Source organism: Psammomys obesus, unplaced genomic scaffold (genome assembly GCF_907164565.1).
Source record: "Psammomys obesus unplaced genomic scaffold, mPsaObe1.curated_primary_1811, whole genome shotgun sequence".
In the NCBI taxonomy this organism is placed as follows: Eukaryota; Metazoa; Chordata; class Mammalia; order Rodentia; family Muridae; genus Psammomys; species Psammomys obesus.
In genome coordinates this window covers 192,149-264,237 of record NW_026596452.1, presented here as the reverse complement: position 1 = coordinate 264,237, position 72,089 = coordinate 192,149, and the positions used below count along the sequence as shown (strand labels likewise).

The window sequence follows — 72,089 nt, the reverse complement described above, 5'->3', positions numbered from 1 at the left end:
AATATGTTTGAGCTTCTAAAAGTTTTGTTTTCCTAAGATGGTGTGTGGGGAGAGCTTCTTTCACTATGTTCCCTCCTATGCCAAAATATGTAGGTGTGCATCTTCTGTATAAAACTAGTATTCATATAGAATCTATGTATATCTTTTCATTTGCTTTAAGTCATCTCTCTATTTCTTATAATACCTTATACAATGTAAATGTCATGTGTATAATTGTTATATCATTCTATTTATGGAATTGTGACCAAAATGTCTATGTATGTATAGTTCAGACACAGACTTTTCCCCTAAATGTTTTCTGTCCACATTTGGTTAAACCCAGACTTGTACAACCCACAGATAATGGAAGGGTGGCTGTATCTAATTTCAAGACTCTCCACCTGGTCATTTCAGTCAGCATGCTGTTTCCCATAGCTGTTTTCAATAGCCTCAGGCAACATGTAAATGCTTGGAGTAACAGTGCTGAAATGCCTTAGTTCTTAATGGGTTCAGAGTTAGGTAAGAAAAAGCAAATCTTTAAAATCAGTCTTCCAAGCAGTCACTAGGCAGACCCAGAAAGAGCAATTATGGAAAATGAGCTTTATTTCCCTTCTTGTGTACTGGTACTGGGAGTCCATGTTACAGTCAATGATATTGCTGAACTTATGAACAAAGCATGGGAATAGCATAACTAAAAATAATACTAAGCACACTGTAATTATGATTCAGCTATTTTTCTTGAACACATTTTTCCTGAGCTGTTTTAAGATTTTCTTAGTTTTCAAAGATCCAGAAATATTGATTCTCACCTCTTTTTTTCAGGTGCATAGTGGCTTTGCTAACGGGATGGACTTTTGAAGTTGCTTACACTGTTTTGTTGTTGCTGTTGCTTTTATGCCATATCTCTATACATGCGCTTTTAATCAGAATGAGTTAATACATAGTACATAGAAGAACAAACACATTTAAAGATCAACAATTTATATTCCAAAAGGTTGTCTCATAGGTTTTCTCTATGAGAAAGCATTTCCCTTGGACTTACAAGAGAATGAACTTTGATTCATGTTGCCACATTTAAATCTTTAGTTGCAAATGTGCATGGACAAACAAGAACAGTAAACTGAGTGCTGACATCACAGGTTACTATCACAGTGTGAGAGAGACTGAGATGAAAAGAAAGTAGTAAAGAGTGAGAAAAAGATAGGTGGGTAATACTTATCCATGTTACAAGAATTGAACAGTGGAATTATTTCCAGGGTTCTTTGGATCAACGCCTGGTTGCTGACAGACCAAACAAGCTATGCTTGGCCATCTGACCTCAATAAATCAATTAAAGACACAGCAATAGTGAAAAGTAGAGAAAGGAAATGTACCCAAATTTGTGCACATTAAGAAGGGGCATAAATAAAGAGGCCAAATGAACCCCTCTTAATTCTTTCTTCAGGGAACATTGACATGAGGTTTAGGTTTAACTAGAAGACAAGAGGTATGCATAATCAAGAAATTCCAATCAAGGAGTGATCCCACAATCACTGACCCCCCATTGTCTCAGCTTCTGATCTGTCCAGCAGGTTGTCAGTGCACTGAAAAGTCTCTGACTGGAAGGCAAGTTCTTTCCCTTGCTAGAGCCAAGGTTTCAGCCTTTTTGTTTGCCCCCAGCATGAGATTCTTGGAAAACTCCAAGTCCTTGTGTTCTATTTTCTCAAAAGGATAATAGCCAATGAAAAATGCAGTTGCCTCTCTTTATAATGTCTTTCCTTCCTACCAGGATGGTTACATGAGTAACTAAAGCAACTGAAAATTCTGTAGCCTTGTCTAACACTTTTACTATCTCAAAACAAGCATGGTCAGGTAAAGTCAAATTAAGGATCTAATTTACCTCTTGGAAAATCAGAATAATGTTGATATTATTTTAGAGTAGTGAAAAAGAGAATAAGAAATCAGATGCTTTCTTCCACTACAGCCAAAACTCTGTAGTAGGACCACATTACTGCTCAGTGTGCAATAAGAATTGTATTTAATGAGTCTATCTACTCTTGTTCCCAAATTACTGCCCTGGTGATTATAGGTAATCTATTTAGGAGACCATAGCATATTTAAACAATATTTGTTGAGCAAAAAAAATGTAAAATAACTTATATTTACTATCCTTCAATGTACCAACAGAGCATAAGGTGAGAATAAAACTCATTAGGAAGATCCAGAAAGTTTGAAGAATTTAATCATTGTATATTCTTTGACAGAACCTGGCTATATACATTTATAGAGCATTATATCAATTTCTTTTAGTGACCAGAAATTTTCATAATATCCAAATCCATTGCTTTCCCTTACTTGTTACCATTAATTTTTCTAAACATAAAATATGTACAGAAGACAAAGCTATAGACTTCACATGTCATCCTACAGTTTTCTCCAGGTCTTGGAATCCTATATTTTCATGCCAGGATATCTAGTGAGTCAGCATAGAGAGAAATAGGTGTATTCCTAGAAGCCATCCTTATTGGCAGCAATGTGGAAATGGCTATGGTTGTAACTCATAAATATATATGTATTTAGACAGCAGACAGAAGATCAGGATTTAGGCAAGGAGTCTGAGAATGATAAATTAGCAGTGCACAACCAGAGTACTTTTAAGATGGACAATTCTGGAGACTAGTGAAGATAATGAGAATGGTGAGGATGCTTAGCAGAAAAAGAAATGAGCTACTCACTTGGCAACATAGCCACTATTGGTAAGCTGAAGATAAGGGATGTTGGAGAGGAGGGATAGCAAGGCAGATGGAATGTACTCATTTAAGAGAGTCTAGAAAAGCACAGAAGAAAATGAAGAAAAACTTTTTGGCACCATCAGCATCCAGATATTTTGTGGGTTTTGCAAACAATTATCTTGCAGGGATTTCCTCCTGAAAAATAAATAATTCCATCTTTCATTCAGGTACCTTGCAGTGCATGGAAGGTGCTAAGTATTTTCAGCATATTTTTTTTCTGATTAAATCTACATCCTTGGGATGCCTACAGAGATGTTGTATTGTGTTATTCTATAAAATGCAGCGTGCACAACACTGAGACAATTGAAGAGGCATTTATTAGAAAGGTGGGAATTATAGGTTTGTATCCATGCTAATATACACGTGGAAAGTATAGCACAGCAGAAAGACCATTGTTTCTATTGTATACTTATGTGAGTGAATCTTTCACAATGTAGGGAATTGGAAGAGAACTAACTATTATTGAACTTAGACAATTGAGTCTATAGGATAGATTGAACATTATTACTTACTGAGAAGGGATATTAAATACAAACAGCATTGTTGCCTTCCCTATTGGGATTGAGGTAGAAAAACTGAAGAGAGAATTTTACAATGACTCAGATGATAAAAAGCACTTGTGGTGAAAGCCAGATGACTTAAATTAAATACCCAGAACCCACAACTTCCTGAACAGAACACCAACAGCACAGGCTCTAAGAGCAATTATTGATTAATAAATGGGACCTAATGAAACTGAAAAGCTTCTGTAAAGCAAAGGACAGTCTCGCCAGAACAAAATGACAGCCTACAGACTGGGAAAGGGTCTTCACCAACCCTATATCTGACAGAGGGCTAATATTCAGAATATATTAAGAACTAAAGAAGTTAAAAAGCAACAAATCAAGTAAACCAACTAAAAAATGGAGTAGGGAGCTAAACATAGAATTCTCTGTAGAGTAATATAGAATGGCAGAAAAACACTTAAAGAAATGCTCAACATCCCTAGTCATCAGGGTAACGCAAATCAAAACGACCCTGAAATTTCACCTTACACCCATCAGAATGACTAAGATCAAAACCTCAAGTGACAATACATGCTAAAGAGGATGTGGAGAAAGGGTAAACTTCCTCCATTGCTGGTGGGAATGTAAATTTGAACAACTTTGGAAATCAGGCTGGCACTTTCTCAGACAATTAGGAATAGTGCTTCCTCAAGATCCAGCTATACCACTGCTAGGCAAATATCCAAAAGATGCTCAAGTACACAACAAGGACGTTTGTTCAGTCATGTTCGTAGCAGCTTTATTTCTAATAGCCAGAACCTGAAAACAACCCAGATTTCCCTCAATGAAGGAATGGATACAGAAACTGTGGTACATCTACACAATGGAATACTACTCAGCAATTAAAAACGAGGAAATCATGAAATTTGCAGATAAATGATGAGAACTAGAAAAGATCATCCTGAGTGAGGTATCCAGAACCAGAAAGACACACAGGGTATATACTCACTTATAAGTGGATACTACACACATAATAAAGAATAAACCTACAAAAATTTGTACACCTAAAGAAGGTGAGCTAGAAGGCAGTCGCTGGGTAAGATGATAAATCCTCATTCAGAAAGGCAAACAGGACGGACATTGGAAGAATTAAAAAACAGGAAACAGGACAGGAGCCTAATAGGGAGGGCCTCCAAAAGACTCTACTTAGCATTGTATCAAAGCAGATACTGAGACTCATAAACAAACTTTGGGCAGAGTGCAGGAAATCTTAGGAAAGAAGGGAAAGAGAGTGAGACCAGAAGGGGACAGGACCTCCACAAGGATAGGAACAGAACCAAAATATCTGGGCACAGGGTTCTTGATTATGAGTTTGGCTAAGGGTATGTCTATCTTGTTGATTTTCTCAAAGAACCAGATCTTGGTTTCATTGATTCTTTGAATTGTTTTATTTGTTTTTAATTTATTGATTTCAGCCCTGAGTTTGGTTATTTCCAGCCGTGTACTCCTCTTGGGTATGTCTGCTTCATTTTTTTTTCCCCCTAGGGCTTTCAGGTGAACCGTTAGGTTGCTTGTATGAGATGTTTCAAGTTTCTTCATTTTTTTATTATTTTATTTATTTTATTAATTACACTTTATTCACTTTGTATCCCCCCATAAGCCCCTCCCTCCTTCCCTCCTGATCCCACCCTCCCACCCCCTTTTTCACGCATGCACCTCCCCAAGTCCATTGATAGGGGAGGTCCTCCTCTCTTTCCTTCTGATCTTAGTCTATCTGTAAAGCAAAGGACACCATCATCAAAACAAAACGACTGCCTACAGATTGGGAAAGAATCCTCACCAACCCTCTATCTGACAGAGGGCTAATATCCAGTATATATAAAGAACTAAAGAAGCTGAAAAGCAGCAAACTAAGTGATCCAATTAAAAAAATGGGGAAGAGAGCTAAACATAGAATTCTCTGTAAAGTAATATAGAATGGCAGAGAAACACTTAAAGAAATGCTCAAGAGAAACACTTAAAGAAATGCTCAACATCATTAGCCATCAGAGAAATGCAAATCAAAACAACCCTGAGATTTCACCTTACACCCATCAGAATGGCCAAGATGAAAAACTCAGTGACAACACATGCTGGAGAGGCTGTGGAGAAAGAGGAACCCTCCTCCACTGCTGGTGGGAATGCAAACTGGTACAACCACTCTGGAAATCAATCTGGCACTTTCTCAGACAACTAGGAATAGCGCTTCCTCAAGATCCAGCCATACCACTCCTAGGCATATATCCAAAAGAGGCTCAAGTACATAATGAGGACATTTGTTCAACCATGTTTGTAGCAGCTTTATTTGTAATAGCCAGAATCTGGAAACAGCCCAGATGCTCCTCAACTGAATAATGGATGCAGAAATTGTGGTACAGTTACACAATGGAATATTACTCAGCAATGAAAAATAAAGAAATCATGAAATTTGCAGGTAAATGGTAGGACCTGGAAAGGATCATCCTGAGTGAGCTGTCCCAGAAGCAGAAAGACACACACGGTATATACTCACTCATATAGACATGTAATATAGGATAAACCTACTGAAATAAGTACTTCTAAAGAAACTAATCAAGAGAGAGGACCCTTCAAGTTTCTTCTTGAAAGCACTTAGTGCTATGAATTTTCCTCTAAGCACTGCTTTCATTTTGTCCCAAAGTTTTGGTATATTGTACATTCATTTTCATTGAATTCTAGGAAGTCTTTAATTCTTTATTTCTTCCCCAACCCAACTGTCATTGAGTAGCAAGTTGCTCAGTTTCCATGTGTGTGTAGGCTTTTTACTATTTCTTTTGTTGTTGAGGTCCAGCTATAGACCATGGTTGTCAGATAGGATACAAGGTATTATTTCAATCTTCTTGTATCTGTTGAGACTTGCTTTGTGAACAACTGTATGTTCTATTTTGGAAGAAGGTTCCATGAGGTGCTGAAAAGAAGGTATACTCTTTTGAATTTGGGTGAAAATTTCTGTAGACATCTATTAGGTCCATTTGATTTAGGACCTCCTTAAGTGCCTTTATTTCCCTATTTAACTTCTGTCTAGACGATCTGTCCATTTGTGAGAGTGGAATGTTGAAGTCTCCCATTATTAAGGTGTTGGGATCGATGCGTGATTGCAGCTTTAATAATGTTTCATCTATAAATGTAGGTGCTCTTGTATTTGGGGAATAGATGTTCAGGACTGTGATGTCTCCCAGGTGGATTTTTCCTTTGATGAGAATGAAGTGCCCCTCCTTATCTTTTTCCATTAATTTTGCTTGAAAGTCTGTTTTATTAGATATTAGGATAGCTATCCAAGCTTGTTTTCTGGGTCCATTTGCTTGAAAAACATTTTTCCAGCCCTTTACTCTGTGGTATTGTTTATCTTTATTGCAGTGGTATGTTTCTTGGACAAAGCAGTTTGTTGGATCATGTTTCTGCAGCCATTCTCTTAGTCTGTGTCTTTTTACTGGAGAGTTGTGTGCATTGATGCTGATAGATGATATTGACTAATGGATGTTAGTCACTTCCTTTTACTGTGGAGTTGGTGGTGATAGTGTGTTTGTGTGCTTGTTTTCTGTTGATTTTTGTTGTGAGGTTATCTATATCCTGTGTTTTCTTGGCCATAGTTGATTTTGTTAGATTGGAGTTTTCCTTCTTGTATCTTCTGTTGGGCTGGGTTTCTGTGTCGATATCATTTAAGTTTAGTTTTGTCATGGAATATTTTTTTCACCATCTATGTTGATTGAAAGCTTTGCTGAGTATAGTAGTCTGTGTTGGCATTTGTGGTCCCTTAAAGTCTGCATGACATCTGCCCAGGCCCTTCTGGCTTTCATAGTTTCTGTTGAGAAGTCTGGTGTGATTCTGATGGGTCTATCTTTATATGCTACTTGGCCTTTTTCCCTTGCTGTTTTTAATATTTTTTCTTTGTTCTGTAGATTTAGTGCTTTGACTATGATGTGACATAAGGAGTTTCTTTTCTGGTCTTGTCTATTTGGTGTTCTGTAGGCCTTTTTCAATATTTATCATCATCTCTTTCTTTAAGTTGGGAAACTTTACTTCTATGATTTTCTTGAAAATATTTTCTGGACTTTGGAGCCTGGAATATTCTTTTTCATCAATTCTTATTATTCTTAGATTTAGCCTTTTCATGGCATCCTTGATTTCTTGAATGTTTTGTATTTGGAACTTTTCCAGTTTTACTTTCTTTGAGAGATGTATCAATTTCTGCAAGTGTATCTTCAACACCTGAGATTTTCTTTTCCATCTCTTGTATTCTATTGGTGATGCTTACCTTTGTGGTTCCTGATCTTTTCTCTAAGTTCTCCAGCTCCACATTTTTCTCTGTGTTTTCTTTATTGATTCTAATTCTTTTTTCATGCCTTGCAACATTTCCTTCATCAGTCTGAATGTGGAATCCTGTCTTTCTTTGAAGGCTTCCATTTTTTGTTTGGTTCCTTTCTTTATGCTACTAATTGTGCCTCTACTTGTGCATCTATTTCTTTGGTTGTATTTGCCTCTATTTCTTTGAGAGCTTTGTTCATTCCTCTTTATTTGTGTGGCAATTTCTTTGAGAGATTTGTTAGTTTCTTCTTTATGTGCCTCTAATAACTGGATAAGCATAACTTTAAAATCATTTTTCTGTGTTTCCCATGAATTGAAATATCCATTGATTTTGGGAGTAGCTGGTGAAGCCATGATGTCCTGATTTTTTGGATGTGTTCCTTAGCCACCCTCTGGCCATCTGCTTATCCATAACCTTCATTGTTTGTTCCTGGAGTCTGTACTTCAGGCTGGGTCTTTCTCTGGTATCTGGGTTATTCTTCAGGAAGATGAGAGATGTCCACTGGTTTGAGAGTGTGAGTTGGTGTTTCAGCTGTACCTAAGGGAAGAAGTTCCACAAGTGCAGATGCACAAGTGCGGGCAAGCAAGCAAGCTTGTGTATGTGCATGGAAGTGTGCCTTGAAGAACAGGGTGCTAGAGAGTGTAGATGCTTGGAATGTGGGGTGGGGGTTGCAGCTGCAGAAGGGAGTGTAGCCTCAGGTGCTGTTTTCAGGCACAATGCGCATGCACAGATTCCTTGAATACTTTAGGGAATACAGGCCTGTCATACTGTCCTTCTGGTATTCAGATCTGTCTGGGCTCCAGGAGTTGTTTGCCTTGATTCAACTGATAAACCCACAGAACAGAGGCTTCAATGTTGAGAACGCTGACCTAAGAATTCTTATGTTGCCCACAGTATGGGTGTGTGGGGGAGGGATCTACTGTCTGGCTGCAAGTGTAGAGGGACCCTGTATCTGGGGCTCATCACGCACTCACTTGAAGGCACACTCACTCTCTAGCAGGTCTAATTGGAAAGCACAAGGGTTCCTCCTGTTCTCTACTCTCAGATTTGGGCCTGCAGGGGCAAATTCGAGTAGAGGAAATCTGTCAGCTCAGTGGTGCTACAGCTACAGAAATTAGAGTGTGTTATAAGAACACACTGAGAGTCTAGCCACAGCAGCAAAACTGGGAGGTCACTACTTGTACAGATGCCTTTTGGGTGGCTCTGGGAAGTCCCGGACCTGGTTGGCCTGGCAGACCTGAGTGGCCTGGCAGATCAGGGTGGTCAGTACAGCCAGCAGCCCACCACTGAGAAACTGGGATGTCTTCCTTCTCTGTCTCAGGAACCGGGAGCAGGAGGTTCTGTATTAGGAGTTGCATAGGAGGGAGGAGGGAGGAGGGAGACCCATCAGGAAGTGCAGAGGCATTGAATGTTTGCCACTCTCAGTCCCCAGAGAAGTCTGAAGATGATCTGGGTCCAAATGGTCTCAGCTCACGGGTTATCCCCTCTCACCCAGGAAGCCTCAATGTCGATGTTCTGGCTTCAGCTGCCCCTTCACTCACCAATTTCCAAATTTAAGATCCTCTGACCCTCATATATGGTGTACGCTGGTTGCTGCCGTCTTGGATCCTCCAGAACATATTTTACTTTTTGTAATTCAGAGCTGCTACAGTATCCATAATTACAAACCTAGTCATATTGTTTCTTTACTTAAAAATGAGCAAAAAATTGTTATGAAAAAAATGAACTCACATTCCTTGGTGTGGACCAAGCCTTCTGTGACAACAGCTTCCCTCCCTCATCAGCATCTCTCCACTCTCCACCCTGTTCCATAGAGTCTGCTGATACTCACCTGTCTGAGTTTTCCTCACACTCTTTCAGTTGAGATATGGAGCTCTAAAAATTCAACTCAGCTTGTACCCCCTCCAGAAAGCATTCATTGGTATTTCCAGTTGGACCTAAACCCTCCCCTACTGTTTTCATAGCACTTTGTATTAGCTTGAAAATACATGTTGACTCTAAACTATTAGGGCTCTCCATTAAAATGTACTGAAGGTTAAATTATCATAAATTGAGAGAAATAATACTCTCTGAAAACCTCACAGGCAAGCAAAAGTTACATATTAATAGAATTTATGGGATGGGGCATGGAGGAAGGAGCAGATATCTCATACTTAAATTGAGACTATGAGTTCACTAAATGTCAACCATGTGTCCGGAGCACCTGGAATAGAATAAAAGAGAAACTATATCAAATCCCTCTTACATGGACTCCATATTTTGGGATATTTAGAGATGAATAAATACATTCCACATTCTGTGAAGGAGTTGAATAATGAGGCTTTAATAGCCATAGATTTATTAAGTAGATTTTTTTTACTATTCTAGCAGTGGCATTCTTTGGGGACTAACTGTATTTTCCCGTTGAACTAGTTCAGTGAATTTACATGTCTAAAAGGTGATAATGGTGACAAGGTGCATATTGTTTTTGTGCTCCTGAGAGTCATCCTTGGGCACAGAATTTTAAATTTAATATGATCAGCTGTTTAAAAATTTATTTTCTTATATGATCTCCTTTGTCCTCAGACTTTAAGTAGACATTGTACTTCTCATTTGTGTTTCTCTCTCTCTCTCTCTCTCTCTCTCTCTCTCTCTGTGTGTGTGTGTGTGTGTGTGTGTGTGTGTGTGTGTGTGTGAATACATATATGAATAAGTGTTGTTCTGTGTAGAGGCTAGAAGTCAACCTCTGCTGTTAGTCTTTAGGATCTGTCTTCTATTTTGGGACAGGCTTTCTTTCTGGCTGGAGCTCAATAAACAGACAAACCTGAACTGGTTGACCAGTAAGCCCCAGGAACTTTCTGCTTCTACCTCCTTAGCACTGGAATTACAAATAGAGTTCTAAGATCCTGAAGGCTCTAATCATGTAAGTTTTTTGTGACAGTATTAAGACAAAAACGGGGTTTTCTTTTTTTTCCCTTTGTTGTTGTTCTTGCTGTTTTGAGACAGTGTTTCCCTGTGTAGCCCTGGCTGTCCCAAACTTACTCTGTAGACCAGGCTGACCTCCAGCTCAAAGATCCTCCTGTCTCCTGAGACCTGGGATTAAGGGTGTGTGCCATGATGTCTGGCTAGAAAGAAACTGAGTTTTCTATCTAAAACCCATAGTTCCTTCTAACATCTAGGATTTCAGTAACACTGTCTGTACTTGCCTTCGTTTCCTTGTCACTGACACAAAGGATTTTCACAAAGGTATTTCCCTGACCACTTGGTCTCTTCATTTACTGATTTCCCCATGCTTTATTGTTTTATCATCCCTATCTGTAGCACAATAGAAAAGCCTGTACTCTCCTCTCAGGAATGTGATTAATTATAGGGAGGAATCAGCTTTCTGTCAAGATGCCTGAGAAAGACTGTTCCTTTTTGCCCCAAGAAAAGAAACTAAACCTATTGTAACGGTTCTTTCAGATTTCCAGACTTAATGAGCCCAGTCTACTCAAAGCACTTAAAGCAGATTGTTTTCCCAGGCAGTATAGATAAGCATATATGTTTCCAGGAGTTTATTGGTAGATTCCAGTGCAGATTTTTACTTTTACTTTCTTCCTTCCTTTTCTGTATTTTCCAACCATAATTATTTGCAGAATTCATGCTGTCAAACTTGGTAGAAAGACAGGAAACAAGAATGATGAAAGAAGAGCAGATGGATGAGGATGGGAAGCTCCCAAGACAACATTAAATATAAAAACCAGAAAGCCGTACACATTTTCTAGAGAAATGTGGTATGGTTATTTCTGCTGGGCTTAACTTGACAATCAGGCATCATGGAACAGAGATTGCTATAGTCACCTACAGAATATCTTAACTGAAAACTAGGTCTATTGTAAGGGTAAATCAGATGAAATACTCTCATTCTCATAAAAAGCAGAAGTCATCAGACCCTCAATTAAGGGTCTGAGGCATGAGAGTCATGCTAGAGTCGGTAGAAGAAATTGACCTGAACATGGGAAGTCAGATTTCATGAGGTTGTCAATTCCTTACCCATACTCCTTCAAGTGTCACAGATTAACTCAATGGTTTACTAGGCCACAGTTGTATGAGATCACTTCTTTGATCTGCGTTGGAGGATATTTTTGTGCACTGTGTATATAAATACTAATTTCTGTACCCAGAGATCTGGTTACAATCTGAACCTGAACATTGGCATTGTAAATTTTATGAAGCATCTCCTGACTCAATACTCTGTAAACACTGTTCTCTGTCACCTACTGATTGGTCAAATAAAGAGCTGGACAGCCAATAGCTGGACAGGAGAGGGTAATGCAGTGAGGAGGTCTCAGGTGGGTACCAGAGGAGTCACCATTCATACACAAATGAAGAAGGAGCAGCTAGGGTGAGACTAAGATGGCAGGTAACAACCCATGTTACCTGGAAAGCAGGCCATGCCAGGATAGTCAGATGAGAATAGCTGAGTATCTGCCCAGCTATAGTGGCTAAAGCTTTTAATAAATAAAAGGTCTCCATGTCATTATTCAGAGCAAGAATAGACATAGAAAAAAACTTGTATTTTACAGGTCTGTAGGTGCTCTATCTGTGATGAATAATTTTTTAATGCAACTCTAGGAAAAATCACACTCTATAGGGAAAGCCTGTGTAATTGCACTTGACCCTAAGCTTCTCAATAGGCAAAGCAAAAGGGGTAAACAAGGCCAGCATAATACACACTATCTGCAAGATCATTACAAATAAGTTGCTTATATTTATATCTTTTGTTCTGTATCTTAGTCCTTATTTCTTCCCTCTTCCTCTACTACTACTACAACTAATAATAATAATAGTAATAATAATATAAGGGAAACCTGTTTCATAGACCATTAAAAGAGGACATTGGGCTCTTTGTTCACCCAGACCCAATCCCTCAGTTACATCTTAGCTTTGCAAGAGATTACCAGCTGCACCCTCCTATCCTACCTTCCCATATTTCTTATATATCCCACAGACCATCTCCTCTTACCCTTCCCTCCCTGACTTTCCCTCTTTCTATCCCAGCTTCAAACATCAGCAGGCTATCCCTATGAACACGCCACCTGGAAAGGAGGTAAAAAAGGGTAAAACACAACCATTATGCTCACCAAAAATCCAGAAATAAAACAGAAAATAAGGAACAAAACAAAGACAAACCCAGATATCAGCACCTAGACTTATAGTCATTTCAAACCCAGATGCCTAAACTCCAGCTTAAGAATGCAACCAACAGCCCAAACAATATGTTTCCAACTATCAATATGTTTCCAGCTATCTTATCACAGCAGGATAATATATTCCAACATATCTGAAGCACAAGAAAGAGACTTTAAAACCAACTCTGTAAATGATAGAGGCCTTAAAAGAAGAAATGATTGAATAATGAAGAATGAATAACTCCCTTAAGTAAATCCAGAAAAACACATGCAATTGGAGAAAATCAATTCACCCCTTAAACAAAGCCAAAAAAAGACAGACAAGTAGTTAAAAGAAATGAATAAAACTATTCAAGACCGGAACTGGAAATAGAAGCAATAAAGAATATACAAACTGAAGGAATTGTTAAAATGAAAAACTTAGGAATATGAACAAGAAATACAGAGGCAGGGTTCACTAACAGAATATAAGAGATGAAAAAGAGAATCTCACACATTTAAAATACCATAAGTAAAATGAATACATTGGTGAAGGAAAACATTGACTCTAAAAAAATTCATGATGAAACATCCAGGTAATCTGAAAAACTATTAAAAAAAATAAAACCTAAAAATAATAGGATTGGAAGAAGGAGAAGAATCACAGCTGAAATACCAAAAAATATTTTTAACAAAATCATAAAAGAAAAATTTCCTAATGCAATGAAGGAAATGCCTGTAAGCATACAAGAAACATATGTAACACCAAATAGATTATACTAGAAAAGAAAACCCCATTGCTACATACTATTTAAAAGCATTAATTGTACAACAAACACATAACATTAAAAGCTGGGGGGGGGGGGGAAGGCCAAGTAACATATACAAAGGCAGACCTAACAAGATTACATCTGACTTCTCATCAGAGACTCTAAAAGCCACAAGGGCCTGAGAAGATTTCTTTCAGAATCAAAGAAACCACAGATGTCAGCCCAGCTGATTATACCCACCAAAACTCTCAGTCACCATAGATGGAAAAAATAAGATATTCTGAAGTTGAAGTTTCTGGTTACTTTGGAATCTCAGTTGTGTCATGTGAATTTTTGTTTTGTTTTGTTTTGTTTTATTCCCAAGTGTGAGATGAGGGAATGCCGTCCCTCCCCTGCAGAAAATAGCCCCCATGAAAAGGAGCTTGATGATTGTCAGGTGAGTGACATTCATGAGAGGTGAGTGCTTTTTGCAAGCTGGAAAAAAAAAACATCCTTGTATAGACTCCGAGACAGGATAAATAGAAGCTCACAGTGAGACAGTGAGACAATGCTTTGTGTGTATATACTCGCTTATAAGTGGATATTAGACATATAATATAGGATAAATATACTAAAATCTGTACACCTAAAGAAGCTAAGCAAGAAGGAGGATCCTGGGTAAACTGATCAATCCTCTCAGAAAGACAAATGGGGTAAACATTGGAAGAAGGAGAAAACAGGAAACAGCATAGGCACCTACAACAGAGGGCCTCTGAAAGACTCTACCCAGCAGTGTATCAAAGCAGATGCTGAGTCTAATAACAAAACTTTGGGCAGAGTGAAGGAAATCTCATGAAAGAAGTGGGTAATAGTCAGACCTGGAGAGGACAGGAGCTCCACAAGGAGAACAACAGCACCAAAAATCCTGGGCACAGGGGTCTTTTCTGAGACTGATACTCCAAACAAGGACCATGCAAGAAGACAATCTAGAACCTCTGCACAGATGTAGCCCTTGGCAGCTCAGTCTCCAAGTGGGTTACCAGTAAGGGGACCAGGGACTGTCTCTGACATGAAATCAATGGCTGGCTCTTTGATCTCCTCCCCCTGAGGGGGGAGCAGCCTTGCCAGGGCACAGAGGAGGACAATGCAGCCAGTCCTGATGAGACCTGATAAGCTAGGAGCAGATGGAAGGAGAGGAGGTCCTCCCCTATCAGTGGACTTGGAGAGGGGCATGGGAGGAGATAAGGGAGGGAGGGTGGGGTTAGGAGGAAATGAGGGAGGGGGCTACAGCTGGGATACAAAGTGAATAAACTGTAATTAATATAAAAATAAAAATTTAATACTAAAAAATGAAATGGTTCAGATCACTATGCTGGTTTTGGCAGAAAGAAATGTTCCAGAGAACTTTTCTTACAGCTTTGCAGCTTCAGCGGACTCATGCTGTTTGGGTGGAATCTTACCTCTTTTGTTCAGTGGTCCCTCCTCTATTGCTGTTGCTGTAGTTTGCTCCTTTACTGTTTGATTGGATTTCTTGTATCCTGACAAATGAGATTGGTATATCCCCAAATAACCCAATGATCCTAAACAGCAGGAAGTAGATAAAAGAGGTCTGTTTCCCTATGAATCTCCTACATAATGCCAGAGGGTAGGAAAGGAGTTAGAGGCATTTAAGAACCTTAAGTAGAGAAGGTGTTTGAAAAATCTAAGCCAATAATATTCTATAATAAAATAAAAGTTAAACAATATCTGTATACAAATGCAGTGCTCCCAAAGATGCTAGAAGAAAAAATTCTACCAAAGGGGGTTAACTACACTCATGAAAATAGAGAAAATTAATAATATCACACCAGCAAAACCAACAAAAGAGAAACACACACACACACACATACATACCACCACCATGAACAACAACAACAAAATAACAGGAATCAACAATCATTGGTCATGGATATCTCTCAGTATCAGTGGTCCCAAGTCCCCAATTAAAAAAACAAAACAAAAGACAGACTAACAGAATGAATAGAAATTAGGAACCATGTTTCTGCTACATCAAAAAGATACCTTACCATCAAGAATAAAGATTACCTCAAGGTAAAAGGTTGGGAAAAGTTATTCCAAGTAAATGGATTTAAGAAGCAAGCTGGTATCACCACTTTAATATCTCACAAAATAGACTTCAAACCAAAATTCTTCAAAAGATACTGTATACTCAACTCATAAAATTAAAATAATCCACCAAGATGATGTTTCAATTATTAAGGTCTATGCCCCAAATGCAAAGCCAACCATTTATTTTTGTAAAATAATCAAACAAACAAAACACTACTACAGCTTAAATCACATATTGAGCCACTCACACTTATAGTGGGGAGACTTCAAAGACCCACCTTTACTAATAGATAGGTCATTCAGAGAGTAACTAAACAGAGAAATACTAGAGCTAACTGATCTTCTAAATGAAATGAGCATAACCATTATATTACAAAATATTTCATCCACACACTCAACACTTCATAGAACTTTCTCCAAAACTGACCACATACTAGGACACAAAGCAAGTCTCATTAGATACAAGAAAATTGAAATAACACCCTATTTGTTATCTTAAAGCTGGATACCAACAACAACAGAAAGTTTACAAACTCATGGAAAGTAAACAACTCTCTACTGAATGAAAAAATTAGTTAAAACATAAATTAAGAAAAAATAAGGCCTAAAATTCAATGAAAATAAATACTCAACATACCCAAATTTATGGGATACAATGAAAGAAGTGCTAAAAGGAAAGCTCATAGCACTAGTGCCTTCATTAAAATATTGGAGAGAATGTTAGGTCTTAAACCTGGGCCAAATGGCTAAGGTGCCTATTTACCTTATCAATGCAGACCTAGACAGCAAGTTCTGCTTTTAATCTCTCAGCCCCTAGCTCTTACAAAGCCCTCCAGGTTAGGATAGCCTGCCCTGCCCCTACCTTGAACCCTCCAGTCCAGGCATGGGCTGCTCTTCCTTATATAATCCAACCATTTTTATTATCCACTCTCTTTATAACTTTGGGCCTCCTGGCTGCTGCATCTGGTTCTCCTCTCTCTCCTTTCCTTTAAGCTCCCTCTGTCCCAACATGGCACAGTTCAGTATGGTCATGATCAGTCTGGATTCTACAAGATTTTCTTGCCTTTGGCTATGTTCTCCCACATATCTACAATAAACCTTCTTCTTCACCATACCTAGAAGCAGTCATGCTTCTTTTTCTTTTCCTTTTTATTTCTTTTTCTTCATTCAAAGATCTCATACTGACAATATAACAGCACACCTGAAATCTCCAGAACAGAAAGAAGAAACCACACCCTAAAGGAATAGATGGCAAAAAAATAATCAAACTGAAGGCTGATATCAATAAAAGAAAACAATATAAAAATCTGCTATAATCTCCAAGCTCCTCCTCATTCTCTGCCTCATTTGGTCTTCAACTGAGTTCTCTCTGCAACCTGTCTCTCTTTTACTGTCCGAGGAAAACTGTCTTCTCTCCCTCTCTGCATTGCCACTAAGTAGTTTTTCTTTCCTCTCCTTGTGAGAGCTGGATGTATCCTATTCTTTCAGAGCTTTCTCTGGTTCATCACTGTTTCTGCCACTCAATTAGACATTGCTTTCAAGCACGAGTGCTTTCTTCTATAAGCTATCTTTACCTTCATTATTTGGAATTAAAGGCATGTACCACCACACCTGAATTTAAGCTTTTCTTTACCTGAAACTTGCTCTATACCAGAACTTGAACTCAGAGATCTGCTTTCCACTGTCTCCTGGATTAAAGGCATGTTTGTATTTCAGCCAGGTCATACACACCTAGAAGGTCTTTGGATGTGATCTCTTGCCAGAAGAGCCATGTTCTGAATTAACATTCCTCTACAATTTAGCATGTTTTTCAATGAATCTAAAAACAATTATCTTCAAAGATTTTCTTCTGCACAGATCTTGTTTTTACCTGCATTCATTTTTATTGGACTTTAAATTTCAATGTCTGATTTCTTCTTTCTGTGTTCAGTATTCTATATATATTTCTGCCCAACAAAAATGGTGACTGCTTTGTCCATTTTGTGGTCAGACAAACACAGGAGTTGCTGTCCCAAGACACTTATCAACTGAAAGAAACTTAAAATGTTACCTTATGCTCTTCATGCAAGGAAAAAAAAGAGAGCTATACAGTGTAGTTAACTGCAGAGCTATAGCAGAGGCTACATATAAGTAGGAGCCAGGGCAGCAGAGCTGCTGTTTCTCAGCCTGTGTTTGTACTAAGTCAGAGCTTTCCAAAGTTTGTTCATCAATGTCTTATAGTCCAGATAAGGCTGAGTGTCTACTGAGGACTAGTGTAGGTAGCTACTAAAGGTGCCATCTCTACCTTACAGCCTGAATGCTTTGTGCCATCCCCTTTGTCAACACAAGTATTTTTGTTGTTTTTTCCTATGGTATAATTTCATCTGTAAAGAATTCAGGGGTTAGAGAGATAACTCAGCAGATAAAAGTGCTTTCAATACAATCATAAAGTCTAGAGTTTGAATCCTGGCACATATATAACTCTTATAACATGTGATATAGGAGTTATAACACACATGCATATGTGCACAAGGATAGGGGAAAGGTGGGAGAGTGAGAACATGCTTTGGAATAGCAACTCACACATTTCATCTTTCCAGAGCTATGTTGGGATTTCTTCATATTGTGAGCTTACTTGTTTCAGTCTTTCCTTCCCCACCCTTGGATGTTGGTTACAATTCAGGAATATTGCCATCTTCATGCCAAATACAGGCCCTGCATCCTTCCTGCCTGAGTTCATTTTCAGATACCATGGCTGTGATTACAGAATGAAAAGTCATTATTGTTTCAGGGTCTTGGCATCTTATTTACATATGTGACTAAATATTTACTAAGAAGGGTTGAACCACTAGAAATAACAAGGAGTACAGGATAGCAGATCTATTTTTAATATTTTTTTATTCTGAAAGGATCAAAATGTCTTTAAAATAAAAAGTACTTTGAGGCAGGTGAGTGCCTGACAACCAGGTTCGGGAGAAGCTCCCACTGAGAGATCAGAGCCAGTTGCCTTGACAACATGTGGCAGGCACTGCAAGTATTTGACTAAGCCAGTCTCCTTTTGTGCTTTACAAGTGAAGCCTTTTGTCTGGACAGTCTCTAGCTCTGGGTTTCTGTGTTCTCTCAGAAAAATGACTGTTTCCTGTGGGTGTTCCCTGTAGTTGAAACTCGTCTTGGGGAAGGGCAAGGTACCTTTGTTTTTGCTGAAGTGATTTTGCTCTGCATCTTTTTTTTTCCTCTGCATCTTTTGAGACAAACAAGTGTCAGTCATCATGGAGCCCTGACCAGACCTTGGCACTTGTGCATGTCCAACTGGGCAAGTGCTTACTAGCCTCTTCCTCCTCTTGAACACTAGCCTGAAATTTTTTTCTCAAGGTTAGGAGCTGAGAAATGACTCAATCACTAAAATGCCTGCTGTACTAGCACAAGCACCTGAGTTTAGAGCCCCAACACCTACATAAAAAAGCTGGACTAGGACTGAGAGTGTGGGGACAGGAAGATCCCTGGAACCAGCCTACCCTGACTGGTAATCTCCAGGTTAGTGATAGACCTTGTCTCCAAAAATAAAATTGAAAATGATTGAAGATGTTTATTGTCTACCTCTGGCTTCTACATGCACATATATAAATGCAGACATGAACATGTGCAAACCCCCACCCATACACACACATACACACACAGAAACATATACACACACACTTTTCAGCTGACTGTTAAGGTAATTTTTGTGATTTTTTCTCAGTTTATATTTTCATTTCTTCGTCTTTGTCTCAAGTGAAATCATTCACACTGGAGCTGCATATAGCTCTGTGGTTGTCACTGTTGGCTTTGTGGGTTGATAAGGAAGGTGCTTGCTTCTATCTCCTGGCCTTTACCCATGCCTAAAAAGTTGCCTTCACATTCTCAAGCCTAGAGAACTGGCCTTGTAAAAGTATCCATTGGAAGATTCTGCCCTGCTGAATCTGAACATTCAAGGATGTTTCAAATCACTTAAGTTTTGTCAATTTTTCTTTCCTTCTAGAAAGATGAAATGCTAGCCTCTACCCACCTAGACTGACAAAAAATTGCAAGTCAAACTAATTAATCCCCTTTGTTTCTTTATGGAGGGAGTTTTGTACCTAAATGGCAAGTTAGCAATGCTCTCCATTTATTAGAATGTCTTGATGACGTTCTTGTCAGTTGGTAAAGGATAATTACCAAGAAATGTAGCAAATTGTTGCTCTTTGTCTGCATATGGGCAGCTCCTAGAAGCTTGAGAACCATGTGTAAGGGAAACTGTCAGGTTAGCAGGTACATGATAAAACTCAAATACAGATTCTGTCTCTGTCTCTGTCTCTCTCCCCAGAAGAAGAGGAGCTATTTTCACTATGAAAGACAGTTTCTTCAAATCTGCAGGCCTTGATATCTTTGATGTTAATATTCTAAATTTTCTTCAAGAAATGTAGAATGTGAACCTTTCGAATCATTTAAGAACTTAACCTGTGGCCCTGGGTTTGGAAAGCAAGACCTTTAAGAAAAAATATACACTCTATGAAAGTGCGGTATCTAGCATTTGTTAGTTTTGGTTTTCTTTAAATGTTAGTTTTTAGTCTAAAGATAGTCCTGCATGAAAAAACATAATTACATAAAAATGAATGCTTAGACAAATGTTAGGTTAAAGATTAATTAATTACCCTGATATTAACACCTTTTACTTCAATTTTAAAAAGAAGTGAGCAGGGAAGAAATAGATCAAGGTGGACTGTAGCAAAATTGAAACTGACAGATGGAAGGAAGAAAAACAAAAGAAAGAGGCCAGCAGAAAGCCACACTAGGGTCTCAGTAAACCTGGCTGAGGGATGATGGTCCAGAAGAGGGGGTGAGGGAAATGTGGCCTAATGTAATCCTGTTGTTAGGAAGTCACTGGGAAAGATGTAGTTTAAATGAAATGCAGCAGGACCTTGAGAGGAAGAGTGATAGCCCTGGCCTGGGAAGCTGATGGAGGTAAAGTTGCCAGTAGCCTTGCCTCTCTTTTCCCAAGAGGACATATAGGAAGGAATGGGGTAGACAGGCATGGAATGACTTGCTGAGGAATTTTGCTGAAGAGTGGAGAGACTGTTTAAGTCCTCAGACTTCTCAGGTGGAGGAAAGGCCATCTTCAAGGACCTTAGCCTAGTTGTGTGTAGCTGGACTTAGAATGCCAGGTCTCTCCGTCATTCTCTTCCCTGGAAAATACTTTGTGAGTCTATAGAGTTGAGTCATGAGTGAATGTATTGTGGAGTGTCAGATCCATATTTCTTTAACCTAACTCCTCAGGTTACTGGTGAGTGTATTAGCACAAAGTCCCAGCCGCTGGCTTGGTGGTGGTAGTGGTGGTAGTAGTAGTGGCAATGGTGATAGCGTCATTGTGGATGCACTCTGGTTTACTGATTGAGTTCCAGGACAGCCATGAGGACTACACAGAGAAGCCCTGTTTCAGAAAACAAAAATAAACAAAAGACTCAGTAGCGTTTAGGGACATTGAACCTTATTTGTTTCATTGATAAGGTCTCACCAAGAAATCCTACCAATTCGTGCCATCCTTGCCTGTGGGCACAAGGAGCCCACCCTACAAACTCAAGGTGCAAGAGTGGTCTCTGCAGATGTGGTTGGATCTGGATATTTGGGTTCATGGGCTAGATTTTAAGGGATGTTCTTTAAACACTTCTGGGTTGACAACTGTTTTGTGGGAGGGATAAACCAATGTATAGATGACCATATGCATTTGTGATTTCAAAACAGAAATATTTATTACATGAGATTTTCTAATACAGACTGGCATATTCAATTATTTAAAATTTAGATGTTAAAATAAATCACTTGTCCCTAGCAAACAGCATTCTAGCTTCTGTTGTGTAAGGTTCCTGGTACTTTGCCAGTCATGTTCAGTGGAGAGACCAAATCCAATGGTGGAGGGAAATTCAGTAAATGGACTAGCCTCAGGATATGATATTTAATCTCCTTTTATGAATTACCCACTAGAGAGCTGTCTGGCATGTTCCTTTGATCTGATTGTGGCTTCAAACTTAAAATGAAGTAATATAAAAACTTAGATCAAGCTTGCTCTAAAATCAGTAGCCCTCCTATATACAAAAAACAAAAGGGCTGAGAAAGAAATTAGAGAAACAACACCCTTCACAATAGCCACAAATGACATAAAGTACTTTGGAGTAACCCTAACCAAGCAAATCAAAGACATGTATGATAAAAATTTCAAGTCTCTGAAGAAAGAATTAGAAGAAGATATCAGAAGATGGAAAGATCTCTCATGCTCATGGCTTGGCAGGATTAACATAGTAAAAATGGCCATCTTACCAAAAGCAATCTACAGATTCAATGCAATTCTCATCAAATTACCAACACAATTCTTTACAGACCTGGAAAGAAAAATTCTCAACTTCATATGAATAACAAGAAACCCAGAATTGCTAAAACAATCTTCTACAATAAAAGATCTCCTGGAGGTATCTCCATCCCTGATCTTAAGCTATACTATAGAGCAACAGTAATAAAAACTACATGGTACTGGCATAGAAACAGAATGATGGATCAATGGAACTGAACAGAGGACCCAGAGATAAACACACACACTTATGGACACCTGATCTTTGACAAAGATGCCAAAACCATACAATGGAAAAAAGATAGCATCTTCAACAAATGGTGCTGGTCCAACTGGATGTCTACATGTAGAAAAATGAAAATAGATCCATACTTATCACCCTGCACAAAACTAACGTCCAAGTGGATCAAAGACCTCAACATAAAACCAGACATATTAAATCTGCTAGAAAAAAAAATGGGGAATACCCTTGAACTCGTTGGCACAGGAGAGAACTTCCTGAACAGAAGACCAACAGCACAGGCTCTAAGAGCAACAATCAATAAATGGGACCTCATGAAGCTGAAAAGCTTCTGTAAATCAAAGGATACTGTCATCAAAACAAAGCGACTCCTTACAGATTGGGAAAGAATCTTCACCAACCCTCTATCTGATAGAGGACTAATATCCAGTATATATAAAGAACTAAAGAAGCTGAAAAGCAGCAAAACAAGTAATCCAATTAAAAAATGGGGAACAGAGCTAAACAGAGAATTCTCTGTAGAAGAATATCGAATGGCAGAGAAACACTTAAAGAAATGCTCAATGTCATTAGCCATTAGGGAAATGCAAATCAAAACAACCCTGAGATTTCACCTTACACCCATCAGAATGGCCAAGATGAAAAACTCAAGTAACAACACATGCTGAGAGGTTGTGGGGAAAGGGGAACCATCCTCCACTGCTGGTGGGAATGTAAACTGGTACAACCACTCTGGAAAGCAATCTGGTGCTTTCTCAGACAACTAGGAATAGCGCTTCCTCAAGATCCAGCCATACCACTCCTAGGCATATATCCAAAAGAGGCTCAAGTACATAATAAGGACATTTGCTCAGCCATGTTTGTAGCAGCTTTATTTGTAATAGCCAGAAGCTGGAAACAGCCCAGATGCCCCTCAACTGAAGAATGGATGCAGATATTGTGGTACAGTTACACAATGGAGTATTACTCAGCAATGAAAAATAAGGAAATCATGAAATTTGTAGGTAATGGTGGGACCTGGAAAGGATCATCCTGAGTGAGCTGTCCCAGAAGCAGAAAGACACACACGGTATATACTCACTCATATAGACATAACATAGGAACACCTACTAAAAACTGTACATCTAAAGAAACTAAGCAAGAGAGAGGACCCTGACTAAAACGCTCAATCTCCATCCTGAAAGGCAAAGAGGATGGACATCAGAAGAAGAAGAAAACAGGAAACAACCTAGGAACGTGCCACAGAGGGCCTCTGAAAGCCTCTGCCCTGCAGACTATCAAAGCAGACGCTGAGACTTATGGCCAACTGTTGGGCAGAGTGCATGGAATCTTATGTAAGAAATGGAAAATAGTAAGAGCTGGAGAGGACAGGAACCACAGAAGGAGAGCAACAGAACCAGAAAATTTGAACACACGGAACTTCCCAGAGACTCATACTCCAACCAAGTACCATGCATGGAGATAACCTAGAACCCCTGCACAGATGTAGCACATGATAGTTCAGTGTCTAAGTGAGTTACATAGTAATGGGAAGAGGGACTGCCTCTGACATAATCTGATTAGCCTGCTCTTTGATCACCTCCCCCTGAGTGGGGAACAGCCTTACCAGGCCACAGAAGGTGACAATGCAGCCACTCTTGATGTGATCTGATTGCCTAAGATCAGAAGGAAGAAGAAGAGGACCTCCCCTATAAGTGGACTTGGGGAGGGGCATGCATGAGGAAGAGATACGGAGGGTGGGATTGGGAAGGGAGGAGGGAGGGGCTTATGGGGGAATACAAAATGAATATAGTGTAATTAATAGTAAAAAATTAAAAAAATTGCTTTATTAACATTCAAAGCTGAAAAGAATATATGCTGCTCACTCCTGTATTCCTAACATTTGGGAGGGTAAGACAAGAAGATTACCTTGAGTGTATGGCCAGCCTGGGTTACATACAAGATCCTATCCCACAGAATGGAATCCATATATAGCTAGTTAATTTGAGGGGATTGTCTTTTTTGTTCGTTTTGTGTCGGGGGGGGAGGGGTGTTTATTTGTTCGTTTTTTCCAGACAGGGTCTTTCTATGTACCCTTGCTTTCTAGAACTCACTCAGTAGACCAGGCTGGCTTCAAACTTACAGAGATCAGCCTCACTTTGCCTCCTGAGTGCTGGGATTAAAGGTGTATGCCATCATAGTCAGGCTAAAGGACGCTCTTTTATGATAACTCTGTAGTGTTAATACATATGTGAACTAGATGATGGGCACATGTGCTGTCTCTCTCTCCCAGTGCTCTCTCTCTCTTTATCTCCCTCTCTGTCTCTCTCACACAAACACATACAAAAAAATGGTAACAAAGAATTATTTTTAGCCATTGTCAGGTAATCCCTAGAGAGCAGAGTCTCTGCTCTAGAGAGAGTTAGTACTGTTAATATTTTCAAAGGTGTTAAACCTTATGGCCTCTTGACTATAGAATTGTTTTGAGTAACTTCACAGAGAACATGTGAAAAAAAGATTTAGATTTTTAGCCAAATGGCTAAATTAAAAGCTTTTAAGTTATAATTTCAAAAAATGCCTTTGATGATTTTAAAGACCAGGATTCTGTTTTCATTTTATTTGTTCTAATGGGCAAATCATGGAAGGATCCAGAACAGATCTTTGACTCTCGAAATGTATATTACTTGACTTAGTAAGAAAGTTGGCCTACCGAAGGTAGAAGACACATCATGGGGAGCATAGCAGTCTCCTCAGTCCTAGTCATGTTGGGCAATTGTACAGCCATACAGCAGCTAGCATTACATTTTCTCAAGATGACAGTTGCAGAAACAACAAATAAAACAGGTCAAGTCCAAATGTGAAATTAGGGAGAAAGGGGGATTACAAACTCCTTGTGCATCTTTCACCTTAAGCTAACAATGCCCAAAATGAACACAGGTGAATGACTGACTAGATAAAGATCTCCCCTTCCATTCATTCTACCCTTGCTTTTCTACTTCAGGTAATACTGATTTGCAAAACAGTAAATCTAGTTGAAGATAATGCTGTTCTATTGCTATATGACTTTTATTCAGTGTCTGGAAGCAGATCCAAGGGCTTAGAGAGTGAGTTATTAAATATTTTCATTATAATTCAAATTTATTATCATCCACATTATATTTTATTATAATCATTGGAAAGATTTTGATATTTTATTATGAGCAACTCAAATACACACAAAATATAGTATTAAGGGTCCCATCCTTAGATTTAAGTTTCTTTTTTTTTTATTTTTGGTTTTTTGAGACACCATTTCTCTGTGTAGCCATGGCTGTCCTGGATTTACTTTTGTAGACCGGGCTGGCCTCAAACTCATAGAGATCCTCCTGCCTCTGCCTCCCCAAGTGCTGGTATTACAGGCATTCACCACCGCTCCCAGAATTAAGTTTCATTTTTAATATTTGCTTTATGTACTTACTTAAAACTATAGTGGTAAAGGTGTGTTTTCTTTAAAGATGTTTCTACTATAACAAGGTATAAAAATATTTCATCCATAATTCTCACCCATCCTACCCTCCAATTTCCTGTGTGTTTATGGCCACAATGCAATGAGAATTTAGCTGTGAAACTAGTATACAAATTTGCTTTTGTATACTAATATTCACATTTCTAGTCTAGTATTCACTCAGCAGCATTTCGGACGTACCTCAATGTTGAAGAGCATAAAATGATATAAAACAAAATAGAAGATGGCTCCTGACATATGTTTGTTAGGAATGGACATTTTAAAGATATTTGTCTAGAAAACTAAAGAGAAAAAGTCTGTGTCATGCTAGGAGGTTAAAGTTGAAAAGGTAGCATTAGCATTGTTAAAGGGATTGGGGGAGGTAAGCTACTCCCTGTCTGTTAGTCTGATTCGTGAGCTGGTAGAGTTCCATGTACCTGGCACCCCTGTATACCAGGTGCCTACAGAGTCACTGGGAGCCAGTGACTCATGCATGTGGTAGAGAAGCCAAAGTTCAGGCAATGGTTGGGGCTAGACTGCTTGGACCCACCATTAGATTGGCTGGTTTACCATTGTGTCTCACCATGTGGAGATGGAGCTGGTAGTCAGAGTTGAGTTATTTTGCATCTTTTAAAATATATATTTATTTAATGTATACTGGTGTTTTGTCTGCACATATGTCTGCACACTATTATATGGCATCGGATTCCATGAGACTACAGTAATAGATTCCATGTGTGTGCTGGGAATTGAAACCAGGACCCTCTGGAAGAATAGCCAGTTTTCTTAATTACTGAGTTATCTCTCCAACCCCTATTCAGCAATTTTTAAAAAACTGTTGTCTGGGTTGGGTTTATAGCTTAAGTGTTAGAGTACTTGTTAGCATGCTTGAGGCCCTGGATTTGATCTCTAGTAACACCGAAATAATTTAATTGTTTTTTTTTTCTTGTTTGTTTGTTTGAGACAGGATTTCTCTATGTAGTCTTGGCTATCCTGGACTCAGTTTGTAGACCAGGATGGCCTGGAACTCACAGAGATCTACCTGCCTCTGCCTCCCCGAGTGCTGAGATCATAGGCATGCACCACCGCACCTAGGTAATTTATTATTATTTTTTTTATATTAGGACTCTGCTACTTAAAACAACAATAACAAAAAGCATATAAAACAACCAAGGAAAGCTAGTAATGGAGCTCAGTTGATAGAGTGCTTGCCTAACATACAGGAAACCCTGGACTGGTTCCCTAGTAGCACATTGTCCTGGTGTAGTGGAATGTGCCTATAATCTTTGCACTCAGGAGGTAAAAGCAGGTGGATTATAAGTTCAAAGTTTAAGGCAAGCCTGCAATACATGAAATCATGTTTAAAAAGCAATGAGTGAATGAATGAATGAATCTTACATGAGAAAAGCAACCCTTTTAGGTTATCATTTCCTACTACAAATGCCCTCCTCCTGGGTTTGAAGCTTTCCTCATTTTTTTATCTTATGCTCTGCACACTTGGTAAAGTTTACCTTTCATTGAAAGTCAGCTACAGAAAGAGCCATTTGAAACATGCTTTTCTCTTACATTTTTTTTCTCTTTTCCCACTTATTGTGGTGCTGGGAATTAACTCCAAGGCCTCAAGGTTGCTAGGCAAGCACTCTACCACTCAGCTACATCCTAGCCTTTTATCCACTTCTTTTACTTGCTTTTTAAAGTTCAATAAAACTAGAAAACAAGCACATGGTAGTTGTAAGCTGGTTTGACTTTACTAAATTCAGACTTTGTCAGTTATTCAAGACCCATTTTTAAAAATTCTGTATTTTTTATTCACATGTCCCCATGTAGACAACAGCTTGATTCATATTATAAGAGAAAATAATGTGGTTATATAAACTAGTAGACCTAGGTTCTATGTAGACACAAATTTCCTTTGAAATGAGAATCAAATCAGTGAACAAATACTCTTGACATTTATGATTGCTTTTCAGATGAGCTACGTTCTTGGTCTCCAGCTTGTGTTTATCCCTGTAAAAATGATTGTACTGGGTTGGAAAGATGGTTCAGCAGTTACAAGCACTTGCTGCTCTTCCAGAGGACCCAAGTTCAGTTTCCAATACCAATGTCTGGTATCTCATAGCCATTTATAATTCCAGTTCCAGGGCATCTGATGAACTCTTCTGGCCTCTGTTAACAACCCTACTCATGTTCCTCTACCCCCACCCCCACACATATTAAAAACTAAAATCTTTTTTTAATATTATAGCTGTTTCCTGTATTATAACTACTGAGCCAAGAATGATAGGCAAAAAACTTGAGAGACTCTTCTCATTGAACATGTCTAAGAAAAGTGGGAGAAACATTCCAAAAACATTATCTCTTTCATCTCAAAACAAATGGCTTCTTCATTCCACTTTGAGATTTAGTAGAAATAAATTGGTAAATATTTTGCAGTATAATTGCTCTTAAGAACTGAATCTCTAAATTGTGGTATGCATGGTGGGGTGCTTCAGGGCCTGACTGTGCACTTATGTCTCTTCCCTTTTGGCAGGAAATTACTACATGTTTGCCAGATTACTACAAATGGACACAATATCTGTTTATCAAACTCTATGAAGCTTATCAAATGGAGTTATGTTCATGTTAGCTACACTTTTAAAATTTTATAAATCCTCTCTGTCTCAGAATCTTCTCTGTTAGCCAGGTGTGATGGTGCATGCCCTTATTTCTAGCACTAGGAAGACAAAGGCAAGCAGATATCAGTGCGTTCCAGGCTAGCCTGTCTTACTATATAGTGAGACCCTGTCTCAAAACTACTAAAACAAAACAAAATTCATCACTTTCATGTGAGAAATAAAATCCTATTTGCACATAATGGTAAAGATGAATGCTGCTTCAGGCTCATATACTCCTCTGCAGCAGACCTTGCACTACCTAAAATAAAGCAGTGTTTGGTCCTTTCTATCTACTAAGTAAAATTTTTCCTGAATTCTCCCTGATGAGTCAATTTTCCTAGTCTTATGAACCTAAGCATTTTAGGTCCTAGATACTTATATCATGGTCTTCTTTATATGTTTATGTGGAAAAGACCTTGGGGACCTGATGTTAGAAGAAATAAACTATTTGATGCTGGTCTTTCCATCTGATACCAGACAGCATATCTTCAAGTTTTTTGTGACTACATAACCTGTGGTTGTAAAATTATAACACAGATTATAGTTTATGGGCTGATTAACCTCTCCCACCCTGATGTTTATGACTCAGAACCAGTCAGGTCCCAACACATTCTGAAAGAGGCACTGAAGAGAATACAATAAAGGACTTGACTGTGCTGTCTTTAGCACTGCCTCGAAAGGCTGGAAAGTATCTAGCACTGGTGACAGAGGATACTCTTGTCACCTGACAAGCTTGAGGGCAATGTCAGGCCCCTGATCAGGCAGGAGTGGCTATAGCCTCACAGTGTTGTAACCATTAGTAACATTGCCCACAGCCCACCAGAGTTCCTCACAGAAGGCAAACCATCCTGCAGTCCAGAGTTGAGGTAGATGCAGGACATGAGCAAGAGAGAAGAAGGGTCTGTGCGGTGTATAGGTGTTAGCTCCATCTCGATGGGAATTACTGACAATACTTTTTGGTGCCAAGGAACTACACATGTTAAACACATCAACTACCATTAAGTTTTTAAACAGTGTAATCAGGTAAAGCAAGCTCCAGACTCCTCTGTACTCACTGCCTTCTTTATACTAGGAGACACCTGAATGTCACAAACTGGTAAGTATAGGCAGTGGTATTTGTTTTAAACTAAGACTAAAACTAACAGGAACTCTGTAGTGTCTTCATCATGATTAGGACCACCTGTTCTACCTGCCAAGTGAGTCTGTGGAGTCAGACTCAGAATTGTTACCCTTAGGGGGACAGTGTTGAAGGCAGAAGGCATAGCAGTTCTGGAGCTGATGAAAATGTTCTATATTTTGACATTAGTAGTGGTTACATGCCTACTCATTTAAAAATTCATTCATTGTTCACTTAAGACATATCTACTTTTTATATATTACACATTAACTTAAACTACAGTCTTTCAAAATTGCAAATGTAGCTTAATTTCTTGAGACTCGAGTTTCTTTTTTTTTTATTTTAATTTTTGAATTTTAATTCAAGTACAAGTCAGCTAGTTAACATAAATACAAAATAAATGCACATAATTTGCAGCCATGTACAAAAATGCAACAACAGTAACACTCACATGAATGGGCAAAACTCATCAGCTCTTTTAAAGCTGACTAAACTATGAATGATTGGTATAATTTAATTCACATCCACTGGGGTACATTCAAAAAGTTTAACAAAACTGATCAGAACTAGAGTTTTTAGTTTCTAAAATGGATAGCATAAAAGTCAAGGTACACTTGAGAAACATAAAGTTATGGTGGAGAAGGTATGTGAGGAGGCAGAAAAGCACACTTTCTTTTACATTCTGTCCTATTTAATCAGACATACCGATCTTCTAAGGAATGTTGAAAGTCGTGATTAACGATGATAAATGAGCTGTGTATACACCCCACAGGGGTCCCCAGCACACTAAAACAGTTCAGACAGAAGAGCATGTGAACCAAAAGGCATGAAGAAAACAGGGATTTCTTCCACTTACAGTCTTCAAATTGAAATCACTATTTTCTGATTTTAAAAAGCCAAATATTTAGACTTTAGTAAATGAACATTTATTCTTTTAAACACCCCAAACTGTGCTCATCCTAATGGGGCAAACATCCAGGTTTAGGAGACAAAAGGCTGGGCTATGTGACCTAACAATGCTGTCAGAATTACAGAATTCAGAATTACAATCTAGCTTGAGCCCCCTCTAGTCAGTCAGGTTGGTTCCACACAGTTACATAATGGGAACTGGACAGATTTAGTGAGTATGGAGGGGCGGGTCTCTTATGACAGCAAAGGCAGAAGTTTAAGGTCATCTTGGGCAGTAAGAGGCAAATCATTAAAAAAAAATAAAATAAAAGGAAGGAAGAAATCAAACCGAACCAAAGACAAGTCTGGTAGCAGGTCCCTGGAAATTTAAAGCACTGTATGGTATCCTACTACAGCTTGGCAATTCACCAACTGGAATATGCAAGTTTCAAGCCTTTGAGCAACAGTAGCAGAGTTCTAGCTGCTGCTGTGTGAGGTTTGCTTCCAGTAGTTACTGTTCCAGCCTAAGTTCAATATTCTGAGAAGACTACAACAAAAGTATACAACAAGGTCCACACTAGGTCTCTAAGAAGTTTTAAAAGGTTATCCGACTGAAAACAGGTTGTAAAAAGGCCAATGCATAGAGTATGCACATCTTTTTAAACATTACAACTGATTTAAGAAAATTTTCAAAGAAATACTTTAGAGACAAACTATATATAACACACGTATGAGTTTTCTTTTGGATTATCTCTGTCATAAAGTAAACTGTGGCAGATAGTGCTCAGGGGAAAACAAAAGACCTCATTGCTCCTTTCCAACAGCTGCTTTACAAGGAAATACTGAGACTCTAAAACCCCTTTCTGCAGAACACACACTAATACTTTAAAAGCTGAGTACAATGTACTAGAGGTTAATAAGTCTTACTTGCAAAATACAGAGTATCACATGTTCTTTCTTGAAGGACACTTATTATGGATTTGCTACGACTACATAAGGTGTTCCTTGGCTGCTGGTTTGTGTGTCATTCTTCATCCCTTGCGATTTGTGTAACACAGGAGAACATGCCCTACATTCAACACAACTAAGTGTTATGGATCTTCCCACGAGCAAATGGTGCTGTATTAGGCAGTATCAATGGCACCTGAAGAGGAAACACTATAGCCTGAGACCTCCTCTACAGATTTAAGTTAAACCCACAAGCAGGTATTTATTTTTTGGTATGTTCCATGTAATAAATGTCAAAGCTGTAATAATTCCAAAGGTAACAATCTAAACTTCCTTTGGTCTCCAAATACATTGACTGGAATATTTGTAATTCCAATTGAGCACCTCAAAAACATCCAGTTACTGTTACAAGGAAGTCAAGGTGAGAAATTTAAGAAGGAATTACACTTCATTGGTGAGAGCAGAAAAAGCTTTCAATGGCATGTGGTTTTTCCATAATATTGTGGCATTACACAGTACACTGCACACTTAAAACACTGTTAAGATCTCCAAAACATATGTAAAATCCAGAAAAATATTATGAACACTGCTTCTGCCCAATACATAACAACGTTAAAAAAACTAACATGAATTCTCTCCTAATTCTTAACCCCTCAAAAGGCCACAAAGCGCATTCACAAAGTCACTCTGAAGAGAAAGCCATTGCGCAAAATGTGAAGTTAAGGTACACTGATGAGTTAAGTACCGCAGTGGAGTTTAACTGTAGAAGCTTAATATACTAGTATAGCAACACCCATAGGAAAATCTATAGTACTGCAGCAAACACCTTCATAATGGCCATATATCATACATTAAAGTATTAGAAGGTGTTGCTGACTCAATAGCAAAATTTTAAAACTACATCTTGTTAACACATTGAACTAAAATTAGCCCAGCTCTATGACAGAGCATTCCAGAAACTAGGACAGAATAACATTGTCCAATGCAGCACACTCATTTACAGACTCTTTGCCAACTAAGATTTGCTCTATCTGATAGCTGAAGGCTTCTTTTTGTAATAGTTATATTGTCCTAAATACTTCAAGGAACCTATAAAGGACAAAACTGAAAAATACCATTTTCTCTACCAACCAATACAGATGTGGAAATAACTCAAAGGTTAAAATTCTTAATGTGAAAGTAAGTAGAAAAAGTTCAAGTGTTAGCTTTTCTACTTTTAAAGTAGGGTTGAGACTGTGATAATCACATTACAGCTCACAGATTATGGAATCAAAATTGCATCCATTCATGCATTTCATAATTGGAGAAAATTTGAGGATGTTCTCTAAGTCACTGAGTCAGTATCCACTTGCTTTTTCTTTTTCTTTTTTTTTTTGGGGGGGGGGCTAGAGAGACAACCATGGGTGCTGGGAACCGAACTCTTATATTTTTGGTTGTGAGCCTAGCCTTTAATGGCTGAGCTATCTCTCCAGCCCATCCACTCGCTTTCTTTATAGCCCAAACCAAAAACCATGTGCATTTGATTAACCATGTGCATTTGATATGTAAACTTAAAGTCCACATTATGATAGATATCTTTTAGCTATAACCAAAACATTTTTAATGCTGAAAATACATAAAATATGTTAAAGTGCAGTGATCACTGATGTCAAATAAAATATTGTAGCAGGTAAGATCTTTTGGGGAAATGGTATTAAGGATCTACCTACTGTTTAGAGTATTCCAGGGGAAATCTAGTTAGACATCTGTAATTGTCACTACTCTCTTTGGAAAACTACAGCACAGTATATACCTAGGGATGACTTTGTTTAAAAGGCCAAAAAAAAAAAAAAAAAAAAAAAAAAAGCTCATGGAATTAACACTATATTCTGAATGTTGTCAATCAATACAACGAAACCATAGCTGTTGATCAATGGCAGAGAAAACGGCAATTTTGAGCATGGAATGCTTTTCAAAGCATTCTCTTAAGAGGCGGCACAGGCTTTTTTTACTGAAAGACCAGTGTGGTGTGGTATCTTATGTTTTATAACCAAACTTCCACTCAGCCATAGTAGTTAAAACATGTTTCCAATCTACTGTCTTCTGTCCACCTTGCTGGCTTCAAGATCCCCTGGTCCACTGGCATCTTTTGGTCTCCCTGCTCTGTAGCATGGCAGCCCCTGCTGCTATCCATTAAGGAGGTAGACAACCAATTCATAAGTGGCCATTAGAATGGCTGTGTTTGGAATCTGTCTCACCAGATGAGTTGTTAGACCGCGGTAAAGGGACCCATAACCTTCTTCTTGAACAATCAAAGATAGTGTCTGAAAAAAAGATCTGTATTTTGTTCCTTCTTCACGTAGTCTTGTTCTTACAACTTCATGTGGATACGCTATGGTGGTAGCACAGGTTTTGGAGGTGGCAGCAGCTAGCATCATTCTCACAAAATCTGATGCTTCCTTCACAGACTCTTCATCACTTTCCATCACAGAGGCAGTCTTATATTCTAATAGTTTTTGCTTAATGCTTTCATAAATAACAAAGTGGATAACTGTCTCTGAAATGCCGGCATATGAGGCAGACATGCCTCTGTAAAATCCTTTCAGTCCATCTGTCTGATATACTTTACGAACACATTCAAAAGCACCCATTCGCTTTTCCCCACGATTCCTTGCATCAAGCTGTAACCGAGTCTTTATAAGCCAAATGGGGTTTGTTGCAGTGATTGCAGTAAAACGAGGTTTAAGTTAGTCCATATTTCTACAGGAAGTGACCTGCGGATGGGGAGCATGAGATGACACGATCTCACTCTTTTCTCGGGAGAAATGTACAGTAAATGCCTGCCATTGCAGCTGAAACCATGTGTACTTGGGTAGAATCAGGATCAAAAACACCATTCAACTTTTCCTTGCAGTTTGAATAAGCAGCAAAGTATATTGCTCTGGAGGGGGCCACCCCCACCAAATTGGGGCCTAATCCTCTAAACAACGAGCGAGGGCCTTCTTTTTCCAGGATAACCTTTAGACAATGCAGAGGTCCAGGGGACACTACTCGGTTCACACTTGCTCCAGCCATCGTGTTCAGCTGAACTTCAGATATATACAGTGTCACAGAAGATGACTGCAACCGCGTTTTGACAACTTCCAGTGGACATGTCAGAATAGCTCCCACTGTACCACCACATCCCCCGGCGAACAGATGCACCAGCGTGTCCCTCTGGCTCATCCTCTCTTCCGCATGTCCTCCGGGCGCAGAGGCGGGACGCGGACCCAGCAGCACCGCTACGGCCGGGAGAAGGCGCGGCGGGGTGCGGGGCGGGGGGGGGGGGACACGCCGGGGAGCGGGCGGGACCGCGGCTGCGGAAGGCCACCGGCCGGCCCTCCCCGCTGCGCTCCTGCTCCGGCGAGCTCAGACTGCCGAGACTCGAGTTTCTTCCCTGTCTTTCAGTATGTCTCTGACCTTAGACATGTTACACTGCTTCTCTACTACTCATAATCATTCTCTGTGATAGGATTCTCTGAGGATAGGTGTCTCCTTACCACAAAGTTGATGAAAGGGCCACATCTAAGCTGAGGATAGTGGCACACAACTGTAATCTAGGGATACTGAGGGAGAAATAGTCCAAGTTTGAAACTAAACCCGAGCTAGATAACCACTTAGCTGTAACCCACTTATCATGGAAACTTAGCACCTGGTTATCACTCATAAAGTTAGTGCTGTTATTAAAGACCAGTATATTTATTTCTTCTTCAGTAATCCTATTCTTCAAAACTTTAAATAGTACCATTTTTTTCTTCTTTTCCAAAGTGTTCCAGAGTTTCTAATCCTGAATGTTCATCCTGTCATTCAAGAAAAACCTAAGGTTGAAATAGACACATGCTGAGAGGCTTCCACTTTCTTAAGCATATTCTCACAAGGGCATTTTGTATGTTCTTGTCACAGCTTTCTAGTGGCACATTGGTCAGGCAGCCCACCTGAAGGTGTCTTCACACTGTTATGTTACAACCTTGTTCTCGAAGGGCACCTCCACAGGGCATTCACCACAGTGCACTCCCCTGTCTCCCGCATCCTGACAGGCCTTGGTTAACTGGGATCCAGTCGATCAAACAGTGCTAGCCAGGTGAATGACTATGGCTGTTCATGGTGCTCTGGAGTCAAGGTAGAGAAGAAGTACTTCTGACAGTAGTTCATTAAGATAACTGCATATGGGGCTGGAAAGATGGCTCAGCAGTTACTAGCACTGACTGCTATTCCAGAGGACCTGGGTTCAATTCCCAGCACCCATGCGGCAGCTCACAACTGTCTGTAATTTCTGTTCCAGAGGATTTGACACCCCCACATAGACATGCATGCAGTCAAAACACCAATGTACATAAAAAATAATACATTAAAAAAAACAACTGTATATGCAAAGGTAAGTGATAGAGACGTTCATTAATGCCTAAAATGTGGGTATACCACACTTGCAAGCTCTACTGAAGGAGCTTAAGCAGAGTTCTTAGAGAAGGGCAGAGAGCCTCAGTGTTGTTCAGATATATACAGGGTGGTGAGCAAGGTCTTGAATTTTTAACAAGAAAGGCATCTGAAGGTCATTACAGGTCCTTTTTTGATGAGGTATCACAAAACAGCAGTAACTCTACCTGCAATTATGCATCCAAAAAGGGAAAGGGGACTGAGTCTTTGTGTAATTCCAAAGGGCTTGAGTTAGAGTTTCTCTGCACCATTGCTTATAGTGACCTGGAAGTAAAGAGCTGACTGGTCTCCAAGAGGGAAAGCCAGAGTAAAAATGAGCTGATCCAAGTCCAAAGTTCCAGATGTGACTCTCCTATGCATTTGATTAGTTGTACAGGCTGCCCTGGGCCTCAGTCTATTGATAAGTAAAGATGAGCAATTAGACCTGATGACAGTTCCAGCAGTGAAAGCAAAGTTGCTTAATAAATCATAGTGGCTTTGACAAAGTCATGAGTTCTGTATGTGTGTAATACCCAGCGCTTTTTTTTTGGGTTGGGTCTCATCTGCAGGTAACTCAGGTCAGATATAGTATACAATAAGGCTCATGTGTGAGAAAGCACATAGTCCCACCAGCTCAGCAGAGCCCCAGTGTCCTCCCTTTAAAGACTGCAGTGAGGCGCATTTAGTTTTAGTTTACTTTGATATAGCAGACCCTAGGCATGCACCTGGAAAAGATTCAAAAGAGCTTGTTAGGAGAGCAACTCTGATAATACGGCTTTCTGTGTAGCTCCTCTCTGTTAGCCTTAGGCCTACCATATTCCTCAAAGGGTAGTCATTCTTCCCTTCCCCCACCCTCCAGAGACTCTCCGATGGCATATTGGAAAGGAGGGGTGCCAGTTCCCTTCCTTACCTGCTATGCAACTTAAATGGCTATAATGGAAGACCTGTTTAGCACCTGTGTATTGACCTTTGCTTTGTGTTGGAAATGTAATAACCTGTCCAGGGGCATTGTTTTTCATAATGTTAGCTGTGAATTTTCAACTGTTGAGCAGAAATGGTGAGTTGCCATGGTAACTCTTGGTTCTTGCTGAACTCTTGTGCAGGTTTATTGAAAAAGCTCTTAGGAGATTAGCACTGAAAACTGGGAAAGGGGGGAAGAGTCCATGATGCTGGCACATGCAGTGGCTCTGTTAAGAGAGCAGACCCACAGCTGTGAAGAACATGGAAACCTTTGGGTTACACCTGGCTAAAAGAGGCACTGAGTCTCCAAAGGCCATTGGAAGCATGAATAACACCCTAGGACTGCGGAAAAAAAGAGAGTAGAGTGGCCTTACTGAAAATTAAAAGTAAGCCTCTGAAAGGCTCAAATAGAATTACTAGAATTGCCGGGAGCCAAAGCTATCTACGGAAGCCAAAGCCAAAGCTATCTAGCGAAGACAAAGGTATCTACCGAAGCCAAAGTCAATTAGTGAGCCAAGGCTATCTACGGAAGCCAAAGTCAAAGCTATCTAGTGGAGACAAAAGTAGTTACTGAAGCCAAAGCCAAGTAGAGAGCAAAGGTCATTTAGTGGAGACCTAAAGCTATGTAGTGAAAGAGTTATCTAGACCCTAAATCATGGGTGATAGATTGTGAGGACATCCTTTGTTAGAGCATCCGTAAGATATCTTAAGAGAACATCCTTATGCTATCTTGCAGGTACAATATTTAACCCATGAAAGCACTCTTCCTGTCTCCTGCAGCAGCTAATTACCTTCCCCCTTTTTCTGCCTTCTCCCTATATAAGTTGGGTAAAAAATTCTAATAAACGGATGCCTTGATCAGATGAACAGACTTGGCTTTCATTCCTGTGTCTCTTGTCCCCTCTCCCCCATTCCTTCCATTCTCCTACTTTAGGAACCCTATTGAAGCCTCGTGGGATGGGGCATAGAATAAAATAGATCCAAAGGGGTTCGAACATGGTATAGCACCCTGTAAGGTATCATCTGCAGTGCCCAACATATAAACAAAGTTACTATATTTGTGGGGCAGTGATGGTGTATGGCTTTAACCCCAGCATTTGGAAGGCAGAAGCAGGCAGATCTCTGTGAGTTCAAAGCCAGCCTAGTCTACAGAGCTAGTTCTAGGACAACCAAGGTTATCAAAGACAAAGGCTATCAAGACAAAGAAACCCTATCTTGAAAAACAAAACAAACAAAGAAAATTATTACATTTATTTTAAAGCAGAATTTTGTAACCCAATAGGCATAAACCCAGAAGTTGAAGTAAATTGATAACATCAACAGGACTTAAAAGAAAAGATGATCACAGAGAATTTTAAGAGAGCAGAAACAACTTTTAAAAATGAGCTGACTGAAAATTTGGACCAGAAAAGTACACCTGAAATAAAGGCTTCAGTGTTTGGGCTACAGAGGGACTGAGCTTGTTTGTTGCTTCATGATACTGATTTAATTTGGTCAATTTTTAAAAAATTGTTTTATTTTCAAAAAATATTTGTAGATTTGATTAGATTTCAAGCTAGCTTCTGTCTAGAATTAGCATGTGAAAACATTTATATTTCTTCCTGTTTGAATATTTGGTCCTCATCTCCATCTGAATGTTTTAAGCTTTAAACACCTCCAACAGGAGCTTTTCTATCCTTGACATATAATCTGAGAAGAAAAACAAAACAAAACTATTTTTGGTGACAAAATGGGTGTGGGGCTAAAAAATGTTTATTATTAGCCCTATAATTATTACAGTGGTATCATTTAACTCACTATCACAATTAATAAGATGCAGACACCTGTTAGATTTTATAATTGCCTTATTTAAGTTGGGCCAGGCAGATATTTCTATCTACCCTATCTCAAGAATCCCATGCCATCTGCCTTAACTATTCCTGTCTGGGCTACCTTCCATCCATAATCTTATAAATACTTGCTTACATTTTTCATCTTGATGCTTTCTCCATCTATGCTATCCTCAGATTCCTTCCTCCTGCTCAGCATGGTACCTTCTCCAAGCTAACCCATTGTGGCCAACTCCTTCTTCCTCTCTTCCTTCTCTCTTTCCACCTTGATTCTGATTCTCCTGAGCCCAAAGCTACACCTACCCCATTATGCCCTGTCCAGATTTTAGGCCTTTTAGTTAACCAATCAGGAATAATGTCTTAGACAGGTTTATACAAAAAGGATAGGGCACTAACCAGATCTTGAGAACCAATAAATATCATCAAAATACAAACACCAGAACAATCCCCACACAAAACCACTGGCTGACAAACATGTAATCTCAGCACTCTGTAGGAGGAGGTAGAAAGATTGACATTGAAGTTCAGTCTGGACTATGTAAGACCCTATATCAAAAACAAATAAAAATACCTGACCAGTGGCACATGCTTGTAATCCCAGCTCTCTGGGAAGCAGAGGCAAATAGATCTCTATGAGTTTGAGGCCAGCCTCGTCTGCAAAGTGAGTCTAGGATAGCCAAGACTACACAGAGAAGCCCTGTCTCTAAACATCAGAAAAAAGTGCTTGACTAGGTAGGGCAGGAACAAGAATAGGAGAGAAGGAGGAAAGAAGTTCAGGGGAGGTTTTGTTGGAGTGGCTCAGTGTTTCTGGGGAGGGTGATACAAAATTCTGTGGGAACTGCAGGTAGTCAACTGAAATGTTCTATGGCAGAGAGAGACAGAGAGAGGTGGCACTCATCTAAAGATTGTGAACTTCTTTTGACTAGCAGAATGAGGGAAAGAAGCCATAAACACATTCAACAAGATGTAAATTGGGGTCTTTCTTTCTTCAGTGAAACCTTGAGGTAGGTCAGGTCGATCTTGCTTAAGTTGGTTGTGAATTGAGCACCTTTGTTGTGTTTTGCTGCTTTTACTAAGGCAGGAGAATGAGGGAATCTGATGTCCAGAACTGTCTTCTTTATCATTGCCTTTGCTACCTCAATCCCTACATCATTTGTTCTCACATGAGCTTTGCATTGTTACTTTTCTATTCTTTTTTTTTCCCTCCAGGTCATTCAGGACACATCGGCAGACCTCTCAGGGTGGTACCAAATAAAAGGTATGTAGGCCCACTTGTATTGGAACTGTGTAGGCTGCCACCTGGACTTCACATTAAAGGTGATAGCACATTGGCACATCACTCACATCCACAGATGTCTTGCTTTTTAGACCTCTTTGAATCACAGGATCTCTGCACCTGACCACAGCACTGCCCAGCAGAAATAGAACCAGGAGGTCATCTTTCTGAGCTTAGTTTCTCTACCTTCATCTTGGGATGCTTGTGCTGAGTACAGGAGTGGGGACTGACCAAGGGTTCCCACTTCTGTACTTCTGTGTGGCCTCACCTCTTGCATACATTCTTGGTCCTGCGGTCAGAAGCTGCCATGGCTGCTTGAAAATGATGGAATGGGTGGCATGGGGTACCACACACCTCAGTAAGAAGGCTAAACATAAAAGTCATGTTTCATCCTTCCAGGCTAATGGACAAGTCACAGGAGAGAAACTGACAGCATACACATCCACCCCTGAGGCCATTTGTGGCATTTCCTACTCGGCCATCTCTCCTAGCCACAGGCTTCAACATGGCTGCAGCTCTCTGGAAGAAAGCCTTGCAGAAGGCATTAATTCCTGGCAGAGGTGAGCCACGTGGTGAAGCACAGTCTAGTGGTTACCTCCTTCAGCTGGATAGCAATTCACAAGACCCATACACTTCCAACGTTTGCCATTTCTCATCATCTGTTCTTTACCTTAGCAATAGTTTTTAATTTGTTGTCTCAAAACCTGAGGATAGAGAGCTTTCTTTTTAATTTTTTTTAATTCCTTGTCCTGGGTTTCCCTGAGGCCCTGCATTGTCTGTGTTCAGAAATTTCTCAAAAATCTCAGGTCATTGCCTTCTGATTTAGTATCAGTTTAAAACTGTCTTCTGAAAGGGAGAGAATTTTCTCCTGAATTTTTAATTATTTTAACAAATAAAACTGTACTAAAAAAGGGCCAGTGAGGTGGTTCAGTGGATAAAAGTGCTTATCATTGTCAAGGCTGAAGACTTCAGCACAATCCTTATGGCCTGCATGGTGGAAGAAGAGAGCAGACTCCCATAAGTCCTTTGACTCACACACACATATATTGTGAATAAATGCACTAAAATTTCAAAACATGATGATGAAAAAAAGAACTCTGGCAATGTTTAGTTGCTTATTTTAGGTTTCCCTGAGTGAATGCTGTCACTGAGACTCTTGGCTTTTTCCTTGGCAAAGGCAAGACTGAACACCTTTGACTAGGCATAATATTTGCAACCATCCTGAGAGGGGTTGTGGAGTATAGAGCCTGGTGGGTGAAAGGAAGCCCAGTTGATTAGAAGTAGGTCTCTAGAGAAGGTATAAATGTCTACAAAATTCTCATCCTTGGGCTTCCTTTTACATTGTGAACTTTAACCTGCATCTCATATCTGATTTAATGGGTTCTGAAACTCTTTTGGATGATGCAGACTGGAGAGACATTCTGCTCCAGACAGTGATTGTTTCCTGAATGCACTGAGGGCAGCTCTAGTCACCTGCCCCTCCCAGGTGCCTGTTGTGAGCCCCACCTCCTGGGCCATTGACAAGCTTTTTAACAGTCCTGACTGTAGGTGCCTCTTGGCTTAGGGCAGAAGACATCCCAACACAAAGCAGGTCTTGTCACTTGCCTTGACCGTTTTTGTTATATATTGAGATAGAGAAAAAGATACAAGTTAAAATTCCATGTGTCTCTTTAAGGCCTCTGTGCCCATGTCTCAGGTTTTGTATTTATTTCTTTTCTGACAGAAGAAACTTAAGGCAAGTTTGAGTGTACAGAAGTTATGATAACAGGGCAGTGAGGCAGTTTGTCAAATTACATCCACTCTCAGTGTAGTGGTTTGAATAAGAACAGCTTCCATAGGTTTCTATATTTGAAACCTTGATCATTAGGAAACTATACTATTTGCTTTTTCCAGACAAGGTTTCTGTTAGCTTTGGCTGTCCTGGAACTTGATCTGTAGACCAGACTGGCCTTGAACTTAGACATCCTCCTACCTCTGCTTCCTAAATACTGGGATTTGAAAGAATACTCTTTCAAATGCTATTTGAAAGAATTGGAGAATGTGGCCTTATTGGAGGAAGTATGTCATTGGGGGTGGGCTCTAAGGTTTCAAAAACCCCTGCTAGGCCCAGTGTCTTTTTCTGTCTTCCTGAAGATCAGAATGTAGCTCTCAACTACTTTGCCATACCATTTCAGCCTTCCACCACACTCCCTGCCATCATGCTTTCTGCCCTGAAACGAAACAAGCCCTAATTCAGTGCTTTCTTTTATAAGAATTGCCATGGTTGGCTGGGTGTGGTGGCACACACCTATAATCCCAGCACTCAGGGAGGCAGAGGCAAGCAGATCTCTGTTCTGCAAAGCCAGTTGCTGTAGTCATGGTGTCTCTTCACAACAATAGAACACTGACCAAAACAGGAAGTAGAGAGAAAGAGGAGAGAGAGAGAGAGAGAGAGAGAGAGAGAGAGAGAGAGAAATATTCAGCCCACTTTCTCCTTTTTTATTCAGTACAAGACCCAAGCTCATGCATTCATGCCATGCACATTCATATGGGTCTTCTCCCTTCTCAGTTAAATCCTTCTGGAAACACCTTTAGAGAAATATCCAGAGATATGTTTTTATGGTGATTCTAAAATCCAGAGAAATTGACAATGAAAGTTATCTCAGGTTTTGTTTTGTTTTACTCTGCTTTAAAAAAGCAAGAAAAGAAAAAAGAAAAGAAAAGAGAAAAAGAAAATAAATAATTCATTTTAACTCTTCGAAGGGAAAACTCAGTTTTTACACTTTAAGTAATTTAAGATTCCTTGAGGGATTAGGGACTGTCTCTGACATGAACTCAGTGGCTGGCTCTTTGACCACCACCACCCCCGAGTGGGGAGCAGCCATACCATGCCACAGAGGAGGACAATGCAGCCAGTCCTGATGAGACCTGATAAGCTAGGGTCAGATGGTAGGAGAGGAGGGACTCATCTATCAGTGGACTTGGAGAGGAGCATGGGAGGAGATGAGGAAGGGAGGATGGGATTGGGAAGGAATGAGGGAGGGGGCTACAGCTGGGATACAAAGTGAATAATAGTAATTAATGTAAAAAATTCCAAATATTTTGATAAAAGTAATACAAAGTGTTTCTAGGCTAAATGTAGAGTGCACAATTAAAGCTCATAAAAAATGCTTCTACCAGCTGGGGACCAAACATTTAAATCTATAAGCCTATGGGAACCATCCTCCTTTAAACCACCATAGTTTCTAAGTACATATGACTAGCCACATGTTTGAGACCACTTTGGTGCTAGTTTATCAGACTGGCTTGGTCATTTCATTTTTGAAAACTGAAAGCCATGGGTAACATTCCATTTGTATGAGCTCCTGAGCTGTTTTCCCTTCATCTCAGTAATCCTTGTTGTTCCAAATAGAATATTATACTTGGCATTGAGTTTTTACAGTTCTAATCTTCAGAATAAAAACATCACTTTTCAGTTCATTCAGTCTGAATCAATTCAGTCCGTAAATCAGTTAAGTTAGTGCATCAAGACCCTGGTTTTGTCTTGTACTCTGTATGATCAGAAGCCCAGTATGGTATGTTGAATGGAGCACAATTTTCTCATACCTGCTGTGAACCAATGTCAGCTGTGGGCCCCTGCCTGCTGTCAGCCTACCTTCTGCAATCTATGAACCTATGTGTGCTGTCAGTCTATGCCTCCTGCAATCTGTGAGCCCATGCCTGCTATATCCTCTGTCTCCTCCAACTTGCAGATCATACTTCAGCCTCAGCTGTTCTAACATTGCTTACCATTTCCAGTTGGCTTACTCTTTCCTCCATTGTCAGGATTCTAGGGTGCTAAGTGTCAAAGCAGTGACCATAAAAGTCATGGTAGGCTGGTCACTTAGTCTGTCACTCTCAATTTAAATATTCCATTCAAATTTCACTGAGTTAGTTTCTGAATGTTGGCTCCTGATTTGTCATAAACAACCAAGAATGCATCTCAGTTGTTTAACATGTATACAGGTTTAATTCCTGGTAACATAAAAGTAACCCAATAAAGGAATCCAGTCCTACATATACACTTTTCACTATGGAAAGATACAGCACTTTTAGATTTAGTTTTCTTAGTTGAGCAGGTGGCTGGTCTTTAAGTTTGATGATTTTAGGTGGTCCTTGACACTTTGAGGAGTACTAAGAACAGTGATTCAAGTGGACATGGTAAAGCTTGAGTGGCAATACGCTCACAAGAAATCAACTTACCTCATTAGTTGTCGGAAAAGATGATAAAGGGCACAGGATAATGAAAATCAGTGAAGAAGAGGGACAATCTCAGAGAAACTTTGGAAGGTGGATCTGAGGATACCTCCCTGATCTCTGGCTTGGCTGATGAGGTTACTGATGTGCTGACTTAATGTATTAGATTTTTGCTTAGCAAACTTGGTGAAGGCTCCTTAACAAGAAAAAGTACAGTACTTGCTTAGAGTCCTTGGAACTGACTTCCATAATCACTGATGTTACTCCCTTTTCTTTGCTGACACCTCTGGCTTTGGTGTGACTCAATAAGCTATGGCTAGAAAGATTGGGAAACCACACAGAGCATGAAGAAAGGGATGTTATCCATGTTCCAGAGCTATCTGTCTCTTCTAATTATTTTAAAGCTATCTATCTGTCTATCTGTCTATCTATGTATCTATGTATCTCTATCTATCTATCTTTTTGTCTGTGTGTCTGTCTGTCTGTCTCTCTATCTATCTATCTATCTATCTATCTATCTATCTATCTATATATACTTCACTGTATATGCTGGATTTTGTATATACATACATCTTTTCCTACTCCACTTCCTCTTTTTTTCAGATGTTATTTGTTTTTATCATGTGTGCATTATATGAGCGTTTTCCCTGTGCGTATGTCTATGTACCACATGTATGAAGTGCTTATGCAGGCCAGAAGAGGGTGTTGGCTCATCTGGGACTGAAGTAATACATAGTTGTTAGTTGTGTCATGTGGGTCTTGGGAACTAAACCAAGGTCCTCTGGAAGAGCAGCAAGTGCTCTTCACTTATAAGCCATGTCTCCAGCCCTTTCCTGTCCTTTTAAAAACAAAATCCCAATTGTTGAATTTTACAAATGATGACACAGGAGCCAGATAACCGAGGTGAAATCCTTCTAGCTCAGAAAAGCAAAAAAAGCACCCAGCTGATCTTCGTACTCAGCTGGCAGCCCAGGAGGAAAAAAAAAAAAAAAAGCCTTTCTAGCTCACATCCTAGAAGGAAAATGCCAAAAGTCCTTTTTTCTTCCCATGCTGTCCTAAATACCCTTCAACTCAATGCCCTTCTTTCTGCTTACTCCCTGCCAGCTGGTTTCTTGCCCCACCTCTTGAACTAGGATTAACTTTATTTAATTCTGTTTAAAGAAAGCTTTTGGAAAGCACAGTTGTGTGCTAGGGCTGAGCCACACCCAACAACAAACAGGCTTTTACAGTTCACAATCTCAAGGTTCACAGTGTGATCAGATGTCCTATAACACTGACTCCTTATTGTCTAAATAAAATACTTTTTCTCTAAAATCACTAAACTATATACTTTTACATAAAAATTACATTCACAATGTCCAGTCCATTTGTACTGGATTTAAAGAAAGCATTCTGCTATTTATCCTATAGTGGTGTGTTCAAAGTTCTGTAACTAACTGAATTTCTATCATAACTTGCATTGCCAATCGAAAAACATCTTTTGTTGTAGTAAATAAATAAACAAGTGTTGGGCTATAAAATGTTATTATTAGCCCTAAGAGTATCACTGCAATATTACTTAACCCGCTATCACAAATAATAAGGCACAGATTCATAATTGTTTTATTTACCTTGGGCTGAACAGATATTTTCCTTACACTGTCTCAATATCCTCACTATCTATCTCCCAGCCCTTATCCAATGCTATCCACCTTAATCCTCCTCATCTGGTCTACCTTCCATACATAATACCATGGTACTTGCTTTTATGCTGCATCTGAGCCTTTCCATGCCATTATTGGAGTCCTTTCTTCTTGGCCACATGAGTTTTTCTCCACATTATCCCATCATGGCATCCTCCCCCCTCCTCTCTTCCCATCCATCTGTGTTTCCCACAGTTCTCTCTGTCCTCTCCAAGCCTGGAAACCTTAGCCACACCTACCCCATTCTGCACTGCCCATGTATAGGCCATTTAATTAGCCAGTCAGATAGGTTTACACAACACAGGTAGGGGTACCCAGGTCTTGAGGGCTAGTAACATGCAACAGACCAACCTCCAACAATCTTTTTAGACCTACAATATCTTCTTAAATCCTAAACAACTAACCTTTATTGTAAGCCTATAAACTATCTAGTTTTCAACCCCATCAGAGACCTGAGAAGGATAAATACTATCTGAATAAACAGGAAGTGCAGCAAAAGCAGCTTCCAAAACTATAGAAATGACAGTTGGTTGAAATGATAGTTGGTTGCTTGGACAGTCTCCCCAAATTTCTCTGTAACATTGGGGCATCAACTTCAGTCTTCTGACACAGAATATCTGACAGACTTTTCTATGAAGCAGGTATTATGAAGTACTTGCCCAGCTTGTCCTTGCAATGCTAAGCAGTCAACCTAACTATATTCTGTCTGCCGTTGAAGCAAGGGTATTTTCTTGACCAGTGGCTAGTTTACCACAGTGGCTAGCAAACCCCGTATGGAGGTTCTTTGATACTCTTTGAACAAGAATGGGGGTGCTGCCAAAAGCTGACATGTCTCATTGTCATAAAGTCTTAAATTTCCACAACATTTTTAAATGCCATATTCTATAGACCTCTGAGGTTTTTGAAGACCATCTTTCTATCTCTAGTATATCTGAGTTGCTTGTTTCTAGCGATACACCCTCTGCTTATCTTAGAAAACACCTGTGAGAACACCAACAGCACAGGCTCTAAGAGCAACAATCAATAAATGGGACCTCATGAAACTGAACAGCTTCTGTAAAGCAAAGGACACTGTCATCAAAACAAAACGCCTGCCTACAGATTGGGAAAGAATCTTCACTAACCCTTTATCTGACAGAGGACTAATATCGAGTATATACAAAGAACTAAAGAAGCTAAAAAGCAGCAAACCAAGTAATCGAATTAAAAAATGGGGAACAGAGCTAAACAGAGAATTCTCGACAGAGGAATATCGAATGGCAGAGAAACACTTAAAGAAATGCTCATCCTCATTAGCCATCAGGGAAATGCAAATCAAAACAACCCTGAGATATCACCTTACACCCATCAGAATGGCCAAAATGAAAAACTCAAGGGACAACACATGCTGGAGAGGTTGTGGAGAAAGGGGAACCCTCCTCCACTGCTGGTGGGAATGTAAACTGGTACAACCACTCTGGAAATCTATCTGGTGCTTTCTAAGACAATTAGGAATAGTGCTTCCTCAAGACCCAGCTATACCACTGCTAGGTATATACCCAAAGTTTGCTCAAGTACACAAAAGGGATATTTGCTCAACCATGTTTATAGCAGCTTTATTTGTAATAGCCAGAACCTGGAAACAACCCAGATGTCCATCAACGGAGGAATGGGTACAGAAATTGTGGTATTTTTACACAATAGAATACTACTCAGCAATCAAAAAGGAGGAAATCATGAAATTTGCAGGCAAATGGTGGGACCTAGAAAAGATCATCCTGAGTGAAATATCCCAGAAGGAGAAAGACAAACATGGTATATACTCACTTATATAGACCTATAAGATATAATAAACATAATGAAATCTGTACACCTAAAAAAGATAATCAAGAGAGTGGACATGGGGTAAGATGATCAATCCTCGTTTAAAATGACAGATGGGATGTGCATTGAACGTATGACAGGAGTCTACTGAGCGCATTGGAAAGACTCTAAATAGCAGTGTTTTCAAAGCAAAGACTCATGACCAAACCTTTGGCAGAGTACAGGGAATCATAAGAAAGAAGGGGAGTTAGTCTGATGAGGAAAGGATAGGAGCTCCACAAGGACCAAAGATATCTGGGCACAGGGTCTTTTCTGAGACTGACATGCAACCAAGGACCATGTATGAATGTAACCTAGAACCTCTGCTCAGATGTAGCCTGTGGTAGCTCAGTAACCAATTGGTTTCCCATAGTGAGGGGAACAAGGACTATTTCTAACAGAAACTCAATGACTGGCTCTTTGGCCTCCCCCCCCCACCAAGGGAGGAGCAGTCCTGTTAGGCCACAGAGGAGAGCTTTGCAGCCAGTCCTGAAGATACCTGATAAAACAGGATCAGATGAATGGGGAGGAGGTCCCCCCTATCAGTGGACTTGGCAAGGGGCACGGTGGAGAGGAGGGAGGGAGGGAGGGACTGGGAGGGAATGAGGGATCGGGACACAGCTGGGGTACAGAGTTATAAAATGTAACTGATAAGAAAAAAATAAAATACAAAAAAAAAAAGCCCACAGGAAATTTCAAAGTACACTGGCTATATATTTATTCTGCCATAAATGATAAATAAATCCTTCAATTGTATGATATTAGAATTACTTTATACTATTGATTAAGCAGCATTTTAGTATTTAAATGTTTTGTGTATGTATCAAGAACAATGGTATAATATTTGAGAAATTGTACTTAGTTATTACTGTGGTGTTTACAGTACAGATTAACTGACTACTTTAGAGCTTGAAAACTCTCTTAGGCAATGCATTTGCTCAAACTAGTTCTAGGGTCTATTGCATTTCTTCTTTACTGTATGGTTACCACTGCAAAATCCTTGGGTCATAAATTATGTTCAATTCTTCACTTTTTAAAAATTGGAAATAGTCTATCAGTTCTCATCAAAAGTGGCTGCATTGTCCTCTACTGTGGTGGACTTGGGGAGTGGCATGCATGCAGAAAGGGGAGGGAGGGTGGGATCGGGAGGGGAGGAGGGAGGGGCTTATGGGGGGATACAAAATGAATAAAGTGTAATTAATAAAAAAATTAAAAAAAAGAAAAAAAATTGGAAAAAAAAGAAAACACCTGTGATTAACTAAACTACTACCTAACAAAACCAAAAGTTTTTTTGAATATTAGTTTGCATTTCTTAATTATCCTAAACAGTTTGTCACAGTAGCTTTCAAAAATACTAAAATGTTACATTGCATATATAAGAATTACATAAGTGCAATGCCTTAAAAAGAGTTGATATATAGCATCTTGTAACCAAATATAACCTTAATGTTGTATCAGTATACAAAGATTTGTTCCACTGTATCCAATTATAACCTTAATTTTGTATCCATATACAAAGATCTACACCAATGTAACAAAATACCTTAATTTTATATCAATATACAAAGATATATAAGAGTAGATTCAATAATTCATCATTTTTCCTATTATTCCTATATCTCCCCTTTTTTTTCTTTTCAACCCTTTCCCCCTATATAAGAAAGAAGGACAAAGAAAAGGAAAAGAAAGAAAGAAAGCCATGAGCCTAATGTCCTGTATCTTGTTTCTTTCCTGAGACCAAGACCATTAACAATTTGCAAACAACTTCCTTAAAATGAACACAAACATCCATCACCCAACAAACTACCAAAAAACATCCACTCTACCTATTGGGAATGGAGTATTGCTCTCTCAAAATTTCTTCCTGCTGATTTGGGGTGTAGTTTCCTTTTGACATTCAAGAAATCAGGGGAAAATGGTCAAGTCCTAAGAAACCTAGATGTAACAATTGATATCTAGTCTCTATGTGCTGTAAAAAAGCAGGCTTAAATGGAGTACTGACTGGGAAAAGTCTGTGAGTCTGGGCCATCTTAGCTAGACATTTTGAAGTTGTGGATGCAGATTTTTGAGGAAACAGTTATTGAGGCCATCTGTGAGGTTGAAACACCTCAGATATTTGTCTTGTCTTTGGTGTCTGGTCCTTTTTCTTCAGATGTTTCACTTGTCCAGTGGTCTCTGGATTTCTTAGCTGGATGCTTTTATCCTCCTGGAAAGATAAAAACAAGACCCTACTCCAACCCTAACTCTGGGAGATTCCTTTTTTGATGGGTTATGTGTTTCCTAGAGCAAAATAATTGTTGGCAATAGAAAAATTATTATCTTTCAACTGAAATTTTTAAAAAATTCTTTTGAAATTAAGTATAATTTTAAGTGTATTTATATTTAGGTCACAAAGGACATTCACTTTGAATTCCAGCCTGCTTTTTGCAAACGGTTTTTAATTTAAGTCTTTGTAATTCTTATGTGTCTACTTCTTCCTTCCAAGTATTAGGTCAAAGTAGTGTGCCTCCCAAGTGCTGGGATTAAAGATGTGAACCACAACCACCCTGTTCATTGAAACTCTAGAATTTAGAAAACAACGAATTTATACAGATCTTCCTGTCTCTGCTGGGATTAAAGGCATGGGTTACCACCACCCTGCTCAAATATTTTATCTTCACTTCAGTTTTCCAACTCTTAGAGTTTTAGAAAAGATGTTTGAACTGTAGTAACCATTTGAATTTACTTAAAACTTTTTAGGTCTCTTAACTGTTTTTAATACTAAACAACAAAAATACCCTTTTTATTTAAGAAAAAAAAAACTCAAAAGCTGATGTCCAAGATGGCATGGGCCATGTGGTAATCTACAGTCTAACATTCTAACATGGAATACAGATATGTGGTTTAAGAAAGCTCAGTATTTATTTCATGCCAGGAAGGTAAGTATGCCTTTGGCCAATTATCATTCAATATTTTTTATGCTTAGTTAAGCATTTTAAAGATAGGGCAGTAAACCAATACTGTCGTGTCCTGGTTATGAACAACCTGAACAGTCTGTGACTGCTCTTGATAATACCTTTTAATATTTTTCTCAGAAGACTTCTTTATTTTATGGTTTAGTTCTGAGGCTGGAGGAATGTTAATCTGTGTTTTCGATTGCTGCAGAAAATCATGGCTATATTAGCCACCTATGGCTTTAATTTTTCTATTTGTTGTTCTGGCCCTATACATTCCATCCACCTTGCACTTTGTTTGACCTGATCTAAAGTTCCAATCTCTAGAAGCTGAATATTTACCTTCTGAAGAGGCCAATCTGGATGCCAAGATTATGGCGAAATTATTGTTACATCACCTCCTTTGTTTACTAAACCTTCAATTCCAATGCCATTTATTTGTATTTTCAGTTTAGATCTCTGATCATTTACAGAAGTTTACCAAAATACATGTTTTCTGGTCTCGCCTAAATTTTTTATTTTATTTTTTGAAGCTGTTCTGTCCTTTATTACATTCAGCGCAATATTGTTTTGTTTTTTTTTTGTATTTGACTTTTTTTTTATTAATTACACTTTATTCATTTTGTATCCCCCATAAGCCCCTCCCTCCTCCCCTCCCGATCCCAACCTCCCTCCCCTTTCTGCATGCATGCCACTCCCCAAGTCCACTGATAGGGGAGGTTCTCCTCCTCTTTCTGATCTTAGTCTATCAGTTCTCATCAAAAGTGGCTGCATTGTCCTCTACTGTGGCCTGTTAAGGCTGCTCCCCCCTCAGGGGAAGTGATCAACGAGCAGGCCAATCAGATTATGTCAGAGGCAGTCCCTCTTCCCATTACTATTTAACCCACTTGGACACTGAACTGCCATGGGCTACACCTGTGCAGGGGTTCCAGGTCATCTCCACGAATAGTCCTTGGTTGGAGTATGAGTCTCTGGGAAGTTCCTTATGTTCAAATTATCTTGTTCTCTTGCTCTACTTGTGGAGTTCCCGTCCCCTCCAGCTCTTACTATTTCCCACTTCTTACATAGAATTCCATTCACTCTGCCCTTCAGTTGGCCATCAGGCTCAGCATCTGCTTTGACAGTCTATACTGCAGAAGCTTTCAGAGGCCCTCTGTGGCAGGTTTCAAGGTTGTTTCCTGTTTTCTTCTGGCTTTCAGAGGCCCTCTGTAGCAGGTTCCGAGGTTGTTTCCTATTTTCTTTTTCTTCTGATGTCCATCCTCTTTGCCTTTCAGGATGGGGATTGAACATTTTAGTTAGGGTCCTCTCTTTTGCTTAGTTTGTTTAGATGTACAGATTTTAGTGGGTTTATTCTATATGGTATGTTTATATGAGTGAGTATATACCATGCATGTCTTTTTGCTTCTGGGACAACTCACTCAGGATGATCCTTTCCAGGTCCCACCATTTACCTGCAAATTTCATGATTTCCTTATTTTTCATTGCTAAGTAATACTCCATTGTATAGATGTACCAGTTTCTGCATCCATTCTTCAGTTGAGGGGCATCTGGGTTGTTTCCACCTTCTGGCTATTACAAATAAAGCTGCTACAAACATGGTTGAGCAAATGTCCTTTTTGTGTACTTGAGCCTCTTTTGGATATATGCCTAGGAGTGGTATGACTGGATCTTGAGGAAGCGCTATTCCTAGTTGTCTGAGAAAGCACCAGATTGATTTCCAGAGTGGTTGTACCAGTTTACATTCCCACCAGCAGTGGAGAAAGGTTCCCCTTTCTCCACAACCTCTCCAGCATGTGTTGTCCCTTGTGTTTTTCATCTTGGCCATTCTGATGGGTGTAAGGTGAAATCTCAGGGTTGTTTTGATTTGCATTTCCTTAATGGCTAATGAGGTTGAGCATTTCTTTAAGTGCTTCTCTGCCATTCAGTATTCCTCTACAGAGAATTCTCTCTTTAGCTCTGTTCCCCATTTTTTAAGTGGATTCTGTTTAGTTCTTTATATATATTGGATATGAGTCTTCTGTCAGATAAAGAGTTGGTGATGATTCTATCCCAATCTGTAGGCAGTCGCTTTGTTTTGATGATGGTGTCCTTTGCTTTACAGAAGATTTTCAATTTCATGAGGTCCCATTTATTGATTGTTGCTCTTAGAGCCTGTGCTGTTGGTCTTCTGTTCAGGAAGTTTTCTCCTGTACCAATGAGTTCTAGGGTATTCCCCACTTTTTTTCTAGCAGATTTAATGTGTCTGGTTTTATGTTGAGGTCTTTGATCCACTTGGACGTTAGTTTTGTGCAGGGTGATAAGTATGGATCTATTTTCATTTTTCTACATGTAGACATCCAGTTGGACCAGCACCATTTGTTGAAGATGCTATCTTTTTTCCATTGTATGGTTTTGGCATCTTTGTCAAAAATCAGGTGTCCGTAAGTGTGTGGGTTTATTTCTGGGTCTTCTGTTCTATTCCATTGATCCACCATTCTGTTTCTATGCCAGTATCATGCAGTTTTTATAACTGTTGCTCTATAGTACAGCTTGAGATCAGGGATGGAGATACCTCCAGAAGATCTTCTATTGTAGAGGATTGTTTTAGCAATTCTCGGTTTCTTGTTATTCCATAGGAAGTTGAGAATTTTTCTTTCCAGGTCTGTAAAGAATTGTGTTGGCAATTTGATGGGAATTGCATAAAATCTGTAGATTGCTTTTGGTAAGATGGCCATTTTTACTATGTTAATCCTGCCAAGCCATGAGCATGGGAGATCTTTCCATCTTCTCATATCTTCCTCTAATTCTTTCTTCAGAGACTTGAAAATTTTTTCATACAAGTCTTTGACTTCCTTGGTTAGGGTTACACCAAGGTACTTTATGTCATTTGTGGCTATTGTGAAGGGTGTTGTTTCCCTAATTTCTTTCTCAGCCCTTTTGTCTTTTTATACAGGAGTGCTACTGATTTTTTTGAGTTAATTTTGTATCCGGCCACTTTGCTGAAGGTGTTTATCAGCTGTAGGAGTTCCCTGGTAGAGTTTTTGGGGTCACTCATATATACTATCATATCACCTGCAAATAGTGATAATTTGACTTCTTCCTTTCCCATCTGTATCCCCTTGATCTCCTTCAACTGTCTTATTGCTCTAGCAAGGACTTCCAGCACTATGTTGAAGAGATATGGAGAGAGTGGACAGCCTTGTCTTGTCCCTGATTTCAATGGGATTGCTTTAAGTTTCTCTCCGTTCAGTTTGATGTTGGCTATAGGCTTGCTGTATATCGCCTTTACTATGTTTAGATATGTGCCTTGTATCCCTGATCTCTCCAGTACTTTAAACATGAATGGATGTTGGATTTTGTCAAATGCTTTTTCAGCATCTAGGGAGATTATAATGTGTTTTTTTTCTTTCAGTTTGTTAATATGGTGGATCACATTGATGGATTTCCCTATATTGAACCACCCCTGCATACCTGGGATGAAGCCTACTTGGTCATAGTGGATAATATCTGTGATGTGTTCTTGGATTCGGTTTGCAAGTATTTTGTTAAGTATTTTTGCATCAATGTTCATAAGGGAGATTGGCCTGAAATTCTCTTTCTTTGTTGAGTGTTTGTGAGGTTTAGGTACTAAGGTGATTGTGGCTTCATAGAATGAGTTTGGTAATGTTCCTTCTGTTTCTATTTTGTGGAATAGTTTGAAGAGAATTGGAGTTAGCTCTTCTTTGAAGGTCTGGTAGAATTCTGCGCTGAAGCCATCTGGTCCTGGGCTTTTTTTGGATGGGAGACTTTTCATGACTGCTTCTATTTCTTTGGGGGATATAGGACTATTTAATTGATTTACCTGGTCCTGATTCAGCTTTGGTAAGTCAAATCGATCAAGAAAATTGTCCATTTCATTTAGGCTTTCAAATTTTGTTGAGTATAGACTTTTGAAGTAAGTCCTAATGATTGTTTGGATTTCCTCAGTGTCTGTAGTTATGTCCCCCTTTTCATTTCTGATTTTGTTGATTTGGGTGGTGTCTCTCTGCGTTTTAGTTAGCTTGGCTAAGGGTTTGTCGATCTTGTTGATTTTCTCAAAGAACCAGCTATTGGTTTCATTGATTCTTTGAATTGTTTTATTTGTTTCTAATTGATTGATTTCAGCCCTGAGTTTGATTATTTCCAGCCGTCTACTCCTTTTTGGTGTGTCTGCTTCTTCTTTTTCTAGGGTTTTTAAGTGGGCCATTAAGTTGCTTGAATGAGCTGTCTCGAATTTCTTCTTGAAGGCACTTAGTGCTATGAACTTTTCTCTTAGCACTGCTTTCATTGTATCCCACAAGTTTGGGTATGTTGTGTCTTCATTTTCATTGAGTTCTAGAAAGGCTTTAATTTCTTTCTTTATTTCTTCCCTGACCCAGCTGTCATTTAGTAACAAGTTGTTCAGTTTCCATGTGTGTGTAGGCTTTTTGCTATTTCTGTTGTTGTTGAAGTCCAGCTTTATTCCATGGTGATCAGACAGGATACAAGGGATTATTTCAGTCTTCTTGTATCTGTTGAGGCTTGCTTTGTGACCAACTATATGGTCTATTTTGCAGAAGGTTCCATGAGGTGCTGAGAAGAAGGTAAATTCTTTTGTGTTTGGGTGTAAAGTTCTGTAGATGTCTGTGAGGTCCATTTGATTCATGACCTCTGTCAGAGATATTGTTTCTTTGTTTAATTTCTGTTTTGTTGACCTGTCCTTTGTTGAGAGTGGGGTGTTGAAGTCTCCCACTATTAATGTGTGGGGATGTATATGTGGTTTAAATTTTATCAATGTTTCTTTTACAAATGTGGGTGCTCTTGTATTTGTGGCATAGATGTTCAGGATTGTGATGTCTTCCTGGTGGAATTTTCCCTTGATGAGTATGAAGTGTCCTTCCTCATCTCTTTTTATTAATTTTGGTTGAAAGTCTATTTTATCAGATATTAGAATGGCTACTCCTGCTTGTTTCTTGGGTCCATTTGCTTGGAAAGTCGTCTTCCAACCTTTTACCCTCAGGTAATGTCTATCTTTGTGCCTTAGGTGTGTTTCTTGTATGCAACAGATTGCTGGGTTTTGTTTACGTATCCATTCTGTTAATCTGTGTCTTTTTACTGGAGAGTTGAGTCCATTGATGTTGAGAGAGATTAATGACCAGTGGCTGTTAGATCCTTTGATTTTGATGTTGGCTGTGTTCATAAGGTTGTGTGCTTGGTTGCTTTTTGTTTTGCTGTAGTAAGGTTAATTATTTCCTGTGTTTTCTTGACAGAAGCTAATTTTCTTGGGTTGTATTTTCCCTTCCAGTGTCTTCTGTAATGCTGGATTTGTGTGTAGGTATTGTTGAAATTTGTTTTTGTCATTGAATATCTTGTTTTCTCCGTCTATGAGGACTGAGAGTTTTGCAGGGTATAGTAGCCTGGGTTGACATCTGTGTTCTCTTAGGGTCTGCATGATATCTGTCCAGGCCCTTCTGGCTTTCATAGTTTCTGTTGAAAAGTCAGGTGTTATCCTAATGGGTTTGCCGTTATATGTTACTTGGCCTTTTTCCCTTGCAGCTTTTAGTATTTTTTCTTTGTTCTGTTTACTTACTGTTTTGATTATTATGTGGCGGGAGGATTTTCTTTTCTGGTCAAATTTGTTGGGTGTTCTGTAGGCCTCATGTATCCTTATTGGCTTCTCCATTAACTTGGGCAAATTTTCTTCAATGATTTTGTTGAAAATATTTTCTGGGCCTTGGAGAAGGGAGTCTTCTTTTTCCTCTATTCCTATTATTCTTAGATTTTGTCTTTTCATATTGTCTTGGATTTCTTGGATGATCTGTGTCAGGAATTTTTTGGATTTAACATTTTCTTTGACAGATACATCGATTTCTTCCATTGTATCTTCTACACCTGAGATTCTTTCTTCCATCTCTTGTAGTCTGTTGGTTATGCTTACCTCTGTAGTTCCTGTTTTCTTCCCTAAATTCTTCCTCTCCATTATTTCCTCCATTTGTGTTTTCTTTAATTTTTCTAGTTCTATCTTCAGGTCTTGAGTTGTTTTGTTTACTTCCTTCACCTGTCTGCTTGTATTTTCCTCTTTTTCTTTTAGTTCCTTCAACTCTGTCTCTTTGATTTCTTTCAGTGATTTAATTATTTCTTCTCTGAAGGCCACAAGCTGTTTGGCTGCATCTTCCCGTATTTCTTTACGGATGGCCCTAATCTGTTTGTCTTTATCTTCCTCCATTTCTTTACGGATAGCCATGATCTGTTTGGTTTTATCTTCCTCTAATTCTTTACGTATTTTATTTGTCTCCTCTATTATCCTCTCCATCAACATAGATGTAAGGTCATCTTCTTGATTTTCTATTATGCTGCATTGTTCAGGGCTGTTCGCCTCTGGATGGCTGGGTTCTGGAGATGCCATATTGCTCTGTCTTTTGTTGGTTGAGCCTTTACGCTGACCTCTACCCATTGGGCTGATTTAGGTGTTGGCTGTTAGTTTCTGTGCTTCCTGGAGTCCTGAGGTAAGGAGTATCCCCTTGGCCGGAAGATGATTTTTCCTGAAGGAGTCCTTCTCTGCTTTTTGGTTATGGTCACTGTATGGCCAGTGTTTCTCAGGAGTTGCCACTGCTCACCTCAGGTTTATAGCCCTGAGTAGTAGCTGTGGTCTATGTTAGGCAGGGGGGATCTCCTCTTACCCATAGAATTTCTCAAGACAGCTGCCCCACTGCTCAGTTTCTTGTTATAAATTTAGTGTGCTGCTGCTCACTAAATTTCCATGTACAGTCCTCTTGAAGAAACTGCTGATTCCCTAGCTGTGGAGTTTTCTTCCAACAGGGAACCTCAGTCTTTTATCCTGGGGCGGACAGTTCTCTCCGGGAAAGTGGGAGGTGCATTCAGCAAGTCTCTGGGCCAGAGGCTGATTGCTCTGCTCTGGACCTGGAGAATGTGCACCTAGGTTGAGTTGGCGCCTGGGGGCACTGTTCTGGTCTGGAGGCTGGGTGCCTCACTCTGGACCAGAAGCTGTGTGTCTCTGTCTGGGATGGTGGCTGCAGGCACTTCTCTGGTCCAGACGCTGTGGGTGCAGCCCTCTTCAAGGACCAGGGATTACCACAGTTTTGACAGTCTAGCTAGGAATAACTGGTTGATCCTTGGCACAGTATCTGAGGGCTGCTGTAATGGCTCTCTGGCTTTTGTAGGTCTGAGGATGCAGCTGTGTGTCCCAGTGCCTTAGGGGAACTCAATAATGGCGGCAGAGCACAGTGCTCCTGCCTGCACCAGAGTCTGCGTGAGTCCAGGAAGTGTTTTGGTGCTGGGTGTCCTAAGCTTTAGAGCTGCTGACCCCCTCCGCTGGGGGTTTCCTCCTGCCAGAGACAAGCAGTTTGGTGCCCTGGTGCCCTGGTGCCCACAGTTCTATCTGAGGCGGCGAATTAGGCGCGCAGGCAGGGCTCCGTGCAGGCGCCTGTGTCCCGACTCTGGGTCTGGGCTGGCTCTTGGGGCACCCGCGGAACCTGACTCTTTTCCAGGGGATGTCTGGGTAACTTGAGGTTGGTCCCAATTGTTTCCTGCTCCGTGGGGTTATCTCTAGACTGGGAAATCCAGTCTATGATGTTGTGGGCCCACAGTTCAGTCTGGGAACGTGACCAGATTGCGCTGGCATGTAGCCCTGGGCTGGCGGCTAAGCGCCTGGCGGAACCGGGATCTCTTCCGAGGTTTAGCTGGGTGAGTTAAAGCTGATTGAATCCCCCACCGTGGGGTATCCTCTCACCTGTGAAACACAATCACTTGTGTTTTATGGCCGCGAGTTCTGATTGCTGGTCACTGTGCCAATCCTGCTGTGCTGCTCCTCAGAATGAGAATCCTCCCGGCGCCGCCATCTTGCCCCGCCCCGCAATATTGTTTTTTAACAACAGTCATTAAATCTTTTAATTGCTCTGTGGATGAGTTTTTCCTACACAAGCAAAAAAATGATTGAATCAATTTTGATTTGGGGGTCTGTGGGAGGCTCTCTCAAGTGTTTCCTGGATGGCAAAGAGTTACCCTGCCTATTCCTTGTTTATCTACATTCATTTGTCCAATGCCAGCCTTTGCCACATCTTCTTCATACTCCAGAAGGCTGGGGCCTTCTTTTTGGATTATATCTAGGAAAAAAAAAAAAAACAGTTTCTAAGAATACTTTACCTACTATCCCTTTTCAAATGACCTTGCTTACCATAATTAAAATATCAGCAATTTTGAATTTTTTAAAGACATTTAAAAATTATTTATTTTATCAGATTAGCATCATAAACATGAGATCCAATATCAGCTGTATCTCTAATCCATTCCTATATTGGTTCTGATCTTGCCTTTAAATTTCTAATCTCCCTTTTGCATTCTGAATTATCATTTTCAAAAGCCAGAGGTTTGAGGTTTGATCAGTATTTTTCTGACTTCTGAATCTGATATTATTCTATTTACAGTTGAAGTCAATCTTTTGCAAAAAATCAATGAAGGCTTCTTTAGGGCCTGTGTAATTTTAGTAAATGACTCAGACCTCTTTTCTGATTATTCAACCTTATCCCAAGCATTTAATGTTGCTAAGTGACATAGTGCTTAGGTGGGCTCATAAAAATCAATCTGCCTTTGTAAATTAGCATATTGACCTTCCTTCACCTGGCAAATGATCTTGGGAAATAGTAATACCTCTGGACTGATTTCATTGTTCTATGGCCCTCACTTCTTCTTTCCACTGTGTTCACCATTGTAATTGAGGACTAGCTTCCAATATTGCTGTTGCCAAATCTTTCCAATCTTGGGGATAATTCTGTTCTGAGTTGCCCATGAATTAAAATCTGTCTGCTTCACATAGAATGAATGAATACCAGAGGAAATGACTGCTTCCTTAAATCTCCTAAAATCTAATGTCTATAGGATTCCATTTAACTTCTCCATAACCCTGGAGGTACTCATCTTCTGGTATGTCTTGTATTGTAACTGGATATACTAAGGCTGGTTTTGTAACAATTTAAGCCATTGCATTGCAGTTTCATTATGCAGTGGCATGGTAGACTCTTTTCTAAATTCATCCATCTGTGCTTAAAATTTTTTCTTATTTTCATTTATTAGTCTTTATAAGGTTTGTTCAAATTCCTCTGTCTATGTGAATCTTCCTTAGGTCCTTCTCAGGCTTGCCTAAATTCCTTTAGCTGTGTCTGAGTATTTTTCTTATTCTCATTTGTAAGTCTCTTTAAGGCTTTTCTAAATTTCTCTGCCTGTGTTTGAATATTTTTCTCACTTTTATTTATAAATCTCTCTAATTTTCTTCCTGAGGTTTATATCTTATCAATCAACCTTTAGTATTTTTTGTTTTCCCCCTTAGGGGGGAGCAGCCTTACCAGGACACAGAGGAAGACAATGCAGCCACTCCTGATGAGACCTGATAGACTAGGATCAGAAGGAAGGGGAGGAAGACCTCCACCATCAGTGAACTTGGGGAGGGACATGGGTGGAGAAGGGGGAGGGAGGGTGGGATTGGGAGTGGAGGAGGGAGGGAGCTACAGGGGGGATACAAAGTGAATAAACTGTAATTAATAAAAATAAAAATAAAGTGTGTGTGTCTCTTTGTATGATGTGTGTGTGTGTGTCGGGGGTGGGGTGCCCTTAGAGGCAAGAAGGGTTGTTAGATCCTCATGAGCTTCAGTTATGGGCATTATGTGAGCTGCATTATGCCATACTGAAATTGAGCTCAGTTCCTGTAGAAGAGCAGCAAACTGTTAACTACTAAGCCATTTATCTAGCTCCCTAAAAATATATTTTAAAAGAAGAAAGTCTAAATGATAAGGCTCACTGTAATTTAATAGTAGAGTCCTTACATAGTACAAACAAGCCCTGAGTTCCATCTCAATCTCCAGCTACCCTACCCACACAAACTAACATATTTATATTTTATGAAAGGTGATGTTGTTATAGACAAAAATAAAAATCCCAACAGTTCTCTTTCACCAAGAAAGGCTCAGGAGTCAGATGCTGGAGTGAAAACCTGCTAGCTCAGAGAGGCAGAGAAAGCACCCAGCTGACCTTCCTTCTCAGCTCAGGTTGGGATGGAAAAAATCCAAAAGGCTCACTAGCTCAACTGACAAGCCAGAAGAAAAGGGCCAAAAAATACAAGATCAAATGCTTATTGGCTCAAAGCCCCAAAGCCAGGGAGCTGAGGAGCTGAGGTCGAAGATAAAGCCAGAGCTTAAACTAAAAGCTCTTTTCTCTTTCTCCATGTTATCTTAAATGCCCTTCAACTGAAAGTCCCTCCTACTCTTTAATCCCCATCAACCTGTTGATCTAGGATTGACTTTATTAAATCATGTAAACAGAAATCTCTTGGATTAAAGGTGTGTGTAAGAGCTGGGCGAACCACACCGTAATCACCTGTTTACAATAAAAAGTTTGAGGATTAAAGGTGTGTTATAAGGCTCAACTACACCAAACCAAAAAGGGGGTTACAGTTCATGATTTTAGGATTCACTATGGGATCAAATATCCTGCGACAAAGTGAAAGAATACTACCAGTGTTAACTGCAGCTAATAGTGACCTCTTACGCAGCCTCTTGTAATTTTTCAGGTATTTGTTACTTGGTGGCATGACACAGTCAAATAAACAGGTGTTTCTTTCTTGCCTTTACAAAGCTGAGTGGGTTTGAGAAGCTTATATTGTGAGGTGGTAGGAGCCAGTTTTCTCTGTGTGTCCCCCTAGAGTTTTTCAAGCTGCTCTACATGTTGGCTACATCCATTAAAAAGGAGCAGTGCTTGGGGAGAAGGGCTTGCCTATTTCTATTTTTAGATGGGGTCTCATTATATAGCGCTTGCTGGCCTGGTACTCACTAGGCAACAAAGGCTGTTATTTCCTAGCCTTCCAAATGCTAGGAATGCAAGCATGCACTACCAGGCCCAGCTTGCCTTTTCCCTATAAGGGATTGACTTGGAAGTTGCTTCTACATATAGCCCATTGCCATAGCTTCAAAGAAGGTTGAGCAATGTTCTTGTTTAGTGTGTAGCCAACTACATATTCTATTGCTGAGTCACTGGAGGAGATGGATGTAGTGGCCAGCTGGTAGCTATTTCTCTGACAGACCTGTGTCTGCATTCTATGTCTGCACTGCTGTCTCTGTTCTCCACATTAGTTATAACCTAATGACTTTTGCTCTTATTCTGCCCCCTTACCTCCCTATTTCTTAGTTATGCCACATCATAATCACAGAATTTGCAAACACATATTTCCTCATTGAGAGAAGGCAGCATGGAGTCAGAAATATAGATGCCTGCTTGGAGATGTAGAATTTGACAGGCGTTTAGCAACTGAGTCAGGTGATGGCTGTATCTCAAGTTGAATGTCTACATTCCTACCACTTTGAAATGAAAATCCTAATTCTTGGGCTAATTTTAATTAAAGGGCTTATAGAATATGTTCTAGATAACTATATGAAAGTTTGAAACAAGTGTTTGTAAATGCAAATTACAAAGGCCAGCCAGTGATGGCTCTTATTAATGGTGATGTTGTAAGTAAACACAGGTAAACAAGAACATTTGTCAGTTACTGTTCTTGTGCCTCTTTATTTCCTCTGGAACTTGGGTATTTATACATTTAGTCCACATATTCATTGAGGATGTCTACATGTAAGGCTCTTTCCCTGCTTCTGTTCTAATAGTAAACTTCCTTCAGGATAATACAGTGATTGGGTAAATTGCAAATCAGTTGCATCATAAATATACATAACTGGGTTGTGAATACTATGATTACATTGTTCTTTTTTTTTTATTTGCTTATTTTTTTCAAGCAGAGTCTTGCTGTGTATCCTGGGCTAGTTTAGGAGTCATTATATAGTTCATGATACCCTCAAATCCTGGTATCACAATCCTGCTCCAGCCTTCAGATTGCAGGGATAATGGACATTCACCACCAGGCCTAGTTTTTCTTTCTCATTCTTCTGTAACTATTTCTTTTGATAGGGTTTCACTGGAGTAAATTACTTGCTAATACCCTTCAAAGGACCAGTTCTTTGGCAATTAACCCACAGCATAGAAGATGCTATACTGCTTTTTCTTGTTGTCTGCTCTTTGATGTGTCTAGCTGATGGATGTGCTCTTGTTTTCAAATTGCCTTACACCAGTGATAGCTATGAATATGCTCACCCTGCAGTAGGTCCCCATCATTGTCATGGTTAAATCTGGCTTAGAAGGCTCTCTAGATTCAAAAATAGGTATATGGCTGTGTAGGTATCATCCACGCTAATAAATTATGTAGGGTTTAAGGGCAAAAGGCTCACAGTTCTTACTGGCACTTAGAGGAGTTTATTATTGATATATTTTTCCAGCACATTTGCATAATATTATAATAATAATAATGTTATACACACACATCATACAAAGAGACACTCACACTTTATTTTTATTTTTATAAATTACAGTTTATTCACTTTGTATTCCCCCTGTAGCTCTCTCCCTCCTCCACTCCCAATCCCACCCTCCCTCCCCCTTCTCCACCCATGTCCCTCCCCAAGTTCACTGATGGTGGAGGTCTTCCTCCCCTTCCTTCTGATCCTAGTCTATCAGGTCTCATCATTGTCTTCCTCTGTGTCCTGGTAAGGCTGCTGGTGGTGGTGTTGGTGCTGATGCTGGTGTGGCTGGTGTTGATGCTGGTACTGGCAGTAGTACTGCTGGTGGTCCTGGAGGTGGTGTTTGTCCAGGGACCATTGTTGACCTGTGGAAGTCAGAAGAAGTAATCAGATCTCTTGGAACTGGAGCTACAAATGTTTCTGAGCTATCATGTGGTTGTTCAGGACTAAATCCAGGTCCTCTATAAAAACAACAGGTTATTTTTTGTTTTTAAATTTATTTTATTTATTACAATTTATTCACTTTGTATCCCAGCTGTAGCCCCCTCCCTCATCCCTTCCCAATCCTCCGCTCCCTACCTCATCACCTCCCCCAGGCAACTGATAGGGGAGGTACTTCATCTGATCTTAGTCTATCAGGTCTCATCAGGACTGGCTGCATTGTCTTCCTCTGTGGCCTGGTAAGGATGAACCACGCCCCCCCCAACTCAGGGGGAAGAGATCAAAGAGCCAGCCACTGAGTTTATGTAAGACACAGTCACTGTCCCTCTTACTAGGGTACCCACTTGGTTACTGAGCTACCAGAGGCTACACCTGTGCAGATGTTTTAGGTTATCTCCATGAATAGCCCTTGGCTTGAGTATCGATCTCAGAAAAGACACCAGTGTCCTGATTTTTTGGTTCTATTGCTCTGCTTCTGGAGCTCCTGTAACTTCCAGGTCTTTCTATCTCCCCTTTCTTTCATAAGATTCCCTGCACCCTGCCCAAAGTTGGCCTATGAGTCTCAGCATCTGCTTTGATACCCTATTGGGTAGAGTCTTTCAGAGGCCCTCTGTGGCAGGCTCCTATTATGTTCTCTGTTTTCTCCCTCTTCCGATGTCTATCATGTTTGCCTTTCTGAATGAGGGTTGAGAATCTTACCTAAGGTCCTCCTTCTTGATTAGCTTCTTTAGGTATAAAGATTTTAGTATGATTATCCAATACTATATGTTTAATAACCAGTTATAAGTGAGTACATACCATGTGTGTCTTTCTGCTTCTGGGATAGCTCACTCAGGATGATCTTTTCTAGTTCCCACGACTTACCTAGAAATTTCATGATTTCCTTGTTTTTAATTGCTGAGTAGTATTCTATTGTGTAAATGTAGCACAATTTTTGTATGCATTCCTCAACTGAGGGACATCAGGGTTGTTTCCAGATTCTGGCTATTACAAATATAGCTGCTAAAACATGGTTGAGAAAATGTCCTTGTATACTTGAGCATATTTTAAATGTATGCTTAAAGGTGGTATAGCTGGATTTTGAGGTAGCACTATGCCTAATTGTCTGAGAAAATGCCAGATTGATTGCCAAGGTGGTTGTATGTGTTTATATTCCCACCAGCAGTGGAGGAGGGTTCCCCTTTCTCCACATTCTCTCCAGCATGCATTGTCACTTGAGTTTTTTATATTAGCGATTCTGATGGGTGTAAGGTAAAATCTCAGAGTCATTTTGATTTGTATTTCCCTCATGAGTAAGGATGTTGAGCATTTCTTTTAGTGTGTCTCTGCCATTCAATATTTCTCTATTGAAATTTTTTTGTTTAGCTCTGTACTCCATTTTTTAATTGTATTACTTGATTTGTTACTTCTTGAGTTTTTTATATAACCTGGATATTAGCCCTCTGTCAGATATATGATTGGTGAAGATCATTTCCCAGTCTGTACACTGTCATTTTGTTGTAATGACAGTGTCCTTTGTTTTACAGAAACTTCTCAGTTTCATGAGTTCCCATTTATTGATTGTTGCTCTTAGAGCTTGTGCTGTTGGTGTTCTGCTCAGGAAGTTGTCTCCTGTGTCAATGAGTTCAAGGTTCTTCCTCACTTTTTCTTCTAACAAATTTAGTGTTTCTGATTTTATGTTGAGGTCTTTGATCCACTTGGACTTTAGTTTTGTGCAGGATGATATGTATGGATCTATTTTCATTTTTCTACATGTAGACATCCACTTAGACCAGCACCATTTGTTGAAGATGCTGTCTTTTTTCCATTGAATGATTTTGGCTTCTTTGTCAAAAATCAAGTATCTGTAGGTGTACAGGCTTATTTCTGGGTCTTCTATTCAATATCATTGATCCACCATTCTGTTTCTGTGACAGTATCATGCAGTTTTTATTACTATTGCTCTGTAGTACAGCTTGAAATCAGGAACGGAGATACCTCCAGACGATCTGTTGTTGTACAGGACCATTTTGGAAATTGTGGGCTTTTTGTTTTACCATATGAAGTTGAGAATTATTCTTTCACTGTCTGTAAAGAATTTTGTTAGTATTTTGATGGTAATTTCATAGAATCTGTAGATTGCATTTGGCAGGATGTCCATGTTCACTATGTTAATTCTACAGATCTATGAACATGGGAGATCTTTCCATCTGATATTTTCTTCTATTTCTTTCTTCAGAAACTTGAAGTTTTTTAATACAAGTCTTTGACTTGCTTGGTTAGAGTTACACCAAGTACGTTATGTCCTTTGTGGCTACTGTGAAGGGTGTTGTTTGTCTAATTTCTGTCTCAACCCATTTGTCTTTTGTATAATTTCTTTTTAAATTTCTTCCTTGACCAACCTGTCATTGAATACAGAGTTGTTTAGTTTCTATGTGTATGTAGGGCTTTTGGTTATTTCTCTTGTTGTCGAGGTATAGTTTTAGGCCATGGTGGTCTGATAAGAGATAAGGGATTATTTCGATCTTCTTGCATCTGTGGTGGCTTGCTTTGTGCCCAACTAAATGGTCAATTTTTGAGAAGGTTCCATGAGGTGCTGAAAAGAAGATATATTCTTTTGAGTTTGGGGGGAAAAGTTCTGTAGAAATCTATTAGGTCCATTTGATCTATTTAGGTCCATTTTGTGTAAGTGTCGTTGTTTCCCTATTTAGCTTCTGTCTAGATGATATGTCCCTTGGTGAGAGTGGAGTTTTGAAGTCTCCCACTATTAAGGTGTTGAGATCGATGTTTGATTTAAGCTTTAATAATGTTTCATTTACAAATATAGATGCTCTTGTGTTTGGGGCATCGATGTTCAGGATTGTGATGTCCTCACGGATTTTTCTTCTGATGAAAATGAAATACCCATCCTCATCTTTTTGGATTAATTTTTGTTGAAAGTCTGTTTTATTAGATATTAGGATACCTACTCCAGCTTTTTCTCTGGGTCCATTTGCTTGAAAATCATTTTTCTAGCTCTTATACTTTTCTGAGATAGTGTTTATCTTTTTTGCAGTGGTATGTTTGTTGGATGCAGCAGAATGTTGGATCCTGTTTCTGCAACCATTCTGTTAGTCTTTGTCTTTTTATTGGAGAGTTGAGTCCATTGATGTTGATAGATAATAGTGACCAATGAATGTTAGTTCCTTTTATTGTGGAGTTGGTGGTGTTGTTGTGTTTCTATGTTCATTTTCTTTTAATTTTTTTTGTTGTGAAGTTATCTATATCCTGTGTTTTCTTGGGTGTAGTTATTTTGTTGGATGGGAGTTAAGTTTAGTTTTTTCACGGAATATTTTGTTTTCTCCATCTATGTTGATTGAAATCTTACCTGGTTATAGAAGTCTGGGTTAGCTTCTGTTGTCCCTTAGAGTCTGCATAACATTGTCCCAGGACCTTCTGGCTTTCATAGTTTTTGTTGAAAAGTCTGGTATGATTCTGATAGGTTTATCTTTACATGTTGCTTGGCCTTTTTCCCTTTCTGCTTTTAATATTTTTTTCCTTTGTTCCGTAGATTTAGTGTTTTGACTATTATGTAACGTGAGGAGTTTCTTTTCTGTTGTAGTCTATTTAGTGTTCTGTAGGCCTCTTGTATGTTTATGGGCATCTCTTTCTTTAAGTTGGGAAAATTTTCTACTATGATTTTCTTGAAAATATTTTCTGGACCTTGGAAACTGGAATCTTCTTTTTTGTCTTTTTCTAGTATTCTTTGATTTCATCTTTTCATGGCTTCCTTGATTTTTTAAATGTTTTATGCTTGGAATTTTTTTGATTTTACTTTTTCTTTGAAAGATATATCTGTTTCTGCAAGTGTATCTTCATCTCCTGAGGTTTTCTCTTCCATCTCTTGTATTCTATTGGTGATGCTTACCTTTGTGGTTCCTGATCTTTAAGTTCTCTAGCTCCAGGGTTTTGTCTGTTTGTGTTTTCTGTATTGATTCTATTTTCATGTTTTGAACCATTTCCTTCATCTGTTTGAATGTGAATTCCTGTCTTTCATGAAGGCCTATTTTTTTTTTTGGTTTGTTTCCTGGCTATATGCCACTAATTGAACCTCTACCCGTGTCTCTATCTGTTTGTCTCTAGCTGCCTGTATTCCTTTGAAAGCTTTGTTCATTTCCTCTTGATTTGCCTCCATTTATGTGGCTATTTCTTTGAGAGATTTGTTCGTTTCCTCTTTTTTTTTAAATCTTTTTTTAAATTTTATTAATTACAGTTTATTCACTTTGTATCCCACTTGTAGCCCCCTCCTTCATTCCCTCCCAATCCCACCCTCCCTCTTCTTTTCCTATGCCCCTCCTCCAGTCCAATGATAGGGAATGCCTTCCTCCCCTTCCATCTGACCATAATCTATCAGGTCTCATCACAACTGGTTTCTTTGTCTTCCTTTGTGGACTGGTAAGGCTGCTCCCCCCTCAGGTGGAGGTAATCCAAGAGCCAGCCCATGAGTTCATGTCAGAGATGGTCCCTGGTCCTATTATTGGGGAACCCTCTTGGATACTGAGCTGCTTTGGGCTACTTCTGTGCAGGGGTTCTAAGTTATCGCCATGCATGGTCCTATTTTGGATTATCAGTCTCAGAAAAGACCCCTGTGCCCAGATTTTTTGGTTCTGTTGCTCCCCTTATGGAGCTCCTGTTCCCTCCAGGTCTTTCTATCTCCCCCTTCTTTCATAAGATTCCCTGCACTCTGCCCAATGTTTGGCTATGCTTCTCAGCATATGTTTTGATACCCTTCTGGGCAGAGTCTTTCAGAGGCCCTCTGTGATAAGCTCCTGACCTGTTCCCAGTTTTCTCCCTCTTCTGATGTCCTTCTCATTTACCTTTCTGAATGAAAATTGAGCATCTTACCCAGGGTCCTCCTTCTTGTTTATTTTAGTATGATTATCTTATATTATAGTGTACAGATTTTAATATGATTATCTTATATTATAATGTCTAATATCCACTTTTAAGTGAGTATATACCATGTGTGTCTTTCTGCATCTGAGATACCTCACTCAAGATTATCTTTCCTAGATCCCACCATTTGCCTGCAAATTTCATGATTTCTTTGTTTTTATATGTGTCTCTAATAACTGGATAAGCATAGCATTAAAAATCATTTTCCTGTTTCCTATGAATTAAAATATCCATTGATTTTTGCGATTCCTGGTGTAGCCATGATGTCCTGATTTTTGCTGCATGTGTTCTTACTCCAACCTCTAGCCGTCTACTTATCTGTGTAACCTTTGCTGTTTTTTCCTGGAGTCTGTCCTTCAGACTGGGTCTTTCTCTGTTGTCTAGAGTATTCTTCAGAGAAGATGAGAGAGGTCCACCAGTATGAAAGTGTGTGTTGGTGTTTCAGTTGTAGTTAAGGGGGGAAGGTCGCAGCACAGGTGCACAGGTGCAGGTGAGCAAGCGTAGGCATGTGCGTGGAAATTGCCTTGAAGGACAGACAGGGTGCTAGACAGTATAGATGCCTTGAATATGGGGCTTAAGGAGCAGGTGTGGGTGTTGGTGCTGTTTGCAGGCACAATGCACATGCACAGGTTCCCTGAATACCTCAGTGGCCTACAGGCTTATCATACTGTTCTCTTGGTATTCAGATCTTTCTGGGCATCAGGTATTGTTTGCCTGGACTCCACTGGTAGACCCACGGAACACGGGCTTCAATGTTGAGTATGAAGTGACCTTCCCCATGTTTTTTGATTAATTTTGGTTAAAAGTCTATTTCATTAGATATTGAAATGGCTACTCTTGCTTGCTTTTGGGTCCATTTTCTTGGAAAAGTGTCTTTCAGCCCTTTACTCTCAGCAAATGTCTATCTTTGTGACTTAGATGTGTTGCTTGTAAGCAACAGATTTTTGGGTCTTGTTTACACATCCATTCTGTTAGTCTGTGTCTTTTTATTGGACAGTTAATTCCATTGATGTTGAGAGAGATTAATGACCAGTGGCTGTTAGATCCTTTGATTTTGATGTTTTTTGTAGTAGTGTGCTTGGCTACATTTAATTTTGCTGTACTGAAGTTATTTATTTTCTGTTTTCCTGACTGTAGCTAGCTTTCTCGAGTTGTATTTTTCCTTCTAATATCTTCTGTAATGCTGGGTTTGTGGGCAGGTATTGTTTAAATTTGTTTTTGTCATTGAATATCTTGTTTTCTTCATCTATGATGACTGAGAGTTTTGCAGGGTATGTATAGTTGCTTGGGCGTACATCTGTGTTCTCTTACAGTCTGCATGATATCTGTCCAGGCCCTTCTGGCTTTCATAGTCTCTGTTCAGAATTCAGGTGTGATTCTGATGTATTTGCCATTATATGTTACTTGGCCTTTGTCCTTTGTAGCTTTTAGTATTTTTTTCTTTGTTCTGTGTATTTAGTGTTTTGATTATTATGTCTTTGGATGATTTTTTTTTGATGTCCCACCTATTCTACCTTTTCTGAAAGGCCATGGGTATTTTTAATTGACAGGTGTGATGTATCCATACAATACAAAAAATATTCTCTCTACATTTATGGTCAAAATAAAACGCAATCCAAATAAAGACACGGTTTTACTTTAGAGAATTAGAGTGGATATCGCCACCCTTCTATGGTCGACCAGGATTCCCTTGGAATTTTTCTGACAACTCCTCCTCTGAGGGACATCATTTATCCCAGATCTCCTGACTAAATTATAGGTGTGAGGCTCTGTTTGATCATGTGAGCTGAAGTGGGGTTGGAGGGCTGATAAATTCTTTAATATTTGTAGAGCCAGTGTGGACTGCTTAATAAATAGGAGATGTAATATATATCCTTTCTTTTTATTTTTAAATTGAAAACAGACTCAAACTCTTATGTACTTAGTGAATGGAAGGGTATTCTGTTCCTGTTGGAGACTCCATCCCTCTTCTCTCTGTTCTTCAAGAGCACCCTCACTCAAACTTAAGCAGCTCAAAGTGAAACTTTGGGAGGCCTAACATCTTACAAGTAGAGCTGCTGGGTAAATGCACTGAAATCTAGAAAAAAAAAAACGCAATTGATAAATTTCTTTTCTCTGGTGCAAGGGATCTGCCAAGAAAGAGATGGATGCCATGGACACCTTTGTGGACTCTGCATAGTACTACATCAGATGCACTGATACTCACCATAGTCATAGGTAATGTCCCTACTGTGTAACAGGTAGCACACCTTCCAGGAAGCAAAACAAAGATGGAATTAGATATACAAGGAAGGTGCTGGAACATACCTGGGCAGGATAGAGAGAGGAGTTGAACTGGCAGAAAGAATACACACGTCATGTGTATCTGGAACTGGTACCCAGAGACAGTAGAAGGATGAGGATTCCGAGGAGTCCTTGAACACAGCAGAGCTGCAAATGCCTCAGCAAATATTGTGGGAAGACTTACCAATAAACATGTTCATTCAGAACCCTAGGAGGACAGATGCACCTGTGTACTAGGCCTTTCTCTTCTTCTCCTGAAAGTTGCTGGAGAACAGAGCCTGGACCAGAATAGTGCCATTGACACAGTGGTGGCTCTCATTGGTCAGCTGTGCACCTCATGCCAGGCTCTCAGTTTGGGGAAGCTGAGGGTCAGAGCCTTTGCTTAACATGAAAAAGCCTGGGGTTCTATCCTAACACCAGAGGTGCCAAGCCTCTTTTAAAGTGAGTATGTTCATTATTAAGTTAGATTACTCAGCCTAGTAATCCTTATCTATAATACAAATTGAAAAAGCAGCTAAAGGAAGATGTGAACACCCTATACTTACTGGACTATAGGGATGCTTGTTCATGGACTGCAAAGAGACCGGGCAAAGTGCTGGAGAGAGCTAAGAAGCTTAGACTCTTACCACACGTGGTCAATAAATCCTCTAAAGTGGAAATCAGTAGTAAATACAAACATTTTAAAATAATTGAAGTAAGAGTGGAAGCCAAGAGTGTTGGCATGTGTTTATAATCTCAGCAGTCAGGAGGCAGTAACAGGAAAACCAAAAGTTCTAGGCCAGCCTGGGCTGCACAAAGGCCTACATAAAAAATAATAACAATAAAAATAAAAAAAAAATAAAGGAGAAGGAGGGATGAGGATGAAGAAAAGGAATAGAATTAAAACTGACTAGTTTGGCCAAATGTGGTGATATCATTAATCCCGGCACTCAAGAGACAGAAGCATGTGGATATCTGTGAGTTTAAGGTCAGTCATGTCTAAATAACAAGATTCAAGCCTGTGGGTGCTATACAGTGAAAGCCTGACTTAAAAAAAAAAAAAAAAAAAAGAGTAGTTGCTAATGTTCAGGCCTGAGGTGCAGGGAGAATTGAGTCTAAGACCACTGTTTTTCATGGAAAACTTCCAAGTGATATTTGACATTTCAGCTCTGTTTCTTTGACAAGACAGAAACAAAGAAAAGGTAGCCAAACAAAGCTAGACTGAGAGCTAAAGAAAACTATTCCAGAACCAAGAAGACACACTCTGCTTACAGACCTTAACAGGTTGCTTTTGAACACAGTGGAAATGTCTTGTCCAAATATGAAAGGCTTTCATTTAGGGCATGCTCGCGCATGCCTGTGTTCCAGCACTGGAGATGGAGTTTTTAAGTCCAGTGAATCTTGTTCTACAGAGAGGTATCTTACTTCAAAAACAAGCAAAGAACGCACTCAGCTATTCTGGATTAGCAACACAGTAGCATATTTCTGGTTTGACAGATACTCAAGCCACATTCTGAGCAGCAGAGTTGTGGTTCCATAATTTGGATCTATTTTAGAAATGATTGGGATCCTGAGTAAATGGAAAGATGCAAGGAGGCTGGGAACATGAGAGCAGCCCCATGGCAGACATAGAGGAGTGTGAGGGAGGCTTTCTCAGGCTACTTCCTAGCTGTTCTGAGCCTTGCATAGCCCCTCTGTGAACAACACAGGCTTCACATATCTCCTGGAATGCTGTCCCAGATTCA

At 39.5% G+C, this 72,089-nt stretch overlaps 1 protein-coding gene across 1 annotated transcript; it reads right to left on the bottom strand.

The window, feature by feature from the left end:
• Positions 1-29,733: 29,733 nt before the first annotated feature.
• Positions 29,734-34,575, bottom strand: LOC129669891 (solute carrier family 25 member 36). Its single transcript, XM_055598268.1, has 2 exons — positions 34,053-34,575; positions 29,734-33,949 (listed from the first exon to the last, which is right to left on the bottom strand). Exons 1-2 carry the CDS (start codon positions 34,435-34,437, stop codon positions 33,399-33,401), a joined length of 936 nt encoding a protein of 311 aa, XP_055454243.1. The 5' UTR covers positions 34,438-34,575; the 3' UTR covers positions 29,734-33,398.
• Positions 34,576-72,089: the final 37,514 nt, after the last annotated feature.

Bases quoted from the DNA above. Each gene is read 5' to 3' on its own strand.
- LOC129669891 (XM_055598268.1), bottom strand. From the start codon at position 34,437: ATGAGCCAGAGGGACACGCTGGTGCATCTGTTCGCCGGGGGATGTGGT. The intron at 33,950-34,052 runs GCATTTACTGTA...AACTTAAACCTC, and splicing joins GGTTTCAGCTGCAATGGCAG to GTTTTACTGCAATCACTGCA.